Source organism: Alosa alosa, chromosome 12 (genome assembly GCF_017589495.1).
Source record: "Alosa alosa isolate M-15738 ecotype Scorff River chromosome 12, AALO_Geno_1.1, whole genome shotgun sequence".
NCBI classification, from domain to species: domain Eukaryota; kingdom Metazoa; phylum Chordata; class Actinopteri; order Clupeiformes; family Clupeidae; genus Alosa; species Alosa alosa.
In genome coordinates this window covers 9,306,014-9,378,102 of record NC_063200.1, presented here as the reverse complement: position 1 = coordinate 9,378,102, position 72,089 = coordinate 9,306,014, and the positions used below count along the sequence as shown (strand labels likewise).

The window sequence follows — 72,089 nt, the reverse complement described above, 5'->3', positions numbered from 1 at the left end:
CGGGCCAAAGTTGAAGAGCTTTTGTCCGTTATTGTTCGTGCAAAATATAGGCTGATTCATGTTCCCTTGCATTGTGTAACTGAGGTCCATGGCTAGTCTGGCTTTCATCAGACCAAGCTCAATCTTTTAAGAAATCAAAAAATAAATAGCGGGCAGATCAGGCTGGGTTCACCCAGCCTAGTCCATAGGCACCCGATATTGTTTAATTTTCAGATTGAGATATACACGCTCTGGCTATTCTAAATGCAAAAATGCATTAGGGAGTTATGACAAAACTGTAACTAACATACTAGATCCTAATAGAAAGCTGTTAGCTTCCCTAAGCTACAGGTAGGATTATAAGGTAGGCCTATTTAAAACATAAATTGTCAATAGGCTATGCTGGCGACACAAATAAAATCTCCTTTGGAAACCAATGGCTTACGACTTACAGTATCAAGCGGACTTAAACTGCCATATCGTGGCGAAAAGTTGTAATAACATTCACGCAGTTCCATGAGTCAAGGAAAGCGCGAATGAAGTAGCCACTTCTAAATGGGACCCACTACACAGTAGCTTAAGGTGTGTTGCTAAAGCAGCCATAATGAAATGAAGGTGTCATTGTTTGGATACTTCACACACACGTGCTTTTTAATTTCACAGACTACAACTACCAAGCTGGAATCAAAGCACATCGATTCCCCTCTCACACCCTGCACGCACTTAAAACAAAATAAACAGGCGTCTCAGTCTCAGGCATGTATAGGCAAAACTGTATCAGACCGGTGTAACGTTGGTAAATCTTCCATTGCACAGAATGATTTTGTAGCACGTGCAATAAATGACAGTCGAAAGATACAAACAGTGCTGCTATCAATTTGCTTGGTATAACCGCATTTATAGTTTTCTACAAATGCAATCAATCAAATGGGCCTCCATCACTCAACCAACGCTAACGGTAACATTACCTAGGTCCTTATTGATATTACAAGATTAACGCATGCCTGCAGTAAAACCAAGCATGTCCGATAAACATCCTCACTTCATCCTCACTTACACTTCATGTGAACATCGTCCTGTCCTTATTAGATGTTAAATGCGGTAAATTACAGTCCTTGTAGGAAGTGTCCATTATTTTTTCAACCCACTTTTAACTTCAAAAAAAATTACGTCTCACTGCAACGATGCGCCATCTAGTGGACAAACGACTACTTATCGCCAAAACTGAAAATGCAGCCATGATGATGATGATGAATATTTTGGCTTTCTTTTGATCCTATTGAATTTGTAATTATGTATCGGCCGTTCTAATACCGATAGTATGTGGGTGCCTGTGTGTGTGCATGTTTATATGTGTGCACCGCCATTTACAGGCCAATGAGTGTACAGTCACTAAATGTACACATAACCTAATTTTTTAGCCCCCCATGGATGAAATTCTACAGAAACTTGGCATACCCCCAGACCCCCAGAGAATGCCAGGTCAATCATACACATAAAATTTGGTGCAGTTCTGAACATCTTAACTGAAGATAGGGGCGATTAAAGCAGAATAATATTGCATTTTCATTTTTACGGGGGGGGGGCAAATCACAAATGAGTGATTATGAGCCAGGTTGATGTGGGCCCTTGAGACCAACATACCATAAAAGATTCACAGAGAACTGTGTCTGCCCTACCCTCCTTTCGGGGGGTCCAGTCCAGCGGGGGGGCTGCAGATGAAAACGAAAAATGACGGTTCCATGCTATCCATGTGGGGGTACATGCCCACCAAGTTTTGTGTACCCCGGTCTTTCAGTGTCCCGGGAATCCTTGTTGGTGTACGTCACTAAATGTACACAAATGATTTTATTGTAAGGCCCCCCATGAACGAAAGTACACAAAACTTGGCATGCATTCAGAGGGTGTCATAATGATCCTACACTTTTAATTTCGTGCAGTTTTGACCTTGTCAGCCAGAGATATTGAGATGAAAACACCTAATTTTTGCTTTTTAATTTTTAACTAGGTGACGCTATACATGAAATAAGTGGTAATGGGATGGGTTGACATGCCCCCTTAAGACCAACATACAAAAAAAAGGTGGATCTCCTAGGCCCTACGGTTCTCGAGATATTCACAGAAAACTGTCTCCGGCCACCTACAGGCCAGTTGGTGTATAGTAACATAAATTAATTTATTGTGTGGCCCCCCATGAACGGAATTCCACAAAACTTGGCGTGCATACAGAGGGTGTCATAATGATCCTACACTTCCAATTTCGTGCAGTTTTGACTATGTTAGGTCACAGATACCTTCAATTACACCACCTCATTTTTACTTTTTTGTGTTTAACTAGGTGGCGCTATACATGAAATGAGTGGTTATGGAATGGGTTGACATGGCCCCTTGAGATCAACATACAAAAAAAAAAATGGTCCTCCTAAACCCTACGGTTTTCGAGATATTCACAGAAAACTGTGTCTGCCCTACCCTCCTTTCGGGGGTCCAATTCAGTGGGGGGGCTACAGATCAAAACGAAAAACGATGGTTCCATGCTATCCATGTGGGGTTACATGTCCACCAAGTTTCGTGTACCCCGGTCTTTCAGTGTCCCGGGAATCATTGACGGAAATTTGGGCATACGAAAAAAAAAAAAAAAAAAAAAAAAAGAAAAAAAGGGGAGAGAGTTAATGGACACAGCCCTCTGTAGTGTCAGGCTACAGGGGGCCTTTTGTGTAAGAGTGGGGCTATTTCTAACGAGGACACGCAGGTATTTTCATTCTCTACATCAGCCAAGAATAATGAGATCAATAAGACGTGAGTCTGAATTGGGGAGGAATTGAGATGTTGTCATTGGCAATGATGAACTCACACAATGTTTAAAGGCCTTACAATTACATCAACCTATCACTCTATTTAATCAAGCTGTGTCATTACAAAGGTGGCAACTCAGTGGTGTAGCTATTGATTCAGTTCAGTTCAGTGTTATATGATTTGCGTGACACTATTAAAGGAGCTGTGTGTAATTCTGTATTTGTCTTGAATGCAGCCGCATGGCACTCTAACATTGGACTCTTTGTATGGCTACAGATGACACAGTGACAGCACAAACTATTAAGGCTATTTTGAGATTTGAACATTGATGGGTGGTTGACGTCAAGCATAGGATATAACTAATATGCCACTTGATAACTTAAAGGTGGCTGCATGAATGTTTATTTTAACGGCACAAATCAGCACAAATGTAACACAAACGACTGAGACTATTTTGATGAGATTTGGACATTGACGGAGGAATAATCTAAAGAGAATGTAAAGAGTAAAAAATAGGGTTTACAACCCTTAACAGCACAAACAACCATTTAGCTGATAGCTAATAGCTCTCATCTTAGCATTCTGTATTATAATCTATGCTGCCGAGCTATGAAATCCCAGTCTGTTTGTTTTGCATGATGCCAGCCTACATATTGTGTATTTTATTGCTATCTTTAGTATCACTTTATACATAACTATTACACAGTTTGAAGGATTAGAGCCAGTGTATATTATAATCCATGCTGCCGTGCTACAGAATCACAACCTGTTTGTTATTCATCCCAAAACTGATAATGCAGGCGAGTAAAGGGGGTTACACCCAGCAGCACCCATAAAGCCAGCTTACCTTTAGTATCAGCTTCCTTCTATTGTTAATGTGTGTTTTTATGTTACATTTACCCAAGCTTAAGAGCCTTTAACCCACTCCAAAAAATCATCATCTGATAAACAAAAAAGTTTATTGAATCCCTGAATGTGAATGTTGTTTACTGCTCGGTTTGAGGAGGAAATGAAAGAAACTATTCAGTCGTAGCCACACAGAATGAGAAGATGGAGTCACTGAACTGCGGCAGTTAACCTGCCCTCTGGGCATGGGATTACGCTCGCCTGCCGAACACTCCGTGCCACACAAGATTGCACACGGACGCAGGATAACAACACCAGACAGGGACTCATCTCAACAGATGGCATGAGTGCAGACAAACCAGCTTCTATGGACTCCATGCACCTGCTATACGTCTCCCTCTCTCTCTCCTTTTATCATTATGGACTCCATGCACCTGCTATACGTCTCCCTCTCTCTCTCCTTTTATCATTATGGACTCCATGCACTGAAGTATTTATAGTTGTAGTATTTAGTTTTATGGAAGGTCTCCTCTGCACTATAGTACTTATTGTTGTAGTGTTTAGTTTTGCTGAAGGTCTCCTCTGCACTGTAGTATTTATAGTTGTAGTATTTAGTTTTAGTGATGGTCTCCTCTGCACTGTAACTTCAATGTTATTCCTCATTCTCTTTAAACTAATTTTGCTGTCATTGATGCTCCATTTCACCGTCACGATTATGGTTATGGTTATGGTTATGGTTATGGATTTAGCAGACGCCTTTGTCCAAAGCGACACATAAATACAAAACAACATAATAATATTTAAAAATGAACAGGGAACAGATTAAAATGTTGGTCAAATATAATAAATTCGATTAATAAGTCACATGATCACCTGTGGGAGCTCCTGCAATATTCTCCATTGTCTGTTCTCATGCTTAGCGAGTCTCTAATGTGTGTGAGCTGACAATAGCCGCAGCTTAATCACCATCCTCAGTGTCACTTCTCCTCCTCTCGGTGGAGACTGATGTGCAGGAGAAATGCATCACGGCATCCCTCGTAGATAGATTACAGCTATTCTGAACTAGATGTACCGCATAGCGGTACAAAATATGACCGCCGCTCAGTCCTGTACATCCGTTCCGCGAAAATAAATCACACTTCAATTTGTCTCCATATTTTACTCCATCCCCCACTCTTGAAACTTTTGTGTATGCTTGTTTGGCATGCCTGAGTGTGTGTGTGCGGCTGCACAGAAAGTAGCCTACTGGTGCTGAAAAGGTGAATAGATTGTAGAATAGCCAAAGAAGATGTAGCATTGTTATAAAACCTTTAAAATCTCTAAACAATCACAAGTAGGGCAGTTAATCACAGTTCATCCATTGCAACTGGATTGATGAAAGGTCACTTACACCTGTAGGCTACATTGTATTTGGGAAAAGCAAAAGGTATCAGCATAATGTTATTTATTTATTTTTTGTGTATTTATAAACAAAAACATCTCTGTCAGTTCCATGCCGTTTTCAACAGCTATCAAAACAAAGGTCATTTTGGATGGATGGATTTTTTTGAATGTTTCTTCTTCTACATAAGATTTTAGTCATCTTTAGTTCATGTAATACTTTATTGTCAATGCACAAATTAAGTAAAAGTAGTCTGAAACGTTATTGTTAATGCACAAATTAAGTAACAGTAGCCTAGTCTGAAACGAAATGCTGTTTTACATCTAACCAGTGGTGCAAATAACTGACATGTCCAAATGGGCCTTGATGAAATGCGCCGCTAGACTGTTCATACACATTTTTAACGGGCCAAAGTTGAAGAGCTTTTGTCCGTTATTGTTCGTGCAAATATAGGCTGATTCATGTTCCCTTGCATTGTGTAACTGAGGTCCATGGCTAGTCTGGCTTTCATCAGACCAAGCTCAATCTTTTAAGAAATCAAAAAATAAATAGCGGGCAGATCAGGCTGGGTTCACCCAGCCTAGTCCATAGGCACCCGATATTGTTTAATTTTCAGATTGAGATATACACGCTCTGGCTATTCTAAATGGGGCTGGTGGTGGTCCCCGGGGACGAAATGAAATTTTTCCGTAAAAGTCTAGTGGGGCTACATACCCACCAAATTTCATGTACCCCGGTGGTTCGGTGTCCCGGGTATCAATGACCAAAAATTCAGGGAGTAGATGACGGGAAAAATTCTTGAATTATGTGCATGTGTGCGTGTACAAATTTATGTTTATGTGTGTGTGTGTGTGTGTGTGTGTGTGTATGTGCGTGCTTGTGTGTTTGCCTGCGTATGTGTGTTTGTGCATGTGCATGCATGCGTACATATGTCTACTGTGTGAGTATGTGTCATACGTATGATTACTGTAAATGTATGTGTGTGCGTGTGTATCTGTTTATGCACATGTGTGCACATGGAATGGGTTAACATGACCCCTGGAGGCAAACATACGGAAAAAATTGGTCATCCTAGGCCCTACAGTTCTCAAGATATTCACAGAGAACTGTGTCTGCCCTACCCTCCTTTCGGGGGGTCCAGTCCAGCGGGGGGGCTACAGATCAAAACGAAGAATGGCGGTTCCATGCTATCCATGTGGGGGTACATGCCCACCAAGTTTTGTGTACCCGGTCTTTCAGTGTCCCGGAATCCTTGTTGGTGTATGCGTCACTAAATGTACACATACATTATTTTATTGTAAGGCCCCCCATGAACGAAAGTACACAAAACTTGGCATGCATTCGGAGGGTGTCATAATGATGCTATACTTTTAATTTCGTGCAGTTTTGACCTTGTCAGCCAGAGATATTGTGATGAAAACACCTAATTTTTTGCTTTTTAATTTTTAACTAGGTGGCGCTATACATGAAATAAGTGGTAATGGGATGGGTTGACATGCCCCCTTAAGACCAACATACATAAAAAAGGTGGACCTCCTAGGCCCTACGGTTATCGAGATATTCACAGAAAACTGTCTCCGGCCACCTACAGGCCAGTTGGTGTATAGTAACATAAATTAATTTATTGTGTGGCCCCCCATGAACGGAATTCCACAAAACTTGACGTGCATACAGAGGGTGTCATAATGATCCTACAGTTCCAATTTCGTGCAGTTTTGACTATGTTAGGTCACAGATACCTTCAATTACAACACCTCATTTTTACTTTTTTGTGTTTAACTAGGTAGCGCTATACATGAAATGAGTGGTTATGGAATGGGTTGACATGGCCCCTTGAGATCAACATACAAAAAAAAAATGGTCCTCCTAAACCCTACGGTTTTCAAAATATTCACAGAAAACTGTGTCTGCCCTACCCTCCTTTCGGGGGGTCCAGTCCAGCGGGGGGCTACAGATCAAAACGAAAAAACGATGGTTCCATGCTATCCATGTGGGGTTACATGCCCACCAAGTTTCGTGTACCCCCCGGTCTTTCAGTGTCCCGGGAATCATTGACGGAAATTTGGGCATGGGAAAAGAAAAAAAAAAAAAAAAAAAAAAAAAAAAAAAAAAAAAAAAAAAAAAAAAAAAAAAAAATCTGACTAAACCTATATGACCGCCGCTTCGCTGCGCGGCGGTCATAATAATAGGCATTTGTAATCACTGGGTAAGGTGAGAGGAGCAACGCAACCTGCATGTCACACTAGAGAGCGGATCATGCTTCAGTACAATGGAGTCTGATGAGGCCTATTATCCATTCAGAGTTAAAGGCATTTAAGCTTTTAGAGTTGATGAGAGTTGCCGCCCATTCAGAGTTAAAGGCATTTAAGCTTTTAGAGTTGATGAGAGATGGTGGGTTCAGCTAAAAGCATTTCAAGCAAAGTTCAAGACTCTGGTGAAAGTTTCTTGATATTTGAGCTCAAATAACACTCAGAATTATGCCCCTCCTATCCATATATCAGAAACATGTTGATTGGTTGTGGTTTTCCCAAAGCCATTATGCTCGTTTCCCACTTCCACTGTCTTGGTGGTATACAAACCATTTTAAGACTGAAATAACGAGACAGATGTCATGTTTTTGTATTTTGTGGATATATATTTAAAGGTGCAGTAGGATTTTGACCAACTGAGAACCTCTCTCTTTCCAAGCAAGTAGGAGATAACATGTATAGTAACATGTGCAAGAGGGCAAACATCCTGAGAAAAGACAACATGAGAAAAATATACCTGAGAAATGCAAAGAAGAAAATCTACTTTTCAGCGTTACTTATTCCATCAGTGGATACACTAGACCTACTGCATTATGTGTAGCGTTGCTGGAGTGGCTTAAGGTTTTGGAAGTCTGTTCTTCACAAGTTTGAAATTCAGTCTTGGAGATCTTTGTGCTGCTGGAGATATGTGTGCTGCTGGAGATCTGTGGAGATCTGTGTGCTGCTGGATCCCATTGGGCTGTTGGAGATCTGTGTGCTGCTGGATCCCATTGAGCTGTTGGAGATCTGTGTGCTGCTGGATCCCATTGAGCTGTTGGAGATCTGTGTGCTGCTGGAGATCTGTGTGCTGCTGTGAGCTTGGATCCCATTGAGCTGTTGGAGATCTGTGTGCTGCTGGATCCCATTGGGCTGTTGGAGATCTGTGTGCTGCTGCTGCTGGAGATCTGTGGAGATCTGTGTGCTGCCGGAGATCTTTGTCCTGCTGGAGATCTGTGTGCTGCTGTGAGCTTGGATCCCATTGAGCTGTTGGAGATGTGTTGTCTCTGTGTTTGAGATGTGTTTGACAAGTGGAATTCGTCTCTAATTCTGATTCATCCTGTGTCTCATCCTCTGTCTCTTCTCTGGTCAAACCAGGGAGTATGTTTTTCCTCCAAGACTTTATCTTTGTATCATTGTCATGTCCAGTTGGTTATTGTGAAATTGAACAGCAAGGGATTGACAAATGAATTCCCTTACCTATGCACAAGGAATTTCAATGCTGATAAATGCTTATTTATGAGTATATGATAATAAACTTGAAACTTGAACTTCCTATAGATCTATAGATGCTCAGATTAAAAGCAAACGGTTGACTCTCTTGTTAACAATAATTGACCAATCACAGATGACTTAACTCCAGTGAGCAGTCCTCCTCCTCAGGCCTCTGCCATTCTTAGCTGTATCTAAGAGTCTTCAGCAGAGCTCGACCAAACACTAGGTAATCCCAACTTTATTAGCCTTGCTTTTATTTGTTTGATGTTCCTGTTCTTTGTGCTTTGGTAGCACTGCATACAAACAGTGAGGCTAGTAAAGCCATTTTGAATGAGTCAAGCTAGCAACAGTATTTGTGGAGGTGAGTACATGAACTGACGCAGGGGCTTAAGATGTGCACACACAAACATGAGCAGGCAGGAATCCAGCAGTTTTAACGTGTTTGTCACATTCTGGTATGCGTGTTTTGTTTCCCAGAGGGCTTTGCGGCATGAGTCTTCTGTTAGATGTATACTCCAGTGAGCCCATGCGTGCTGACTGTGGGGTCAGAGGTCAGGCTCAGGGTCGGAGGTCACAGGATGGTTACAAGGGGTTCACCTCTCACTGTGCATATACTGGATCTAAGGGGAAGAAAAGTTATATCACATTAATGCAAAGTCAAGTCAAAGTCTTTGTGCACAGCACAACAAATAATTATTTTCCCTCAGATGGTGTGGTTGTCATGGTCTTGATTTTGTTCTGTCCCTTGCTGGTTATTGTCATAATGTCCCTATGTTGTACTCTTGTACAACTAAGTATTGTAAGTAAAGATATTTGCTTTTGTGTAAAAACTAGTGTTTGCTCTGTGTTTGGTCCCTCCTCTAAGTAGCACTGTGACACAATCTTGTATTAATGAGCTGTTTCACTTCTCCCTCACTCTGGGCCAGATGTACTAACGCTTTTGCGCCCACTTCAGGCGTATTTGTTTCGCAACGTGCGTGTAAAATCATTGGGAGTATGTACAAACAGACCGCAAAGATGTCAAAGCGCAAACTGCCTGTCGCGGGAGCTGAAAAGGGCACATTGCCCTGTCATGCATATGCATTCATGGGAGGATCCAGAGGAAAGTGGGAGTTTAGAGTAAAGAGATGGGAGGGGAAGCATAAATAGCGCCTAATTATGTATTCCGCGGTATGTGCAAAGACTGCTTCTGAAAGCGCACGTCTATTCTGCGCCTAAATACTTCCGCCTTGTAAAAAGCAGGTCCTCATTAGTATGCTGCCCAAGCATAATACATTGGGTATTGGTAAATAGTGTATATGGCTAATACCGTTTTGGGCTATCATGTCATGAGGAGGGTGACAAATGTCAAAACCCATGTCAGTTCACATCCTGAGGGTATATGTTTTCAGACAATGTATGGTTTAGGTGGTTTAATTAGTTTTTCCTCCATGGTACAGGCCAAAATGCCCATACGCTTAATTTACCAATACCCAATGTGTAATGCATGGGCAGCATACTAATGAGGAGGGTGGGACATGTCTCATGTCACGTTAGATCACATCCTGAGGGTCTAAGCTTTCAGAAAATATATGGTTTATATAGTTGAACCAGTTTTTCCTAAATGGCACAGACCCAAAGGTATCAGCCATATACCGATTTACTGTACCAATACCCAATGTGTTATGCATGGGCTGCATACTAATGAGGAGGGTGGGACATGTCTCATGTCATATTAGATCACATCCTGAGGGTCTAAGCTTTCAGAAAATATATGGTTTATATAGTTGAATCAGTTTTCTATTCATGGTACAGACCAAAATGTATTATGTGTACACGTTCTTCACCTAAATCCATAGAATCCTATTCATTTCAATGATAAATGTAAATTACAGGGCTACAAATTACAGGGCTACAAGATAATACCACTTTTGCGGGGAAAACAACTTTTTTCTTTCAGTAAAACACAATAATCTCATTCCAAAGTCAGATAACTGACTTTTACCATAAACTGGCATTTCAACCGTTTGGTAGAGGTTCATAGAAATTTAACGGGAGGGTCCTTTGAAAAAAAAAAATCACAGATTTTTCATACTACAGTTTTTTTTTTATAAAAAAAACTACTACTTTTTATTATATAATATAATTTGAAGTGAATATTTCATCTTTATATTGGAGACTCCTGGAGCAGCCCTAGAGAGTACAGTGTGCACACCAACAAGGGTACCACTAGTCAAGTCAAGTCAAGTCAAAATTTATTTATATAGCACATTTCAAAGCAATAGCATTGCACCAAAGTGCTTTACATAAAATAATAATAATAATAAAAATAATAATAATAACAATAATACAAATACATACATATAAACATATTAAAAAAAAGGGAGAGGTGAGGGAGTCAGGGAGTGTTAAAAGCTAGGGAGAAGAGGTAGGTCTTTAGGTTGGATTTAAAACTACTAATAGTGGGGCAGGATTTCACAACATCAGGCTATTCCAAAGCTGGGGAGCATAGTGTAGGCTAGATGATATCAACCACAAGGGATTCCCTCAGACTGTTAGTTCAGCTTCAGATCTGACATCCAGATCAGATAATTAGGCACGCACAACCCAACAATTTGTAGTCTCTTTATGATAAATGCTGCCATTGTTTATCATTATTCTAAAAAGGGAAGGTTGAATTTCAAAAGAAAGCTATGCACAAATAGTCTGGCTATCACCAGACCGAGCTCAATCTTTTAAGATTGAAGATTGAGCTGCAGGGCGAAAAAGAAATCGCCAGTAGATCAGGCTGGGTTTGCCCAGCCTAACACACAAATAAAACAGCTACCAAAGGAAGTGCACTGATAGGCACTGTACAACTAAACCATCACAGCTGCACGCTGCACTGTACGACTAAAACCATCACAGCTGCACGCTGCACTGTACGACTAAAACCATCACAGCTGCACGCTGCACTGTACGGCTAAACCATCACAGCTGCACGCTGCACTGTACGGCTAAACCATCACAGCTGCACGCTGCACTGTACGGCTAAACCATCACAGCTGCACGCTGCACTGTACGACTAAACCATCACAGCTGCACGCTGCACTGTACGACTAAACCATCACAGCTGCACGCTGCACTGTACGACTAAACCATCACAGCTGCACGCTGCACTGTACGGCTAAACCATCACAGCTGCACGCTGCACTGTACGACTAAACCATCACAGCTGCACGCTGCATGCTGTGTGCAGGCGTAATGGCTTCGCTGCTTGTGCTTTAGGGGCGTGTGCTGGTGTGTGTGCTGACCTATGGTGCTGACCTGTGGCCGGTTTCACGTACCGGTACCTATTTTAGACCGATCGGTAGTGTTAGGCCAGTCTTACATTTGAGTCAAATTGTAGAAAAAGAAGAGACTGCAGGGAAACTCAAACTGGGACCACCGGTGATGGGCTAGGCCCGAAACATTTGTTACTTTTTGTTCCATGGCCAAGAATTTTTTTTCGACAGTTTGATTACATTTTTGATGTCCTACAGCCCTTGTGTGCGGCTCTTCTTTTGCTACAATTTGACTGAACTAAAGGCGCAGACGCCACCTCTACTTACAGTCTTAAATTTGCTCATATGCTAGTCTAGTGCAAGTTAGGCAGTTTCATAAAAATAAAGACTGACTCATTTTGAACAATAGAAATTAGACACCTTGCCCCCAGGCTAACTTAGGTCTAAGACACTATCTTATCTTAGTAACCTTAGTTACTACCTGTCCTGTTTGATGGCCAGCACCCCCCCCCCCCCCATTATTGCCTTATGTTTGACCCTCTTTAATGATATGATAAATATTTATTTAATATCTAAAGGTGTGTGTGTGTGTGTGTGTCAACCAGTTATCTCTTTTACCAGTGACTTATCTGATAAAAGTGTTTATCTTAAGTTTGTCTGAAGCTCTGCCTAGATGTTTTGAGTGTGTGTGTGTGTGGCGTCTTTCTGCGTAGCACAGAAATTCTACTGAATGATAAATTACATTTAAATGGCCATCTGGCCAACTGTTTGTGCAGGAGCCGTCCTTATATATATATATATATACTATATATATATATATATATATATATATATATATATATATATATATATATATATATATATATATATATATATATATATATATATATATATATAGTGTCTGTGTATATATACACAGTGTGTGTGGTGTGTTTGCATGCATGCATTTGGAACACAAAAAACAAATGCAAAACCATAACGAGGGCAAGGTTGAGTGAAGTGAAACTCTGGGGCCGCGCACTCCAGCCACCCCCACACATTACAGTGTGGGAACCTTTCATATGCGGCTTTCTCACTTCAAAGAGACAGCTGATTAGACGCAACAGAGATGTGTCCTGTGACCTACTTGCACACTGGATGAGATCTGCAACATATCACTGTTGCTACTTGATCAAAGTTCTTTATTAGTAATCAAAACATCAAATAAATGTTTCCTTTTCCAAGTAAGAGAGCCAGCTTTAGCTAGGCATTGTGATGTAATCAGCTTCCTGTATTAAACTGCCTCAGACCATGAAGCATAGTCTTCAGTTCATTCAAATTCATTCACTGTCTTCATTTGCGTAGCATGTAACCGTAATATTCATTGCTACACTAAGGTCTCCTTTTGCAATACAGCTTGAATGTCATTCCTCCTTGTAAGTTGCTTTGGATAAAGATGCAAATTAAACAAATAAATGTAAATTACTTCAAATAGTGAAATGCTTTAATTCCCTGGCCCTGACATAAATGGCAGGCAAAAAGCAAGTCTATCAACAAAGTTGTTGTGAATGAGTTGCAGCTTTTGTGTGTCATGCGTGGAGCATTAAGCTGTCTTATCGATGTTTGTGGTTAAGGACTTGTCAATGGTGTTAAATTTGTAAACAGATTTTGCCTAGTTATTAAATCAGCTTTGGTTGACCTTAAGACTCTGCAGCTGTCTGTATAAATTGTGTGTATGAAATGGAATGTGGTCATCCTCACATCACACCACCAGGTCTCAACTCTGCTGCAGTGCCGCATCTCCAGCCGTCCTCACGCCAGGAGAGCTGTTAACGTCACGCCAGGAGCGCTGCCCATCACACCAGGAACGCTGCCCATCACGCCAGGAACGCTGCCCATCACGCCAGGAGCACTGTTCAGGTCCCCCTCACCTGCCTCTTGTGCCACCCTCAGGTCGTGCCCCGGGGCGGGGGGCACAGGGGCAGCTGGAGCGCAGGGCCTTGTAGAGGCCGTCCATGCTGGGCCTGGCTACGGTGGGCATCCGCAGCAGATTCCTGAAGGCGTGCCGGTACTCGGGGCTGTGGCAGTAGATCAGGGGGTTCAGTGCAGAGTTGAGGTAGCCCAGCCAGTTGAGCACTGTGAAGAGGTCTGTGCACGCTGCCTGTTGGTGTCTGCTGTCTGCAAAGTAACATAACCAAAATCATAACCATATGATTCTATTTTATGAACTTTATTACTTAAAATGCTATAAAAACTATTATCTGTCCTTTTATTATTGTTTTTATTTGCCATTATTTCCTATTATTTGCTTTTATTTATGTAAAACCCATTTACGTTAACACACAGCCATTGTGCATAAATAAACTGGCCTTGGGGTGCCACACGAAATGGCCTGATGACATTGGCCACAAAGAAGGGCAGCCAGCAGAGTGTGAATGTGCCCATGATGATGCCCAGGGTGCGCAGTGCCTGCAGCTGTCTCCGCAGCGCACCTCTGCCCCGGCTGGACTGGGCACTGTGTGCCGGCGTCACTCCCCCGACGGCCACAGGTGGGGCGGACGTAGCGGGGCTGACGGAGGTCGGGCTGGCACAGGACTCCAGCTCGCTGCAGACGGAGCTCTGAGTCCGAAAGAAGCGCTGGCGGTTCCGGTCGATGGCGCGGAGCTGGTGGCGGGCGATGGTGTAGACGCGGCTGTAGACGAACGCCATGATGAGGAGCGGCAGGTAGAAAGAGACGATGGAGGACACGAGCGCGTACGTGGGCGAGATGCGGAACTCACAGCAGTCCGTCCTCGTTGCCGTCCACCTCTGCGGCTCCAGCACGCAGGCCACGAGGATCCCGTTGAGCACCGCCACACTCCAGACCACGCAGACCAGCAGGCGCGCGCGGCGCTTGCCCAGGAGACTGGCGTAGCGCAGCGGCCGCGTGATGGCCACGTAACGGTCCACGGCGATGCCGCACAGCGTCCCGATGCTGGCCGTCACGCAGAGCACGTCCACGCCGGTCCAGAGCCGGCAGGCGCGCTCGCCCAGTGCCCAGCGGCCGCTCACCACCAGCCCGGCGCCCGGCGGGAGCACCAGAAGGCCCATCACCAGGTCCGCGCACGCCAGCGAGGTCAGCAGCACGCCCGTGGTGGTCCGCAGCCCACGGCCATGGGTGCGCGTCACGGCCATGATCACCAACATGTTCCCCGCCACTGTGGCGAAGATGAGGAGGAGGAGGAAAGGGAGAAAGACCAGTTGGGTGCTGGACGTAGACGAAGCTCTGATGGTGGACGTAGACATATCTATGGTGGTGGAGGCCAGCCAGGTGGAGTTCTCCATCCTCCACGTTGACTGTAAAGGCAACGTGAATGTCTGGTAGGAGGAGTTGTGGTAGGTGGTGTTCTCCATGGTCACTGACTCAAAGCAGAAGACACAGCTCAGGCTGACCAGCTCATCTGTGGAGAACGAGTGGAAATGACATCATATCTTTAGTCTCTGTATTGGTCCCCTGTGAGATCACTTCCTCTCTGCTCAGGTGATTCTGATTACCCTGCACAAAAAGGGAAACTGTGGGCTAAAGGCTACACCCAGAAGGATGTGTGTTCTGTTACACAAGAGTCTCTATTCTGTTCATTTTCAACATGCCTGATACAAGTTTTTAACAATTTCATTATGAACTAGCCATCAAATAACGGTTTTCTACATTATTTTGCCAGAAGGGTGCCTTGGATTATTTTTTTTTTCTTTTAATTGTTTCCCTACCAAAGAGTGCCGTAGTCATACATTGTTGAACTTTAGAACTCTCCAGACAAACTTCTTAAGATCTACTAAACATTACACTGTGTAAGTCTCCTCTGGCCAATCAGGAACAAGAAGGCACTAACCACACCCACATTGTGGATTTCATTGACAGGGAGGGAATCAACTACTGATAGGAGACTGCAAACTGTATATCTGCGCATCCTGTAACTTTGGATAAAAGCATTTAATAAGATAATGAATAAAGAGCTCACTTCCGAAAACAGAATTTGTAAGAATATTCATAAATGTTTTTTTAAATTGTGCACTCCAGGTAACAGCTCAGCTGGCTACTCACTCTCTTCTCCAACTCAGCAGTATCTATAGCTCCGATGTCCATCTGTGTGAGCCCTCACTGGTGGCAGCTGTGTGTGTGTGTGTGTGTGTGTGACTCTGTGTGTGTGAACTGCTTCGGTGATGCTGCCATGTTGGGAGAGACTCTATCTTCTCTTCTTCTCCTGAAATGGAAATAGAAAATCAGAAGTAGGCAGCATACATCGGTGTGGATCAGTGTAAGGTGTGTGTGTGTGTGTGTGTGCAACCTCAGAAAAAGGAACAACCTCAGAGGCCAAGCATTGGGTCACTGAGATGAAGCTGACCTTATCTGCCCTATAGGCCTACGTTAAATAACCTCAGAAAAAGAAGAGGCCAAGCATTGGGTCTCTGTGGTAAAGCTGACCTTATCTGCCCTATAGGCCTACGTTAAATAACCTCAGAAAAAGAAGAGGCCAAGCGTTGGGTCTCTGCGGTGCAGTTGACCTTATCTGCCCTGCTTCTCCCATGACCTGAAGCTCAGCATCCATTCTACTTCTCACAGACACTTAGTTATAAACCGTGTAGGCCTACCTTTAATATATATTATACCAATGCATCCTGCACAGAAAAGCAATTTATTAAATAAACAGGTGCATGTTTTAATGAAGATTACAGCTTTGTATTCAAACTTGTGCATAGCCTTGCAGGTAAATGCAGTCCAGTCTTAAACTCATTCTCTGTTCCTCCGAATTCACCATTCTATCACCACACTTATTCACACACACATGCGTGCGCAGCCTACTTCTCTGTCTCTCCCTCTCTCTCTCTCTGTGCACACACACACACACACACACACACACACACACACACACACACACACAGTAATGGCACTGCTTTTCTCTGTTTCTCTCTATGCACTCAGCCAGCGCTTCACTGCCTCACCAGCATGTGACCTGTTGATAACGCTGAGCTGTCTCTGCTGCTCATACAGAGGTCCAGGGCCATGTTCACACACACACACACACACACACACACACAAAATGGCAGATATCTGTGCCAATTGCGAATGTGCCAGGTTTAAGAAATAGAAGGCTATCTTATTTAAGGTTATCTTATTATGATTAACTTATTAAGTTGAGAGCAGAAAAATATTGTGTGCGTGTGTGTATGTGTGTGTGTGTGTGTGTGTGTATGTGTGTGTACACACAGAATAATGCATAATGGCACTCACCTATGCAGTCGTCCTGCAGCTCAGTGATGGAGTGCGATGTTCATCTGTTCAGAAGATAATGAGGATGCGGTGTGCTGTGCCCTGGGTCTCCTGCTAGACAGGGCACTTTGACTTCCGCTTCTTGTGCTGTGGTTTCCTGTGTGACTGTCACACGCAGTCTTGCAAATGCGCTCACACAAGTGAGCATCCGAGAACACAGATCGGTATCGCGGCCGACGTAGTGCACTGTGCCATGACCTCGCTCAGGATCTTCACTCTCAGAGTTCAGTTCTGTAGGTTACAACTTACCTATCCTATACATCACAGTTACTATTATGGTAACTCAGGAACTAGTATGATGCAGCTTTGCATTATGTACCTTTTTCTACACACACTGGCTTGTTGAGGGGTAGGCCTACATTTCTACACACACTGGCTTGTTGAGGGGTACATGTCTACACACACTGGCTTGTTGAGGGGTACATTTCTACACACACTGGCTTGTTGAGGGGTACATTTCTACACACACTGGCTTGTTGAGGGGTACATTTGAGTCCTCTGTAGGCACTGCCACAGTGGCAGGCCTTTGTACAGAGCCCCCACGGTGGACCGTGGTGGGAATTCTTTTTAAAGCTCCTTTTGCGTTCCCTATTAATAAGTTTTCCCTCGCAATAACTTTTGCATTCCCTTGCAAAATCAAAAGCGTTGTAGGGGAACGCAATAGAAGCTTAAAAAAATACATTTCCCCCTAAATAAAAATATATTCCCACCATGAGCCACCGGGGGCTCCATAACTTTGTGTCCCTAAAGGTCCAACACTGTTACAGGGTATGCTGGAAAAGTCAGTAAGGGCCAGTGTGTGTGTGTGTCCGTGTCTGTGTGTGTGTTGTGTGTCCATGTCTGTGTGTGTGTGTGTGTGTTGTGTCTCCGTGTCTGTGTGTGCACCTAGAGCAGCCATCACCAAATGGCGGACCGCGGTCCGAGTCCGGACCGTGACGTGATCCTATCTGGACCCAGACCATAATAGCCTAATTTAGATTTTCACGTAGATTTCAAAGCTGCGCTAAATGTTTTTTTGGTTAGGATAACAGCATTTACTTCAGGAGCTTCAGGAACCATAATTTCGCTTGCTGCTACTCAGCCAGTGAAATCTGTGAATTCTGATAAAAGTCGAGTCAGTGAGTAAAGTAGCCTACTATGGAGAAGAGACTGATAGCCTGAAACGAGCGAGGAGAGGAGACGGGACGAGAAGATGGATATCTAAGTTAACGATAAGTTACTTTCAAATCATCGATTGCTCAAAGAGGAGAAAGCTAGACGGCGAGAACAGAGCTTTATATAACGATACGGGGGCAATACCACGCACAACTGTCACGTCCGTAACGCCAACTAAATATGGATGTGACAGTTTTGCGCGGAATTGCCCTGGACCTCTTCTATATATTCTGAGACAGGCGATTTATTTTGAGCAAGCATAGGGTAGGCTAGGCCCATTCAACAGTGAACTGAGACCACAGAATATTTTACGATTTAAGAAGGCAATATGATTGATCCACCACAATCTACCATCCACCAGAACCAGCTGTGGAATATCCATCCATGTCTCAGCTCAAATTTTATTTTAAGTTCACGTTAAGATCTTAAATCCAGTAGCCAAGGCTACTCAGTTTTTCTCCCCAATTAGGCTACTCTTATCTTGCCTTATGTCTCCTCATTGAATAACCTGAGCTAGAGCATGTGCCTGGCTCATTCTTTGTTTGGAGTGTGGCAGAGATGCTCAAACCAACAAACAAACACACACACACACACAAACACACACATTCTCATACACACAAGGGTCCATACAGTTCTTACTGTTGTGCACATGTGTGTCAGTGTCAAGCCAAGTGTCTGCTGTGTGTGTGTGTGTGTGTATCTGCTGGCTGAGTGAGTGCTTGATGTGTGAGGTCCTTTAAGTTCTTTCTCTCTCCCTCTCTCTCTCTCTCTCTCTCTCTCCCTCCCTTTTTCTCTCTCTGTGTCGATATATCAATACTCAGGATATCATCACAATCGCATGTAATGAAAGAAGTTCTCCTTCACCATTTTCCACTTCTTGAACTGTACTTGTCAGGCACAAGGAAACAATACTGAAGTGGTCACATCCTTCTCCCTTAGACTCTCATGGCATGGAGTAGGTGAGATTATCATAAAAGACTTCAACAGACTTTATACTGTTTCACTTCCAAAGACATTTAACACACACGCACGCACACACACACACACACACAGGCTAAAACCTACATCCAAAACTCCAAAGCTAATTATGTAAGATAAAAAACAACCAAGTTACTTGAAACATATGACGATTTTAATTAACTTAATTAATATGATGAACATAGCCTGCAGTATGGAACATGTCTATACTACAAAAAAACATCCTGGAACATGCATTCTTCCATTCCACCATGCATGCCTTACAAACACTCATTCCTACTTCCATAAGCATCCATGCATTCAGTCATAAACATACATTCATTTATCCATTCATAAATGTCCATACATTCAATCATAAATATGCATTAATTCATCCATTCATAACTATGCATACATTCATTCATAGACATACATTCACAATTGCTCATTAATGAGCTAACTGAGAGAGGGATAAATAAGTGCTTATAATTATATTTACAAAGAGTTCAGTAATACATATTCAGATGCTGATCAGAGACGCTGATAAAACTGATAGTTGTGGGAGAATGAGGCTCGAGTTCAATGTAGAACAATGAAAGACACTCTGAAGCACAGTCTACTGACCTCAGGAATCAAACGTCTCTTTAGATGCAGCAGCAAGCTGTATTAATTAAAGTCAGGTGCAATTTACTTTTATGGAATGATGAAATGGCTTAAAAGGCTTGTGTTCTTTTTAGGGCTGTCAAAATAACTGATTAATAAAAATTAGTGCAGATTAATCGATTCCGTATGACCTTTGACCATGAGCCATTCTAGTCAGTAAAAATTAGACTGTGAAATGAAGGAGACAGAAGAAAACGTGCTGCCTGGATCATTGATTGGAACATTTACTTTTAAAAAACGGCCTGATGGTGTTGATAAAAAATAAAGTGTTGAAAATAAAGTCCTCTGCAATGTCTGCAGCAAGGAATTTGCATATCATCGGAGTTCATCAACTCTATAGTCGCACGTCAATGCAAAGAAATAAGTGTTGACATTGAGGGGAGTGTTAATTGATTTTCATTGTGTCCCCTAGGTTATATCTGTGGCCTGAAATGAAACTTCTTCCCGAAGCACTTTTGAATTTATTTCCTCAGCATATTAGGTCATATCATAGATTAGTATGGCAATTATTTGTACAGTGAAAATAATAATAAGAGTTTTTGAACTAATGTCACTAATGCTGATTAATCAATGATTCATTTGAATTTAAATATTTAAAATACTTTCACAGCAAAAAATAAATATGCAATTAATTTAGATTAATTAAATCACAGAGTATGTAATTAATTAGATAATTTTTTTAAATCGATTGACAGCCCTAGTTCTTTTCTAAGGGCACCATCTTGTGGCAGCTTTACCCCATTACCAAACCAGGGTTGTTTTTTTTCAGTGAACATTTGACCAGTATATGACCATAGGGTTGAAAACTACATGGAGAGGATATATCAGGCTAGGCACCTCCCTATGAGTAGAAAAAAACAAGCACAATATTGACAATTTCTCAAATTTGCAGACCCAAAACCCTTTGTCCTTTTTAACTTACGTTGACTTCCTTAATCAAATCTCAATAGAGAGTTCTAAACAGTATACAACCTGTAGTGAAATGTGAAAGTGGTCCAAGTCCACAGCATTGTATTGTATGGTTTCTTTAATCAATTCAAATGTTTTTAGAATTTTACTTGTACTTGTCCCTCATTTTTGAATACTCAAGACTGCTGGTTGAACTATGCTACAGATGTATAGTAACACAAAACAATACAGCTTCATTCACCACCAATTCACCAGAAAAATATGACATCTTTGGTGTACATAACAAGGTGGGGATTCTGGGGGAAATGCATAGCTTACAGGTTAAGTGTAGTATTTCCACAGAGGAGGCATTCCTCCACTATTTTTGTCACACTCTCTGTTATTGCAATGTTAATTGCCTTTAATAGTTTCTGATTGTGTGTGACACTTAAGATGCCTTCATGTATTTCATATAGAAATTTAAGCCATTTTACCATTTCACCGTTTTGTTAGTTCATTTTAGCTTTGAATAACTGATTTGGAATAATTGATTAACATTTAAAGGAAGCCTCAGCTATCAGTAGTGCTTAATTTATTTTAAGGGTTATATATTTGAAGTTTTACAGGGTGTGTGTGTGTAAGTGTGTGCATCTGTGTGTGTGAGTGAGTGAGAGAGCTTAGAGTGCGCTAATATCCCATTGTGAGCTACTGTATAATAAAAATGACACCACTGGAAGGAAAACAATCGTTTTAAAGAAACCAATCACATACATAACAGTTATCACATAGTTAACATTTACCACTGGACATATGCAAAATGTTACTTTATCATACATTAACCAGCTTCACCTTAACACTTTAAGAAATGAGAGTAGAGGTAACGTGGAACCCTGTGAACAACAGACCACAGACACCATGTGGGGATTAAACAACAAACCACAGACACCATGTGGGGATTAAACAACAGACCACAGACACCATGTGGGGATTAAAAACAAAACTTTTACTGAAACAGTAATTACAGGCAGTAGACTAACAACAGCTGTTTGGTCGGCTTTCTTACCTTCAGCACTCACGCGTGGAAAACTCTTTCATTATCAAAATATCTCACAAACTCATTAGTACAAAATAGCATGTGGTTTAGTCTAGCTGGTATACTAAAAACATAAAAAAGCCTGCACGGAATTGACAAATCTTTGGAAATAAGTGGACCTCTGGCGGGCCGGCGGAAAGGTTCTGGGGTGTCATCTTTCAGACGAGGCACTAATGGCTCACTCAGACATCAACGACCTCCATATGATCTTCTACTTATCTTCGCCACACAACTCCAGCAGGATCTTACGATAGTCGCCCGACGTGTCACCCTGGCAACAACACAACATTGGGCTCTTTCAGCAGGACAGAAAACACACCCTGAACAACAAGACATTAACCTTTTCTGTATGCAGTGGTGCTTGATGCTATGGATTAAGGCTGCTTCATCAACATGCCCACCTTGGGGGAACATCACGATGCGATGGCCTGTTGTGTACAAGAGATGTGTACTGTAACTCACTCTGCTGGTGAACTTGGTGAACTATGGACTGCGGTCTGATTGGCTGTATCTTGATATTTACATGTGAGCTGAGCCCTCAGGCCTCTGCTGATTGGCTGTCTCTTGATGTTTGAGCCCTCAGGCCTCTGCTGATTGGCTGTATCTTAATGTTTGAGCCCTCAGGCCTCTGCTGATTGGCTGTTTGCTGCAGTCTGGTGTCTCACCTTGATGAAAGAGTAGAGGGTCTTGCCGTAGTTTTTCTTGAACTCTGCTTTGATGTCCAGCATGTCGATCTCAGCCCTGGCCACCATGATTCTGATCAGAACGCTGTCTGTAGTACCCAGACCCTGAACCAAATGGACACAGTTCAGTTTTACACACACACACACACACACACACACACACACACAGTATATAAAACAGGTACAGAAACAGACACACACACACAGATCCACAAAGCTGAACATAAATTCCAAGAAAATAATTTTTACCTTCATGGATTTGTAAAGACGCTCTGCAAAAAAGGCGTGCTTGTTCCTGATGCATTTCACTGTGGAGGAAAACAGTAAAGAAGCCGTCACATGTGGCCCAAATGTCACTGTCTGCAGTAATGTCACTGTCTGACGATCAGTCGGCCTGAGTTCAAATCTCGATCCTGCTGATGCTTTGGATAAAAGCGTCTGCTAAATACCAATCAACTTTAAGGTATCGATGAGATAAAAAACAGAGAGACATTTCAAACCAACAGCTTTATATGAAAGGTACAAAGGCTGTGTGGTAAAAATCACATAGTGACCGAAAGTGCATCTCATTCTGTGCATCTCAGTCTGGCCTCACTGTTGTATACTGCATACTTGTCATCTTGACAAATCTCTGTTCACAGTCAACAATGTAAGAAACCGTGTGTATCATTACATGGCTCTGTGTCTGAATGGGCTTGTTTTTATTTACAGTTTTTATTTGCTCCCATTTGAACTGTTGAAATAAAACATAAACGGAAGTTGTTTCCTGACAAGAGTTCAACGCTGTGAATGTGGCAGCCTGATAGCTCTGTGTACATATGTATTTATTTCAGATGTTTTTATCCAAAGCCACTTACAAAATAAGGATTCAAATTCAAGCTACATTACAAAGGAGACGTGTGTTAAAAAGAAATACTATGTTACAAACTACACTATGAGACTATGACACCAGTGTAGCTGTGCCAGTATTCAGAGAGACTATTAATCTTTCAACCGGTGGAAAATAAAATAATGTTGTTACCCGACAACAGACATCAAATGTGACAGGCCAACTGTGAGAGCCAGTGAGAGGATGTGAGTGACAGCTGTAGAACCTATCTGTTCGAGTGAGGAGGGAACTGAGCGACACTCACCTATGGCCAAGAAGACGTCCTCCAGACAGCCGGACATCTCACTTTTAATGCTGTCCTCAATGTCCTTCCCAGACACCTTCTTATAGTCATCAAACACTGCATCAACAAGGGAGTGGGAATAAGAAAGAGACCAGGACAAAGAGGAAGACAGAGAGAGGCATTGTTAGCACCCTATGTGACCACTAGGTGTCAGTGTTGAGTTGTGTTGAATTCTGCTGACATGTCTGGGTGATTTTTACAGATTAGTGGGCAGGTGTGCTGGTGCTCCATAGAGAGACATAGTTAGAGTAAATAGGGGATGAATGACGCGCTCACACACACACACACACACACACACACACTCACACACACACACACACATACACACACACACACACACACAGACACAGACACGAGGCCTGGGGCACTTAGCTTCTCACATAATTTGCATAATTCACATAATTTGCATTCCTGCTCCCACAGAGTGCAACTGAACTGGATTAGTGAAGGTGGATGTAGTGGACGTTCACATCAACAGCATGTCTGTGTGTTTATACGAGTGGGAAACACAAGTGGACGAGTGGCTGTGTGTGTGTGTGTGTGTGTGTGTGTGTGTGTGTGTGTGTGTTCAGATGTGTGTGGAATAAAGGTCTGTAAGTGTGCATATGTCTGCTTAATTATGTACTGTATGTTGGTATGTTTCCTACAGATGACTGTGTGTGTGTGTGTGTGTGTGTGTGTGTGTGAGTGAGAGAGAGAGAGAGAAAGTGAGTGTATATGTGTGTGTGTGTGTGTGTGTGTGTACCTTTGAGAAGATGTTTCTTGTTCCTCACACACAGAATGGTCAGGAACTTGACCTCGTCTGTTCCCCACCGTGCCTCTCCTGCCTCGTAGATGTCCTGAAGAGATAGAGATATAGAGAGAGAGAGGAGAGAGAGGAGAGAGAGAGAGAGAGAGAGAGAGAGGAGAGAGAGGAGAGAGAAAAGAGAGAGAGAGAGAGAGAGAAAAGAGAGAGCGAGAGAGAGAGAGAGAGAGAGAGAAAGACAGACAGACAGATAGACAGAGGGAGAAGGAGAGAGAGAGAGAGACATTTCAGTTGGATTTTCCATCACATTTCTGTGTATCCGTCTATCAGCTCACATATACAGTAACTTACCACAGTAGGTGGGTTTACATAAACAGTTTTTTTTTGTCATTCCGCATAAACTATTCCGAAAAATTTGTGCCGTCTGTTTACACGGGATATATTCTATTCCGATCAGGTGCTCTTAAGCGCTTTAGAATCTTTGATCGGAATAGCCATTGTTGCCTACTTTTTCTTTGAGAAGATACAGCAGGCAATCCAATATTGACCATATATACATGGCTGTTCAATCGGAATAAGAAAGGTATACACCACCTCTTTCATTCCGATTGAAATTCTAATCGGATCAGGCATTTTTATTCCGATTGAGGTGTTTATATGAGAATTCTTGTTCCGATTGAGCGGTTATTCAGTTTCTAAGGCACAACTCACCTTGGCATCTTGAGCTGCGGCTGCATCATCCACAGTGTTGCTTTGATCACGGCCGGCCTGTCACACACACACAAGTCAAAGAGCCACTCACTTCCTCTCATTCTCCACTATCCTGTCAATTAAAGGCATAAAAGCCCCCAAAAAATATACCCAACCCTAAACTGCTCTCGACACTGATGGTTATTTTGATACCATAGATTTAATAGAGACCCAGTCAGACCAATAGTATGAAAAATCAGGAACAGAGTTTATTTACAATGATGCGCATCAAGGGAGACAGCATGACTTCACCTAAAGATCCATCAGCTGCTCTAACTAGACAAGGAAATAGTTAAGAGTTTAAGTATCCTTCCAGGCTGACGGGAGATGGCGTTGGTCATCCCATGTCACGTGGACTACACTGAATCAGACCCTGATTAGTGGCAGCCTGGCAATCTGGAGCAGATAGCTACTGACGCAGCCATGCAGAACAGTAAAACACTGCAAAGTCATAATATTCCTGCTTATCTCTAAACACAGTCACACACAGATATACACAGGGACAGTACAGATATCATACAGTCATTACATAGAATCATACTTTTAGTATCAAAGTGACCCACTAATGAGAAATGCAGAACATTAAACCACATATTGGAATATTGGACATAATGCAGAACATTAAACCATATATTGGAATATTGGACATAATGTTCTATTCCACTTTCTCTCAACACATATTTCATCAGTATGACTCCATAGTAAAATGGCCCCGTTGCTAAATGCATCATGGAAAGAAAAGCACCATTAAGGAATCCCACTGTTGATCAGCTGACATCCTATATCAGGCACGGGTGGGACAACATTTCATTCTCAAAACTCTACAACTGCCACAATGTCCCCATTTTGAAAACGGGGTCATATTAACCAAAGCTCCACCACTAACTCTGCTCTATGCTGGACTGTAAGTTGACTTGTGTGTGTGATTGGTTATGGTTATGGGATGGTTTTGGGATTTGCCAGATGCCTTTGTCCAAAGCGTGTGTGATTATGTGCGTCTGTGTTTGTGTGGAGGCGGGGAGGGTTTATGATCACTATGGTCTCTTAAAAGGAAATGGAACTCCCCAAGACAAACCACACAACACACTCACCACACGCACACACACAAACATCACGTGCAAAGCAACCGATTTCCCCTTCTCTTCATCTGTGAAATCGCTGAGTAGAGCAAGGGCCGCCCCAGAATATGAATAGGATATTACATAAGGCTTTACACTAATTTGACCTTTATCATTCATACATGTGATTGCCCTTTGCCATTTAAACATGTGAGTGTATCAGCCAAGAATAGAGAATGTATGACTTCTTAAAATCCTCATCAGGTCATTAATGTGAATTTGAGCAGAACTTTGCACACACCACAGAGGATTACTACAGAATAACTACAGAGGAGTCAACATCATGGTGGGGGTTCAACCAGGGATTACTACAGAATAACTACAGAGGAGTCAACATCATGGTGGGGGTTCAACCGGGGAATACTACACAACTGGGGAATACTACAGAATAACTACAGAGGAGTCTACATCATGGTGGGGGGTTCAACTGGGGACAGATGCTATCTACAGTACCATTCAGTCATTCAGCTTGCTATTCTAGCAATTCTACTGAAATCAGTTTTCATTCAGACCCTGTCCACAATAACTTGAGTAAAACTGAAATCAGATTAGTCCTTCATCAAATCAGATTAGCCCGTCATCCCACCCAACAGCACTTGCTGTGTTTTACCCGATTAACTGTGGACACAGAAGGCGGACATTAGCACTGGCCCCACCAGCCCTTATAGCTAGGAAGCAATGACTAACCTCACTAACTCACTTATGTTTGCATGACAGACACAAGGCCGTAAGGGTCAATAAAGGTGTGTTCATGGACAAGTCCAGGTGGAGCTGTACCTGTGCTGTAAGAATGATGTTTTTCACGTTTTTCACTGTGTGTGTGTGTGTGCGACAGTGTGTGGTTGTGCACGTGTTCTTGCACGTACGTGTGTGTGTGTGTGTGTGTGTGTGTGTGTGTGTGTGTGTGTGTGTGTGTGTGTGTGTGTGTGTGCATGTGTATATATATATATATATATATATATATATATATATATATATATATGTATGTATGTATGTATGTATGTATGTATGTATGTATGTATGTATGTGTGTGTGTGTGTGTGTGTGTACATGTATTTCTATATGTGCATTTCTGGCTGTGCTCACCGTGGTCAGAGAGACCAGGACCCTCTTGAACATGCCTGAGGTGTCACCACAGATATCGTCCTCCAGGCTCTTGTCATACTCTGTTGGACAGAATATTTAGTGGTCACGTTTTACATCCGTTATTATATTATGAGTTACTAGATCATTTTATCTGGAAGTTGGTAGGCTGTTACTAAGTTTGACGCATATCTGATGCATTTCCTGTACTAAACAAGTTCAATCAACTATATTTCTGAACTTACGCTTAACGGAAATTTGGCCTATTTCAAATACCCGTCATTTCCGTTAAATCATGAAAGTTCTGTGCTTTTTTTGGACAATCACAATTGGGACATGTTAAAGAACATCCTGGTGTGGTCCAGTTTTCTGCCCACAGTAAAAGTGAGTTAATATGAAAGTGGTTTTAAAATAACACCTCAATTGTAGGATGAAAACTCATCAACAAATGGTATTTTTGTCCTTCTTTTTTAAAATAGGGTAGGTTTAGTCAATAATGATAATAATAATAATAATAATAATAATAATAATAATAATAATAATAATAATAATAATTATTCCAACATAATCCCATATTTTGAAGTACGCAGACATGTTTGTAGATAATGTCAAGCGCTTGCACTTATGAAACTACCCATGTGTATCTGGGGCTTGTTGTACCTACCTCTAAGCCTGCTCTGAAAATGGTAGGTGCATAGGCTTGCAAACCCCACATGGAGAGAACAGTTCATATTACAATGGCCTTTCTGTCTTTCCAAATGTCCGTCCTATGGCTTTTACACGCATGCCACACTACCAGGTACCAGCAATGACCACTGTCTCAATGATGGTATACATTCATTAAGGTATAAAACACATTAAACACTCTATTCCGTATAGATGCACAAACACAAAGCCACATACTCTTCTTGTAAGCCGCGTTGATGGCCTGCACTTCCTCGCTTGTTCTGGAGGCCAAGATGTCGATAAGACAAGCCTCTTCAGTCCCTGCTCCCTGGAGGATGGAGGAGAGAGCTTTGTTCAGTCTTACAGGACTGCAGCCACGTATGTCTGCATTGCTATTATTTGTCAACAACACAAGTGAAAGGATAATAACATTATGGGGCAATTCCACAGAAAATTTACTTTTTGTCACATCCATAACGCCAGTGAAATGCCTTGGCATTTGTATGATGTGAATGATTACATTCATTTTTTGTGCATTTTTTCTCATATACATTCTTCAGCCAAAAAAAGCAAATGCTCAAATTTCATGTAATCTTTCACATCATACCATCACATTTTATAGCTGTTATGGATGTTACAAAAACATAATTTTCCATGGAACTGCCCTATGATTTAAAAGGCCTAGATTAACATGTGGCAGACATGACAGACCAGTCAGCAGAAACACATTTGCTGAATAAACATGGTGCCGTTTATCTTTGCACAAACTCTATGATGTTTGTTAAAATGGTGCCTCTCCTTTGTATCTTACAGTACTTGGGAGAGTTCTGGCTATATGCTAGTTCCCCATGTATCTCATTGGGGAGAGATCTGGCTACATGCTAGCTCCCTGTGTAACTCATTGGGGAGAGGTTTGGCTACATGCTAGCTGCCTGTGTATCTCATTGGGTCTTGCTAAATGCTAGCTGCCTGTGTATCTCATTGAGAAGAGATCTTGCTGCATGCTAGCTGCATCTGCATCTCATTTGTAAGAACTGTATCACTTGTATCTCATTATTATTTGCTCTGACTACGTGCTTACTGTTTCTTTAGAGTGCATGTGAATATAACATTGTAGCGCCATTCAGCGGGACTACCTCAGTAGCCCAGCCTGCCGGCCCAATGACCTTAATGACACGGTGAGCTTGTGACTGACCTTCATGGCGTTGTGAAGCTCATAGGCATCATACTCTGGTGCCGTCATCATAAGCCCAACCACCACCTTCTCAAAGTTCCCAGTTAGCTCTGATGTCAAGTCTTCTATCAGGTCCTGAGAGAGAGAGAGAGAGAGAGAGAGAGAGAGAGAGAGAGAGAGAGAGAGAGAGCATAAGAGACAGACAGGGAGACAGAGAAGCAAAGAGAAAGTCAGACGCAGAGACAATGTTGTGATATTACACCCACATGATATTTACATTTTTATTTTATTTTATTTATCCTTTATTTAATCAGGGCAGTCACATAGGCTATAATAGTTATGCTTTTGCTTTGACTCAGCAACATACTGTACAACAGACCTGGCTCACACATAAACAAAGGCGTGTTGCTATGGAAATGTGCTGTAAAATATGTAGGGGGAAAAAGAAAATTACACACTGCTGGATGTGTTCTAGGCAGTGCTGCTGGAAAATACCACGCAACTGCTAACTCTAGAACTGTTCCACTGGAACCATACCAGCTGAGGGCCAGAACCTCTCCAGAGTCATCTGAACACAGTGTGTGTGTGGGTGTGTGTGTGTGTGTGTGTGTGTTGCTTAGTGTTTGGTGTAGCGTTTACTGCAGAGGCTACTGTAGTGACTAGAGAATCTGCTGCTTGTGGATGTCTTGTTTAGTTTCTATTCACTGAATAAAATGATTCTGGATTCGCCATAACAATGCTACTCTGAACTATCTGAACTAAGATAGAACAAATAATATTTTATATCTTACATCATGACATTTATGTAATTTCAGTGTCCTAGAAAGTAAAAGTAAAAATGCAATCAAAACCCTGAAAGCCAGAGAGGACATAGATACATTATGAACAATAAGAGTCCTTCAGTTTCCATTCTAATTACTGTTGGTCATTGTTGTAAAGCGAGACAATGTTTTGACAACCAACACGGCTCGCCTCCAGGTGTGGAAACACTGACCCACGGCTGGCCACGCACAAACTTACGTAACAGCAGCAGGCAGTGCTGGAGGGAGGAGCTACAGGTATAATGTGTTTAGAGACTGCTGTAGCTTTCACGCGGTTTGTGTACTGTTCCAGGACAGTGGAGAGAGATCTGATGAAACGGCTTAAAGAACAGTAACGGTGCGGAGATGGACAGTCTTCTGTTCAGAAGTGGAAGGCATTGCTTTAGAGATATTCATAGACACTGGGCAGTTTACTGATCTAGCTCTGCGATGCTTGTTTAGTTTTTTAAATTCAGAGACAGGAAATAGTTCATGAAACAGCTGGAGGAGCAGTAACAGAGCTTATTTAGGCTTTGATATGTTTAAACAGGCTGTTGTCGCTTTAAAGACATCTGTGTACCAAGACAGTGGAAATCGCAGAGCTAAAAGAATGCCAAACGTAGCTTACTAATGTAGTGTACTGTATGTAGTGTTTAGATGGGTTGTTGTAGCTTTAGGAAGTAGAAGTGGAGGAAGTGTTCATAGATAGATAGATAGATAGATAGAGATAGATACTTTATTGATCCCCAAGGGGAAATCATTCATATAGGGCTATGTAGCTTTACAATGCTTGAGTGAAAATCTGAAATGTGTTCATAAAAGTGTAGCCATGAAAAATAGGTATCCTAACAGCAGTGTGCTATGTAGTGCTCAGATGAGCTGTTGTACTGTAGCTTTAAGGATGTGTGTGTGCTGACCTAGGGCCAGTGGAAAGAGTGCTGACTCCACTGCAAACTCCGCCAGGGTGGGGTTGGGACACACTCAGTGAACTTCAGTCCCCAGACAAGCTCCTCTTTAAGGCCGCCTCAACCTCAACTGCCTGCGCTCAAGTATGAGTCAATCTTTCCACACACACACACACACACACACTTCCTGGATCAGCAGAACCTATACAGAAACTTCACTGCACAACACAGGATCTGACAGCCATTGTTGAGAAAGCCCACAAACAGCATTCATGAGGGGCTACCTGGTATGCAAGAACCTCCCCATGCTTCAGCCCTGACCTCAGCTCGGAGAAAGACTCAAACATCATACCCAGTACTGCCCTCAGATAGGAGACAGACTCCAACATCATACCCAGTACTGTGCCAGATCATATTCTCTACTGTGAAAAGTCCTCCACATAATAAGAATAATTGAAACCACACTGTTGTATTATGATATTGATGATACAGTTACATGAGTATAGTTATATGTGTGTTTTACATACGTACTTGCTTCAAACCGAGTGAAAATGTGAGTAAATATTTATGCTGATGATCACTAAATTATCAATCATCCATTAGCTGTTTGAATACTACTTACACTATCAGGACAACCCTGAACCCTCTGACAGTTTCTCTCCTCAAAACTAGTAGGGACCACTGCTCGGTTGATAAATGGCACTTTAATACATTAACCATTAAGAGAACATCCTCATTATTGGCGATGGGAACTAGGAAGTCTGTTATTTTATAGCCCAGACAGATCCAATCAGTTCCCTCAAATAAGTTTGTGGACAATGTTAGCTCAGTCTTCAGCCCTCAGCACTCAAGGCCTCTCTCAGAGAGGGGCAGTTCCGCAAAATGCCACAGCAACGGTGCTAGCTCATGGTCTGCTCCGCAAGGCCAATCGGACAGTGACAGGTTCAGTCGATGAAGTTAAATGCCTCATCTATTAGGTGATGCATCTCATCTGCACACTCATAAAGGGACGCCTGTGGCTTTATGACTAGTGTCCTTGGTCAGCACTGGGGTCGGTTAGCTTCTCACACAACTTCCGCAATAGCGGGGACATCTGACCCGAAACTTTAACCACCGGATCGAAAATGGTCCACTGCTATCTATGCAGAAAAGCAATGGAAAAAAAAACACCCTTAACAAATTAACAAAAATGGTAATGTAACCAGGAAGTGTTGTGTTTGTGTTTGTGCTTATGTGTGTGTGTAATGAGAGGAAGGAACGCACATAACTTGGATCGGAAGATCATATAAAACAGAGAATGATGAAGGAGAGATACAGATGGAAATGGAGAATGAGGAGAAGAGAGTCACAGAAGGAGTCACAGAGAGAGAGGGGGGAGAGAGAGAGAGAGAGAGAGAGAGAGAGAGAGAGAGAGAGAGAGAGAGAGAGAGGGAGAGAGGGAGAGAGAGAGGGGGAGAGAAAGAGTGAAAGAGAAAGAGAGAGTAAAGAGGAGCTGTGTAATTCTGGTGCATCTGTACCTTCCCAACAGACTGCTTGTAAGCGTCCTTGATTCTTTGCCTCTGTTCAATAGTGCGATGGGCCAGGACCTCAATAATGGTGGCCTCATTGGTGCCTGGTAAACAAATTCAACATAACACGGTCAGTCAAGCTGCAGCGGCAACACTGAGGTGGTTTAGCAAGCCGTACAGGCCAAGCTGCATTAGTGTGGAGTCTGGAGGTAAACAACACCAATGTTGAGGTGGTTTAGCAAGTTATATAGGCATTAGTGTGGTGTCTGGAAGTAAACAACAGCAATGTTGAGGTGGTTTAGCAAATCATACAGGCATTAGTGTGGTGTCTGGAAGTAAACAACATAATTGGAAAGTTTGTGAGGAATGAAGCCTGCGACCATGTGAGCACCAAGTTTGACCCCTCGTCCACACATGCCACATCTTCACTTGGGGCGGCGCCTGTCCAGAGCAGGGTGGCTATGAGTCAGTAATGGAGCTCAGGCCACCATCAGCTGATGCCCATTACACACACATTACACCCCGCCGCATCCTCCATCTCACTCCCAGGGTCCCAACACCGAGGCCAAAACCCCACTCTCAAGAGCAAGACTCAACCCACTGTTCCCTACTGCAAGGGGAAAGTAACCAAAAATATACCCGAACTGACATTTAGAATCTCGACTCTTGACCGTCGAATCATTGTATTATGTCTGCTATGTTTTACCAGTCATATCATAAGCGAAATAAGCAGTCAGTGTCATGAATGAAGGATTTCTGCTTTAGATCGACCAATCAAAACCTCAGTATGCAACTTCAAACTGCAATGGCACAGGGACTCTCAGAATCTAAAATTGTTTCATGCGTGGCAAGTCGGCCACTGATCCACCACACCTCTCCAACTAGTGTGACATACAGCAGTCTAGAAGACACACTCTCACATGGTTCTCCCCTAATATGATAGAGTGAAATTCAATCAAGATCAAGTGGCTCTTGATCTTGATTGAATTTAGCTCATGCAGTCATCTCGATTTGATCTAGTTCATGTGGTAATCTAGGCCTACTGTGGGGAAAGTGGAAGTCCCAGATGCAAAAATGTGTGAATACACATGTAGTTTGTGGAAACAGTGTGTGGTCAGACCAAAATCTAACCAAGCGGGCAGGGCCACATCACTAGTCGTGTTTACACAGACGTTGTTTTTTTTTTTCAATCAGATTGAAATAACAACAACAACAACAAAAACAGCACATTACATTTATATAGCGCTTTTCTCGACACTCAAAGCGCGTCACACAGAAGGTGGGACTTCACTAGCAACCACCACCTGAATCGGACTAAAGATTTCAACCGCACTGTTTACAGTTAAAATAACTCCTCTCTAATCCTCAGTCCAAGATCTCCTCTCTAAAATAAAAAAAAAGAAATGGCACCTAAAGCTGTAGAGAAAATGAAAGTGATCTCCAACTGTTAGCACCCTTGGACAACATACATTACACACATGTTAGCACCCTTCAGATGGAAAACTCATTTATTTAGAGGCCAGTCACATGAGGTCAGAGAATGACCTCTAAAATAATAAAAAGAAGACTGGAAAAAGACTGAAGGCTGTTTAAGTGTGTGTGTGTGTGTGTGTGTGTGTGTGTGTGTGTGTGTGTGTGTGTGTGTGTGCGCGTGTATTAGAGCCCGACCAATATGGGGTTTTAAAGACCGATAGTGATTTTGATATTTGAGGACTTGAGCACATGACTAGTGGCTTGAACACGTTGCCTGTGCTGTGTCTGCCGAACAGCTCCGTTGCGTGTTGTTTGTCATTTCAGCGCCCGTGGTAACAGGCTACAGCAGCCACACTGCCTCAATCACATCCGCACCTCAGATGTCTCTGATGCGGCACTTCTGCAGCTAGTCTGGCTATTAAAGCATCTCTGATGCGGCGCTGCTGTGGCCAGTCTGGCTATTAAAAATCTCTTCACTGTCTCTTTTGGCAGGAAACGCTTCCAACACGCTTGCCTGTCATGGAAAAATAGGCGCTGTTCCCATTTCTAGCTGGCACATATTTGCAGGGCGGCAATGGAGAGATAATACTGGAAAGTTCGATGAAGGATCAGTAATTGGCTTTCCTTTACTTCATTTTAAAATAATTATATTTTTAAAATACCTAATATCGGACGATAATATCGGCACACCGATTTATCGGTCGGGCTTGTGTGTGTGTGTGTGTGTGTGTGTGTGTATGTGAGTGTGTGCGTGTGTGTGTATGCGAGTGTGTGCATGTTTGTATGAGTGCGTGTGCATGTACGTGTGCGTTTAACACACCTGCTCCTTTCATGGCGGCCCTGAGCTTCTGAACATCATCTTCAGCGCTGAAGGGGGAGGCTGCAGTAATGGTTCCGCGCTAAGAGAACAAGAACAGCAGATTAAGGATACACTGAAGAACAGCAGATTAAGGACACGGAACGGACACTGGAGAACAGCAGATTAAGGATACACTGAAGAACAGCAGATTAAGGACACGGAGCGGACACTGGAGAACAGCAGATTAAGGACACACTGAAGAACAGCAGATTGAGGACACAGAACGGACACTAGAGAACAGCAGATTAAGGATACAGAACGGACACACTGGTATTTGCCTCCTGATTCGTCGCCATCTTTCGCACTCTCAAACCTATTGTGATTATCGAGTGAGGAATGGCTCAAAAGAGAGATTTCACACAATTATCATCAGGACAGTATGCCAAGAAAAATAGCTGCAAATACTGGGGACGTCTATTGATGGGTTTTTGTGTCTAATTTATACCTAGCCCCCTTTGTGGCAAGCAGCTTGGTCCGCCCCTGGTGTGTGTGTTCTCCTATGTCTAATTTCTTAGATGTGAAGGCTAGTAAACTAGCCTGGGTGCCATTCCGAACTTAGTCCCGCCCCACGGGAAGTTCGGTCTGGCATTGCTCCATTGTGGGGCAAGTATGCTCGCCCTAAATCAGGCAGACCAATCAAATCAGGCTTTACGATGATGGACAGGTGAGCAACAGTGCTTGGTCTATCACGTCATCTGAGCACGCTTACATTAGGCTTATGTTTGAAACAAAAACGCTGTGGCTAGAAGGATACATGGCTTTTAAGACCCCATATGGAAAATTCATATTATTTAATGAGTTTGTATCACTGAAAACGATTATTTCTGAAAACTTTGGCCAAAGTTGAGATGTGGGAAAACTGGTGGTTTCACTTTCATCAAGGGAAAACAGCGCTGTTGCATTGCGACATGTTCCCTCGTTCATTTGAAATCTCTGATTGACCACCTGTTCGAGGGATTTGCGACAGCCTTTCCCAGCTGTTTAACATGTTTGTAGCATATCACTGTTCAACAGAATTATTTTAAAAACGGAGGGGATATAGGAGCAGAAGGATGGTTCGTGTGTTTTCTTCCTACACCTCACGGTAAGCTATTTTGTTGCTCTGATTGGTTAGGTCTATCCAATTGAGTGGTCTGGGCCAGGACCAAGCCTGACCCATTTGGACCGCATCAGTATCTGGAGGAGATGATAGGTGGGGGTAGTATGGCTCCCGGGCAATATAGATAATAATGAGATAACACTCTAGGAATACACATTCCATGTAGCCTATTATACAGAACACACAGGAGTGTATGGGGTATGAAAATCAGAGCAGCAATAAAAAAAAAAAAACTTAGGCTGTTAAGCAAATACTATCCAATTGAGTGCAGAGGCATTCCCCCCCTGTATTGGTTGAAGCACGCCCCATAATTACGTCCCAATGGAGCAGTATCAGACTCATATTCTGACTAGAATTTGAGTATGACAACGTCAGGCTACTGGTAAACAGTTTGTTTTAATCATTTCTGATTTCACTTCTTCTGCACTGTTTTGTGTGTTTGCTTTTCCTTCTATCTGACTTGTGAATCCAGCTGAGACTTGGACCAGTTACCCACGAGCATGAGCTCTGGACCAGTTACCCACGAGCATCTGGACTTGGACCAGTTATCCACGAGCACCAGCTCTGGACCAGTTACCCACGAGCATCTGGACTTGGACCAGTTACCCACAAGCATCAGCTCTGGACCAGTTACCCACGAGCATTAGCTCTGGATGGACCAGTTACCCACGAGCATCAGCTCTGGACCAGTTACCCACGAGCATCAGCTCTGGACCAATTACCCACGAGCATCAGTACTACCAGAGACTTTCTAATGAGGAGACACAGCACTCAAAAAATCCTCCATAGAAATGCATGGGGCTAGTTTGTAACGCCAATGGCCGTTGTCTACACATATCCCACCCCTTCCTCGGCAAAATGTCGACATGTGAATACATTGAGCCAATCATGTGGTGTGATGTGAATAAATTGAGCCAATCATATGGTGTGTTATGAAGACATCTTGCCAATCATGTTTTGTGAACTCGCCACTGGAGCATGATTGGTGTCGTGAAGCCTTGCGCACACGCATTTCTGCCGAATAGGATGACCGATGAGTGCCCCAAAAGCGTTGCAATATGGCCGCCGAGTGGAGGGACTTGCCTAAAAGGACTTTGGTACTACACAGTGTTTGGATGATCGAGAATATTCCCCAGACTAACAGTATAAACTCATTAACAGTGTAACCATTAACTAGATTATGGCCCTTAAAATAAACAGCTAGTGAAATGGATCTGGGCCAGGACCAAGCCTGACCCATTTGGACCGCATCAGTATCTGGAGGAGATGATAGGTGGGGGTAGTATGGCTCCCGGGCAATATAGATAATAATGAGATAACACTCTAGGAATACACATTCCATGTAGCCTATTATACAGAACACACAGGAGTGTATGGGGTATGAAAATCAGAGCAGCAATAAAAAAAAAAACTTAGGCTGTTAAGCAAATACTATGCAAAAGCATGTGGCAAACACACAAAGATTCATCTCTACACGGTGTCATGCCGATATGTACTTACTCCTGCCATTGTGGTATGAAGCTGATGTTTGGAAACAAAGCAATAAAGCTGGAGAGAAGAAGAAATATATTAAAATATATTGGGATCAGAAAAACATATTTCACATATACTTTATATATTTAAGACATCACTAATAGGTACAGTGCATGTAGTTTATCAAAATGCCAACCACACAACTAGCGGATAGTCCATTGAGGCTCATTTAATGCAAGAAATTACCTATGTGTTGGCACAAAGCCCTTCTTGTTTACCGTAGCAACCATGCGCTGGGATGACAGCAGGTGGTTGCTGGGAGACCTATAATTACCTGAATCTCAAACCCCCTAAGTGGGGGCTTTGTGACCATCGGAGCGTGTGCTATGGTACTTGAGATGTTTTGTGCTTTCCCTTATTATTAATAAATGATCAAGTTTCCTAAGCTTAATTGTCCTTACAGAATTATCTCAATCAGCTTGGAGACTGACCTGTGATTACTCAGGTTTCTAACAACCCCCTTGCATCCTCCTTTAGTATTATCAGTTTACAAGACTGATTCAATAGCCTACAAGAAGGAAAATGTGATTCTAATCCACTACAAACGGTTACACTGTAGGCTAGCAGCGCGTTGCAGCTGGTCTGTTCCAATCTGTCATTCAACAAGTTACAAGTTGAAAGGGTGGGTGTGGGGACAGCATCGCCTGCTGCTAAGGGTCACATTTGACTGAAATGGACGGAAATCTCGCCGACGCGTCACTTAAACTTTACGGGGGAATGCGTTGTGAAATGACCTGGTAGGCATTCCCTATTACGTTGTGTTCATATGACAAGGCGCTGATCAGGGCGGATTCGGAACAGCCTAGTATTTCGTAATAGTCATGTAGGCTACTCGATAAAGCTTTTCTGGTTAACCAAGTTAGACTCCGTCAAAATATAGACATTATGTTACTAATAGACTGCTGTTGACAAACTGCCCGCACTTGCAGGAAATGTCACATTCCGTTCAATTCCACTTATTCACAATGTTACAGTAGCCAAAGTTAGCCGCCCTACAGGGGAAAACACCACATCATTCACGCTACAACCTCATGTTAGATTGAATTTAGATGCTTACCCTGAAATGTGTTCTTTTTTGGTCCCAGAGACTACCACTGCTGAAAAATGAAGATGGCACGGCAGAGAAAACGGACGACACCGCTGGGTTTTATGTAAACGAGTGGGTGGGTGTGTTGCATGAGGGATCAGATTTCATTTCCTCATCCATGAACACCCTTTGATGCCAGCGCAGCCCAAGTGTAGACTGTCAAATTTGTTGAGCAGAAAACAGTTAACCAGTGTTTCTCAAAGTGTGGTCCGCGAGCAGACGTGGTAAAATATAATTTTGATGAGTTGTTTGCAATATTGAACAAACTTGTATTGTAAATCCAAACCGTTCTGCAACACTGTAGCCTAAACTTTGCCAGTTTTAATTATATGAATCCCCTGACACAATAAGCAAGGTGCAAAGTCAATAAGCAAGGTGGTTCAGTGAGTAGGCCTATTGTGTTAAATACTGTTGAAGTAGGTCTACTGTTTTTTATTTTAGCTAGGTGGTCCGTGATTTTTTTTTTATTGGTTAAGTGGTCCTTGGTCTGAAAAAGTTTGAGAAACACTGAACCAGAGGATAGGCTAGCTTTTGACGCACAGACTCACACGCACACGCACACACACACACACACACATAAACACAAACACGAATACACACACACCCACACACCGGAGTTTCCGCTATAAAAAAATGCCGGTCACCGGCAGAGGTTTCGTTTTCCGGACATTTTGATGATATGCCGGTCAAATATCCTATTATCGCTTCTTAATTAGTCAAATTGAGGAAAACTGGAGACAGCTATGTAGCTTAAAGAATTACATAATCAGGCGTGCGCTTCCTATTTGAAATGCAGCATAGGCTATGCGTGTTGTTTAATAGATAGATAGATAGATAGATACTTTATTGATCCCCAAGGGGAAATTCAAGGGTCTCAGTAGCATACAGACATCACACACAACATGCACTTACAGCAGAAATGGTAAAAGTATAAACATATAACTAAACTCCACTGTACAATAAAGACAGTAGAAGATAAGAAAACTAACAAAATAAATACTAAATATACTACATACCATGGTAAGGTGCTCAAGGGAGTGAGTGTCATGGTGAAGGTGCAAAAAGTAGTCCAACAGTAGTCCAACAGTGCAACAGTGCAAGTATAAGGTCTAGAGACCAGCATAAATAATACGGACAAATAGGAGAGTAAAGTATAATGTAGACAAGGTAATATAAAAAACTATGTCAGTGCAAGAACAGGTTGAGGTAATAGGGTTATAGCCATTCATTCATTCAGTATTGTAGCAGAAGCCTGACCGCAGCCATTGATCATGTGTGCTAATATAGCATGAAAAACAGTGTAGCAGAAAAACAGTAGTGAATGTGTATGTATGATCGCCTAACCAATTTGCACTCAGTATAATTCATTAAAAGTTTAATGTCCATCCCAATGGACATCAGGTGTTGGGAGATGTTAGCCAGCACTCATTTAGGCACTCACCAGGCAATATTCTGACATATCCTAAAGACCCAAGCTATAATTTTGAATGCATTTTTTATTTATTTCAGCTATTTTGGATGAATGTGCACTCATTTTACTAAAATGTGTCGTCATTTTTACTAAATCGTGCTCTCATTTGGCTAAATGGTGGGCTCATTTAGTCAAATTGTGCTATTTTTTTGTACAATGAGTGCACATTTTAGTACAATGAGTGCACTATTTACTAAAAAGAGTGATTTAGTAGACGAGCACACTATGTAGTAAAACGAGTGCACAATTTAGGGTGCGTTCGTAAATTCAATCTGACACTGAAAATAGATAGCTCTCTGAAGTTCAAAAAACTAGTTTATTACATTTTACATAACATTTTAATATATTGTGTGCACGTTTTACTAAATTGTGCGTATGTTTACTAAATTTAGTAAAACGAGTGCACTATTTAGTATAACAAGCGCATGATTTAGCAATATGTGCAGACAATTTAGTAAAATGAGTATACGTTTTCTGGATATATACAAAAAAAATATCTTGCAATGACTGCTCTAGGGTTCCGTATTAACCATATCACAATCTATTCTTGTTAGTATAACAGTACCCAGAGTACGCTCTGGATGCTCTGAGAGTGTGACACTTTGAATAAACGAACCATAATTCCACCCACGGTCCAAATTTACGAACGGTTAAAAGTTTTAGAGTTGGCTCAGAGCGCTTGGAGTGGCCATTTACAAACGCACTCTTAGTAAAATAAGTGCATAATTCAGTAAAACGGGCGTATATTATCTTGATATACAAAAACAATCTTGCAATGACATCTCCTGGGGGGTGTCATTGCAAGATTTTCTATGTATTGAGAAATCATACACTTCGTTTTATTATCTTGATATATTAAAAACAATCTTGCAAATGCTGCTTTACTAAATCATGTGCTCGCTTTACCAAATTGTGCGCTCGTTAGACTAGATTGTGCACACATTTTTGTGTATTGTGCGCTCGTTTAACTACAGTACATAGTGTGTTCATTTTACTAAATCGTGCTCTCGTTTTATTAAAAAGTACACTTATTTTACTAAATTGTGTGCTCTTTTTCCAAAAATTAAAATGAGAATGTGATGAAATAAAATAAGTGCAATTTAGCAAATGAGCCCACAATGTAGTAAAATAAACACACTGTTTAGTAAAACAAGCACACGATTTACAAAATTGAGCGCACAATTTAGTAAAATGAGCACACACACTTTAGTAAAGCACATTTCCTCCATGCAAATATGTTGCAAACATACCCCCGGTGTTCCGTATCAGAACATGTAATTAAAAAAATCAATTTAACAGTTCAGTTCACAAGACTGTGTGAAAACAACAGTGCAAAATGCAAAAAACAACGCAAACTGTGTGTGTATATTGAAAACTGCTAAACATTTTGTACTAGCACCACAGGTATTGTGTGGACGCAATCTGGTACATTAGTTAATGTGCATGTTTTGACCTGCTCATAGACATATAAAAACATTTAGACACATGCAAACATCCAGTTCCAAATGTTTAAGTCATATGTGATTATTACTTTCAATACTATATGTAAAAAACATAGTGTTTTTTCCCTAAGTCCTCATGTCATTTTACATTGTAATGGACATTAAGAAACAGTAATAAAGACATGATTTATCAAATAATTATTTTTTCCCCTTTATATCTACATTGGAGAGGAGTAAAAATCAGCTGAATAATTTTTTTTTGCGCAACAGAAAAAAAACAGGTCTGAAGGGGCTAGGCTATCTATCCGATACTGTGATACCTTTTGCCTACTGTCTATGAGGGGTTTATGCACCAAAGTAAATTCATTGTGTCTTGTAAATGATGTCTGAAATAAATGTTTTAGAACTTAAATGTGGTGTTATGAGCTATACTGATTAGTGAAAACAAGTTAATAAGCAGTAGCTAGGCTAGGGCTAGCAAAAATAATAGCTAACGTCGGGAGGAGCAGGATATAGCAAGTAGGCCTATAGCCTACTTGATAGCCGTTTAGTTTATGATGGTTGTTAAAGCAAACTGATCAAACATTTCAGATAGAAGTAGGCCTAGCCTACAAAGTACGAGCAGGATATAGAAGCAAGTAGCTGTTTGATTTATGATGGTTGTTAAGACAACTGATCAAACATTTCAGATATCCAACTGTTAGGCTACTAGCAGAGTGAAAGTGAGCTTGTGCAGTCTAGAGATGGTTGTGGTTAGTAGTAGCCTAGGCTACGGCTGTTAATGTGTATAGGCTATCATTTAGCGTGTAGGTTTTTTTTTTTTTTTTTTAGGCGTGTAGCTTTTTTTCCTTATCAAAAGGGAGGGGGAGGATAGCCGTCTCTTCAAAACTGCGGGTGCCATCCCCCGTGCCAACGGCGCGCCTGCCTGCTTCGTTGTACAGACAGCTGACCTGGTTGCATTCACTCACTGTGCAGCCAGCTGTTTATTGTGAAATTTCGCGGGGGTCGCTGCGCTGAAGGTGATGGGCGAAACCATTGCGAGGGGAATTCTAAATCGGCGATTTCTGTTTGAGAGGAGTGTGGTACGGGTCTCATTGACCTTCAATGAACAAAAAATATACTTTAACAAAATATATTCTGATTTATAAATGGGGTGGCAACAGAGGTGGCAAGACTGTGTCCAAGGGGTGGCAGCTGCCACCCTTTGCCACCCTGTAGATCCGCGCATGAGGACGTACTGTATAATCTAGGCTTACATATTAAGGCTTATTCTCAAATTCAGATTGCATTAGGGGACGGGATTATTAGCCAATTTCAATCGGACAATTTGACCGGAGAGATTTAATTTTGTCGGACATTTCATTTTTTTTCCGGCCAATGTCCGGTAATAACCGGACAACGGAAACCCTGCCACACACACAAACTCACAATAAAGTATCTATCTATCTATCTATCTATCTACGCACATGCACAGACACATAAAACACACACATGTAGGCAAGCACACACACACACACACACATAGGCTAACCATGCAATAGTTGAAATACTCCCGAAACACAAAGAAAACTAAACAAAATATATTAAAAAAATTATGTTTTATTCCAAACAATAAGCCAACAGTCATGAAAGGGCATAAGGTAAAATTTCACTATCTCCTAGCTGTGCGATATGTCCTATCACAACCCATTGATTCGATTTGTCTTCTTGCCGTCCACTACGAACAGGCTCAGAGCAAAGGGCCACCACACACCACTGCCGGGTGTCTATCTAGCTAATGTCCAATCTTTGGAAAACAAGCTACACTGCGTTCCAAATTATTATGCAAATTACATTTTTCTCAGATTTTCCTAAATAGTTGATGCAAATGACAGTCAGTATAATTTTCAAGTCATCAACCGTTAAGAGTATAATTCAAATTGTATTGAACAAACCAACCAATGATAACAGTATTTCTTTCAAAAATAAAAAAATCTAAATGCACTGTTCTAAACAGAGTTTCAAGACATTTTATAGGTTGTAAAGAACTAAAAATTGTCATTTGTTGAATTTGCAGCATGAGGAGCTGATAGGCTCAAAAGATATTTCAATCAAAAACATCTTAACAGGCCAAGTTACATGTTAACATAGGACCCCTTCATTGATATCACCTTCACAATTCTTGCATCCATTGAACTTGTGAGTTCTTGGAGAGTTTCTGCTTTAATGTCTTTGCAGAATAGCCTCCCAGAGCTACCAGAATGTCTGAATAGCCTCCCAAAGCTGCTGCTTGAATGTGAACTGCCTCCCACCCTCAGATCTTTTGCTTGATGATGCTCCAAAGGTTCTCAATAGGGTTGAGGTCAGGGGAAGATGGGGGCCCATATTTATGCCCATAGCAGAGGTATTCTTTGCAGCATGAGAGGGTGCATTGTCATGCATAAAAATGATTTTGCTACGGAAGGCACGGTTCTTCTTTTTGTACCACGGAAGAAAGTGGTCAGTCAGAAACGACATACTTTGCCGAGGTCATTTTCACAAATACTGTAGTCAACAAGCCGCCTGAAGATCACGCTAAAACATCCTCCATTGTGAAATGTTTATTAGATATAATTGTAGATCATAGCCTACATCTGTAACATTGACTTGCCGTTGCTGAAAGCCTACCTTACAAATTGTAGCTGGGTTAAATTTTAGACTCTGGCTCCAAATCCCTGTCCCATTCACTTGCATAATTTAAACAACAACGGAAGCGGAGCGCATACAAGTGGGGTGTACTACGAATCTCGATTAGTGGGTTAGCGAGGTATGTTGCGCTCAAAGCCAGGCTATGCTGTGACACGAAAGTGGATCTGTTTTAGTGTCGCTATATCACCATGGTATCTTATGCTGTCAACCAAACCTGGTCGGGAGGAGGTTATGTGCTAAGTTATAGCTCAAATCGTGTAATCTACCGCACACTGACCAATCAATTGTCTTAAAAACTAAGTTTTTGAAGGATTCTGTCATATATCTTACAGGTGGAGCTCCGCCTCTAGTAACATTTTGGATCTCGAATGCGCTTTCATAGTGCTGTGCGTGCAAATATCCCACTATGGACGTGCATACCATACAACAACTGATGACAATTGATTTATTTGATGTTAAAGGTTAGACACAAAAAATGACCGCAGTGTAGATTAAGCTATCGCTCATGAATGCGGAAGTAATTGTTTTTAAATAGAGGCGGTCTTGTGCGTCTCCACGTTACACGATTGGCCAAAGTCATCCCAACACAGAGAACGCGCACAAATCTGAGCTGAAAGCCTAGTTTGACAAATATATCACATAACTGCAATCGTAGTATCACTTAACGTATACCCCTGAGTCAAGGCTTTGTCAAGCCTCGATATGTCTACATAGCCTAGATATGTCTAACGTGCTTCGTAGTATACCCCAAAGGTCCTTGCATATTCATGGGTTTCATCAGGTCCCTTTCCACAGGTGTATACAAACATGCACCTTGATTATAAATGCAGACTGCATGGTGCTTGATTAATACACCTGTGTAAAGGGACCTGATGAAACCCATGAATAGGCCTACGGTCCTCACACACATAGGCCTATCGCGCACACGCATTAAATGAGCGCACATCACTACCCCCAGTTGTAGGCTATGCCTCTTTATTTGATCGCAATAAAATGACAAATATTTCATAATCTGGAAAATTTTTTAGTTTATTTTTCTTTCGGCCAGCGGTTCCATAACATCATTAAATTGTGCCGCAAGTTATCCACGTGTGACAGAAGCACGGACATAGCTTGTAACTTTTCTTTTTCTTTCGGCCAGTGGTTCCAGGCTATCTAGGCTACCATTCAACAACAACAACAACAACAACACATTACATTTATATAGCGCTTTTCTCGATACTCAAAGCGCATCACATGGATGGGGGGACCTCACTAGTAACCACCACCAATGTGTAGCACCCACCTGGGTGATGCACGGCAGCCAATATGCGCCAGAACGCTCACCACACACCAGCTTGAGGTGGAGAGTGAGGGAGTGAATGAGCCAATTACAGTGGAGGATGATTAGGGGGCCAGATTGAATGAGCCAGGTTGGGAATTTAGCCAGGACACCGGGGAACCCCCTACTCTTTGCGATAAGTGCCATGGGATCTTTAATGACCACAGTGAGTCAGGACCTCGGTTTAACGCCTCATCCGGGATCGGCATCTCCTACAGTGCAGTGTCCCGTCCACGCACTGGGGCATTGGGATTGATCTTTTTTTTTTTTGGCCAGAGGGACATATATTTTTGTGCTAAATCATCCTACGTGTGACAGAAGCACGGGCATAGCCTGTAACTTCGCTGCTCCGTGGACATATATGGGTGGGACATATAGCGGGGGTCGGTGGGTTTACTGAATAGGCTAGACATGATTTCCTTTATTCTGGTGCATTCTAACAGGTGGCCTATAAGGGACCTTTTTTCGTGCAATGTGACAGAAGCACGCGGGCATAGCCTGTAACCAAGGATGGGTATAGCCTATTTCTAGGCCTATTTAAAATATGTATTTCAAATACAAAATACTTTTTTGTAATTTGTATTTTATTGAGATGATGAAAATGCCTTCGTATTTTGTATCAAAATACTTTAGTGTTGTGTATTTTTGTATTTTCAAAATACTGTGAAATACTTCACAGTGTGAAACACTGTGATGACATCTACAGTAGGCCTATCTAACTATCTATAAAGCACGTCTCAGTCTCTGTCTGTCTGTGGCACCCTCGCATGGTCAAGCCCCTGTGCTACAGCTCTCAGCCACTAGGGAATTTTCACACTTGCTATGGGCATGTATATTGCACTAGTCATCACAACACAAAACGCCCAGTGCAGCAGATTGGATTGATTTTTTATATTTATATTTACATTGATAGAGGTTGTGCACACACCAGTTTCAGCTGTATACACAATTATTCAACTGTGATGAAACTCACCATAAGTCATGCAGTTAAATAACTTAAAAGGTTTACATTTCTAAATAAATCATCCATTTGGATTGTTTGTCTTTGAGTTATTGTCAGTGATCCATAGTGGGCAAACAAGTATACTTAAGGAAGGGTTCCTTGAGTTACAGAACATTTCTCAGGTTTATATTGGAATGTCTGACATGAGGGGTCAGTAGCCTATCTGTTGACTGATTATGGAAGGAGTCTTGCTTTCAGATGTTTTTCCAGGTAGTGTACAGGTGAAGGGATAGACGATAAAACGCTTTTAGAAAAAAGTATTTTGTAGTATTTTGAAAAACAAAAAGTATTTATTTTAATAGGCTACATTTTTTGGCTGCTGTATTTTGTAGCTTATTTTGATACATTTTTAATCTGGGTATTTGGTATTTTATTTGTAAATACATTTTGATGTATTTGTGCCCATCCCTGCCTGTAACTTCGCTGCTCCGCGGACTATGCCAAACGCTGCAGATAATAGACAGATGATATAGCAGATATAGCAGATCATTTCTAAATGACAGGAGACGAGTTTAAGGCATAAATAGGGTTTTTAGACCAACGGCAGGTACAAGGGCGTCGGAGGCCATTTCAAACCTGGGTGGGACAAAGTAGCGGGGGTCAGGGGGTTCTCCCCCAGGATTTTTTTTACTGAGTAGGCTAAATATGATTTCCTTTATTCTGTTGCATTCTAACAGGTGGCCTTATTGAAGGGCGATACCTTTTTTCGTGCGACGTGACAGCACGGGCATAGCCTGTAACTTCGCTGCTCCGTGGACTAGAAATATCCTCGTAGAGGAGCCCCTAACCATGGGCGGATTATGAACTTTCGAGCCCCTGGGCCCAGATGTATTATAGCCCCCCACTTATTGTCGTAGATGTGGGAGGGGGGGTTTGGGGGTCCTCCTTTCTGTCGGGTGCTCGTTTAAAAATGTCTAGAATTGCTGAGTTGTGGGTTCAATTCCCGTTTCCCCAGTTGAGCAAAGCACTTAACCCAAAGTTGCTCTGGGGACAACTCTCTTGTATAATAATTGTATAATATAAATATAGTTGACATATGCAAGTCATTTTGGATGAAAAGTGTACTGAATGAATAAATGAATGTACTGTAATGAATAAATGTAAATGTACTACATTTTTGAAGTGGGCAGGAGGGCCCTTTTCATGTCTGTGCCCAGTGGCCCATGGCTCATAATCCGTCCATTACAACAGCCTAATTTCGAGTAGCCTATGTGAGGCCATGTTCACTGGACTTTTGAATCTTGCCTCAATACAGCATTTTTGCAAAGGAAATATAATTGTGTTATATGTAGGCAGCTTAACACACCATTTTAACGCAGTTTGGGAGGGACAGAAATACTTTTCTAGCCTACAGAACAAGCAGCTGGCTCATGTGATGTGAACATTGGCTACCTTATGCATTATCACTACACTACCCTACATGGAGACATATCTCACGTTAACAATGGAGAAAACATAACATAGGATATTATTTGTGCGAATGGGTTAGCACAAACAGAGATGCAGATCACTAATTCATTTCTTTGCGCAACAGCCCATGTTCTGCGTTCACTCCAGAGCCCCTGCGTTAAGGTGCCAGTGTGGAGGGAAAGGTATGGGTTGATCATATCCAGAGGTGAGCACAAATACATCAAAAATATTTTGTTACAATGATGTGAAAAATGTATTTAATTAAAATTAAAGTAATTAGTCATTTGAAAATACAAAAATATCCACACAATAATCATGGTATACCAACTTTTAAAAAAGAAACTACAAGGCATATTATTGAAAACGTATCCCCAAGAGACAAGAAATACTATTTTCTGTTTGGCTGGCAGAGGGCTATTAATTCTGTACATTGGTGCTCCTATGAAATAGGTCATGTTAGAGATAATTTTAGTGGTAAACAGAAGCAGGCTGCTACTCTGAATAAGTAGCCTACAGTAGGCTCAGATATGGATTCGCTTAAACTGAGGACAAAATAGGATTGAAACCCCATTGTGTGGTGTGCAGTAGATGGCTGGCACATGAGAGCATGAAACCATAAAAACTAAAATGCCACATATAAACAAGGCACCCCTGTCAAAGTCATACCTGTAGAGTACTTTGAAAGGTGACATCAAGAGTTGAAGACTTCATAAATGTAGGCTAATGCCAAACAAGTAGGCCTACAGGCACTTCGCTTGTCTTACCATGTAGCTCACCATATCCATGGCTTGAACGCTAAAAATATATATATATGGGTCGCGACTTGATGAACATGGGAAATTGTGGGTCCCAAAGTCAGACCAGTTGAGAACCACTGACATGGCATACTACCCACCATCATTTCCGTAACCAATGAATGTAGAACGACAAATTTAACAGGTCGGCCTCTTTTTAAACTGAACTGCATTTCCCTTTTTGTGCTATAAATGCATGCCTATTGCCTACATAAATGACTGGCAACATGGGGGACAAACAGAATAACATCCTGCAAGGTTGATTAACAGAATTAATTAACTCTTTCTGCATCGGGGAGGTATTTGTGTTTTTTTTTACTTTTAATGTTCTAAGCCTAAGGGGATGATGAAACAGAAAAGACAGGTGCAAAAAAAATGGGTTTACAACCCATGTTGATCATTTTGGCTCCCTCAGTTGACTTTTCTATTATCCCCAGAGGGGATCGTAAAGGAGAAAAGTTGTATCTAACACTTACGTTGGTCACAATGTGGCAATACTGCAAGAAAGAGGAAAAATGGGTTTACATTTTACGCTGTCCTTCCAAAAGGGTAATGAAATTAGTATTTGTATGGACAAATCGCTACTTAAGTCAACTTTAGAGCTGATAGGGAATTACCCAAGGGACATCATTGGGCACCCACCCTGTTCTTATGGAGTAACCCCTACAACAAGAAACAAGAAACAACAAAGAAAAAAAAAACAGGTTCACCATGATTCTGGCCTTTGGCTCCCGGACTATGATAAGGATAGCTTATTGTAATGGTTAGTATATTTAACTGAGTGATGAAATGTTGGCTTATTAGAGAAAAAATGACAGATTTTTCTTAAGTAGTTATACTTAAGTATTTATACTCTAAATACAATCCCTCAAAGTATTTTGTTACAAACTACATTAGATTTGTTCCAATCCTGCAAAATACAAATTACAAAATACGCTAAAGTAATTAAATATGTATTTAAAATACATATAATTAAAATACTGCCCGTGTCTGATCATATCTATGAGAAGGGTATATGAGGTCAGCAGAGTTTCTGCTTAAAAATCTTCTCCTGGACAACACCATACAGTATTATCATCACTCTCTGCTCTTACTCCAGCTCTAATGCAATCTGATGGTGTCATTGGAGCTTTGACTGCATTAGGAGAAGCCTTGCCAAATGTTGTCCCTCCAGAAGAGATTGGTCAGCTGGTACAGGAATGCCGGGCCTACTGTACCAGCTGGATGGGGACATGCTTCTTCGTGTTCAGATCTACAATGAAGGCGACTGTCGAGTGGATGTAGACTGGTGGAACCATGTTGCTTCCTTGAAAAAGGCAGAGAGAGATGTGAGATAGCCGACCCTATGCAAGCTAGTTAAAGCTCTTCTGTCCATTTTCACAGGCCCCTTGGTGGAAGGATCATTTCATTTGATGGATGATATCCTTGAAGATGACAGGTGCTCCATGAATGTGGAAACCTATGAGAGCCTTGCAGTAATCAAGTCCACACTTAAAGCCAGGGGCCGGACAGCCTCAACTATGACCATTGACCAGCCTCTGAGGTGAGCCAGCCTTTCATCATTTCAAAACTACCAATTGCATTTACATAAAAAGAAAGACACTGAACAGGCATTGAAGCTGCAGTTGGCAATTCTGACAGATTAAGGGGATCACACAGCCCTGCTCTGATTGGACCAGAAGAACCGGGAGCTGTGAATTTTTGCAAACAAAATAACAGTCTCTAGGTGGAGGTAGAAGTGCGGGTGTTTTTCTAAAACCGGCTGATTTAAGTTGTTCTGTCGGTTTCAGTGAATATGATCAAAAAAATCTTGCCAACTGCAGCTTTAAAGCAGAAAAGGCTGAGTGAGGCAGCAAGGATGCAGTCCTCAAAGGAGGCAAACAAACTGGTTCAACAGGCCCGAAAAATCAAAAGGCCAGCAAAATCCTCCTCTGTGCCAGTCTCTACCTCACTACACAAGCCACCACCTCCTCTGGTCAACAGGCCCCGAAAAAGATACAGTAATATAGGTTTGTATTGGGTTTGTTCGCCTCATGTCTGAATAATGTCCATTTATATCCACAAAAGTCTGAATCTTTAATGTAATGGACTATTTATTAAAATGTTCTCCCAGGGGAGCACACCCCTGGATCCAGCTTGACATTACGTCAATCAGGGCATATATCTTGGCTTAGGGGCCTCCCAGAGAAAAAAGTTCAGGCTCAGGATTTTTTTTTACTATCACTCCTGGTAACAGTCTTTATGCCTTTCCACATGGGTCAATTAATGGGCGGCTCAGTTTACCAGCTCACCTCCTAAACAAAAACAGGGAATCCCTCTTGAGCCTAAATGGCTTGCAGCCAACGATCACGTTAACATTAAACAGAAAACGATACTTACCACCTAATTAGCTTATCAGTGTAATACTTAACTCAAACTCAAGGTATACCCTTCAAAGGAAGTTTCACAGACTCACCAGGAGTCTTTCACTTAAACGAACGTGTTAGAGCGAGACACTTCTGTGTATCGTAATAATAAAACAAAAAGTTTGCGGGAGGGAATCCCACCCGTATCATAAACAAAGTCACCTAATTCAAGTGCGGCGTTAACACCGGCACAAGCTGACTACAAGTTAACCATGCAGCGTGACCGCTTCATGTAGTAAAATTATCAAGGAGAAAATAGGCTTATCTGTTTCGGATAACATTCAACTTTGAACAGAAATAGTAATAATGTGATAATATTAGCCATTTGATTGTGGCTATTCGCAGTCTTTCGGAGGGTGAAATTCACAGCTCCAACCCATCTGGGTAGCAAGACTTCCAGCGATGCCAAAAATGTTTGTAACACTCCTAACCTGCTTACTCACGCGAGAAAATGCAAGAGGTCACTTCCTGGCTTGACCTACCTTTTGTGCCGGGGTACAGGAGGGCATACGTCACCCAGGTCACAGGTGACTTTGTTGATACAAACACTCCACCTGCACGTACGTGTGATGGACATCCAGGTGCTTAAAGCACCACCTCTGACGGTCAGTAGAAATTAAATAGTTGTTCAACGGTGCAGGTCGTAATTGCCATTGTGATTAGCGCTCGAAGAAGACAGTCCATTCAGGGGAAAGATGTCTTTGGGGCAAGCATCGAGGACCTTGATGAGGGATGAAAATGTCTGTCCTTGGGCAACCTTTCTGTTCAGCTGCTGAAGAAAAACATGAAGATCGTAATCCTGCAGTGGGATGGAGAAATGAGTGGCATTGTGCTTCGTGCTTTTAAGACATGTTTGTGCATGCCTGTATCCAGCCACTCTGACGCAGTCAAAGGCGATTCTAAACGAGTCAAAAAGTCGACAGGACCCATCGTCAACATTTCAGATAGATAGATACTTTATTGATCCCCAAGGGGAAATTCAATTTCTGTGTCCACCACTCTAGTTCATCCAAAACAAACCAGAATAGGGACTCAAAGTGCTAAATACCGGAATTTTATCCTTTAAGCCCCTCAATCAGGTCTATACATTCTGCTGTTGTTATGGAGGCCGATTGTAAGCCTTTCGTTGCGAAATCACTCGCTTCAAACAATTTGTTAAACATAACAAGGAGAAAGAGGAATTGTTTGCATTCGTTGAAGCAGTGAGTCGGGCTCGACTTTAGTGTGCCCAGATGTCTGGGAGTATTCAGGGAGGGTCTCCAAAACAGGGCCAAGGAGAGTCAGGGCTTTGCTTACTGCACCTGACCCAAGAACTCCACCGGACATCGTACAATCTCTCCAATTCAATGGCTGGCCTCTCAGGTCGCATCTGATGCTGTATGTCCATGTGGCATTCCTGTGTGACCCCGTCATGAAGTGTGTAAGCTATTGATCACTTCGAAAAATGTAGAAAACAGCAGGGGACACTCTAGACGCAGTGCACAGGACGAGGTTGAAACAGCAGGGGACATTCTAGGCGCAGTGCACAGGACGAGGTTGAGGTGATGCGAGGTGCAGTGCACATATATTGCGTTGGGGAAGGTGTTCTTTAAAGGACAAATCCGGCACAAAATGAACCTAGGGGTTAATAACACATGTGTACCGAGTTCGTCCGTTTTCTGGGATATGTTTTCATGGTAATCGAACGTGACCAGTTTTACCACAAACCGCTAAGAAGCGTTTAATGCTGGTCTTCGGGGCACATGCGAAGTAAAAAAGAAATCGCTATTTCTATACCACTAACAAGGCTCAAAATAGCACCACACTTCCACGGTAGCATAATGAGGGGCCCTACATGTAAACCGAAGCATTGAGTACTTTGTAAGTGTACAGACAGTTTATAGATAGTTTAGAAACCATACCGTTCACGTATGGCTGGAGCCATCTTGGAAAACAGTCAAGTGACAATTCAACTCATGTTGCACGACTCGAGCAACGCAAGCTGAACTGTCACGTGACTGTTTTCCCAAGAAGGCGCCCGCTTGTAGTGAACGGTACTGTTTCTAAACTATTAACCCCTTGGTTCATTTTGCGCTGGAATTGTCCTTTAAGATCATTTGCACCCCTCCTTTATGGCCGGACATAACAGACGCACCGTCGAAGCCAAGCTCCATGCACAAACTGGGAACAAGCGGCCATGGCTCCAATACTTGGAGGATCTTTGCTGATATAGAAAAGATATTCACTGATATTCGCACTCATCTCCTCCGTCTAGACGAAGCCCCTAGCCCTCTCCTTTAATTGCCCCGCATGAATATACCTGATGCACACTGCCACAAGCTCTTTTACTGCCACAAGCTCTTTTCAGGACAAGCCTTTGCATTCGTCTGCCAAAATTATATAGTACGTGTCCTTCTCTGCAGATAAGCAATGTTCAAAATTTCATATGAGATTTCTGTGTATAGTTGGAATTTATAGGCCTGTGCCTGTGTGCAACTAATTTATTAGACATTCGAAAACTGCCAAAACAACATGTGGTTTACAATATCACGCTGTCCAACAGCATGTGGATAAATGGTCTTCGCTATTAATAATTAAGTGTGCTTGCAAAGCAGCACACTTATTGTTCTTAAGTTTTATTATTATTTTTCCCGTCTCCCTAATTTTTTGTCAGCCCTAGCGCCTAGGCCCTTTGAGACAGAGACACCGTTCCAACTTTAAAACGTCCGGTCAGTACCGGTGTAAGTTGGTCGCGAAGATGACGTCAGGGTGGGCGTGCCGTTAAAGTCCGCCATAATGGATTGAACAGAAAGCGAAACTACATTTTCACAGGTCACAAATTTGGTCCGAACGCCAATGAAACTTGGACGTACATTATCCTTGGACCAAGCCTCACAAATGTTAGCGGAAGGATTTTTGATTTTCGAAAGCGTTTGCCCGTCACAGCCAAACGAAATCGGCGGCGAAGCTCCGAAACAGGAAGTTGTCCATATCTCAGGAACACTGTCACATATCGATACCAAATTTTGTATATGAACTGGGGACTCCAGTGTGAGGGTGCATAGGCAAAAAAAAAAAAGAAATATTCCAAAAGTTTCCATCATTTGGCAAACCACCCACGGGTATTTGGTAACTCACACCATTCACCTTTTCACCATTCACCTTCTATCACAATGCCTTCTATGTATGCACAATGTCTCAGAGCAGACACAATGTCTCCAGGCAACCTTGCCCAATCATAAAATCCTTGCTCTGCCATGGGATAGTATGGACTTACGAACTGAATTAGCAAGGAGAACAGTAGCTATATATAGCTTACATTGACGGTATTCAAATTACATTTTTCATTATTGTTACATATCATGATGGGAGAGTATTATTAAAAATGTTACAAGTATGCAAATGCATATGTTTACGGGCATTTAGGTTTTACTGTGTTGTTTTGTTGTAAAGACATGCAAGGCATTCTGGGCCATGTAATGAACAGTGGTCGGCAGCACTCCATAGGCTACGTATTAATATGAATAGGTGTTTCTGTAAACCTAGGGACAATAAACAGCTATCTCTGTTACAAAAAATCGAGCTGGTAATCGCTCATTGAAGAGGGTACTATGATAAAAAGATTGTTTTCCTAAAAGCATGGAGTTGACGAAAAGAATAAACAATCAATGTCATGTTAATGTTAAATAGCCTAGAACTATCTGAACGCTAGGTGGCAACGTTGTATTACATTTCACTAGTGTAGCCTACTTGAAATACGATTGTGAGATTCCCAAGTAAGGAAGGTGCAAATATTATGTAATTTATCATGGGAAATTATTGGAAATGTTATTTCTTGTTTATTCTAATTGCAAACCACACACATCCATTCGGAATCACACGTACACATTTAATACTGAAAGACTATAATTTCGTTTATTTGATGTTGCCTTAGCAACACAGCCTTCAGAGCAAAGATTCTAGAACAGGGCGCAGAGAGACACGCTTTGAGTTTGTGGCCAAGAACCTAAAATATCGGTTTCCATGTGCTGGATGGTGTCGTCCCTTTATGAAAGTAAGTGTTTTATACAGTTAACGTTACAGACATAATGAGTCATGTTGTAGTGGTCAACATAAATGTGCCCCTTCTGTTATTAGAATGCTAAGCGGAGAAGCATGCTAAGCAGAGATTTAGTATCATTAAATTCTTGTGTGGCTAGCTATAGGGAGAAGGAGATGTAGTGCTATGTTGCTAATTGGGATTTATGTTGTTTAGCGTAATGCCATGGTCATTTGATATGAGATGCTTGCACTCGTGAACCCCCACGATGTAACTTTAGGACTGCTATTTTTTTTTTTTTTACTAACAGTAATTCACGAAGCACTTTAGCCCTAAAAGTAGCACCTACGTCTGTGACGGCTTAAAATAAGTGGCAAGGACTCCTAACGCGATGTTTTGAAATGCGTCTACTATTGTCTACAGGAGCTTCCAATCGCGAGGGAACTTGCATTGTAGGCATAACTAAGGGATGCAATAACACCACCAACAACCAAAACTAGCCTACTCATTGTCAACATGTACATGAAATGTAACGTTTCATGTGGATCGAATTAAAATGTTTTCTTTGCAAACGTAAGCATAGGCATAGGTGGCAGATTAATTTATTAATGCTGCTGTGAATCACGTAAGCCAATGAAGTGGCCACTTCTTAATGGGACCCACTGTATGGAAGTGGGATAAGTAAAATAGAGATGTTTTAAATAAGATAAGGTTAATCAGAATTCTACGATATGCCTGCTTGACAACGGCAGAGATAGAACTGGCCTTTTGGCCATAGCAACCAAAGATCTGAGCTGTGTTGCAATGTGAGGCAAAGTATAGAAAGGTGATGAAACATACAGAGACAGGTCAAGAAATATAGTGCAATGTAGACAGTAGTATACAGTTGATTTACAGACGGTGGTTTAGAGTAATATGAAGTATTCCTTTATTCTGAGATAGGCTACATCAATAGGCTCTCAAAACAACCCCAGGCTCACAAAACAATCCCAAACAGACATACGGTCTTTATAGAGCAAATCCATATAGATTATTTGTCAAATAAACCAGTAAAACATAATTTGTGGGATGGAATATATAACATTCACACTCATAGCTCATATTTTTTAAAATAAATCAGTGAAAAAGTATCCTGACAAACAAGTAGCTTTTAATGCCTTGGTCATATTTCATAATTTCAATTCCTCTGTAGGTTACCTGATAGCCCAGTTTGAGAGGCTTAAGACCGCGTGACATTATTTATTTTTGCAGCCAATCACTGCTGTCATTTTATTTTATTGATTTGATCTCAGTCATAGAAGCTAAATTCGAAGGCAGGCCAAAGGTAAAATCCAATGAATCACATTCAACCCGCAAGCCAATAGTTGAATAGCCCTCTCCTAGAGCTTTTGGGATATTGCCACTGCTCCAACACTGAAAGGCACCGTTACAATGCCTGGATCAAGCCAGGTTCAGCATAGCGTATGCCACTGTCTGCTCACGTTGCTGACCGGACCATGGCAAGCACACTTTCGCAGTTCCCGCCGGAAATGCAGTCTAGTTAATTTCACAATCTTCTAAACAGGCATCAACACATGCTTCTTATAAACAATAATAAAAGGTAATTTACCACAACATGTCGCAAAGACAAATATGAGTAGCCGTGTGTGTGTGAGAGTGTGTGTGTGTGATAGTTTTTAGGGGACAGTGAAGAAAAACGGCCATAGGCCACCTCTTGAGCAACTGTCAATCACAGTCTCCACTAGAGGGCCCATTTTCTCCAGTCCTTGTGACCGCAACTGAATGGTTGGCAAATCACCATCAGCCAGTCACACCCTATAGACCCTTTCAACAATAAAAACAAAAACAATGCTTGAACGTTCTATTTGGTTCCCAATCTACTTCCTCTGCATTAAGATAACATATGGAATGTTAAAACGGAAGCCTTGTGGGGCCAACTATGATGCTGATAATGGAACTCTCTTGAAAGGGTCTATACATACAGTCGGCATCTAGTCATTATCGTCGTTATCGCCCCCTAGTTGCCGTGGTTACCGTGGCTAAAACGTCCCCAAAGGGGGAAAATATTAGTTTCAATTGCATGTAATCTAATGGAGGTGCACCGGCTTGAGGACAGAAAACACCTATAAAAATATTAAATCTTTTAGCAAACATCAATAAACGGCACAAATACGTTTGAACTGAGAGTTATCTGTGTGTCAACAAGGTTAAGGGTAACATTAAGTTCCCTCATTTAGCTAATTCCAGTTAAACGGCCAGAACTGTCTCGAGTGTACTCATTGTAGAACTGCATTCAATGGCCGGACTGTGTAGCTCGGTTTAGCAAGCCAAGCCTTTTGCCGTAACACCACATACTCATAAGTTGCATCTTAATCTATTCTCACATGAATGCACATTCCCTACAATGTCTGTGGGAATAGTTTTAACAAGTAATGCGTACCAGTTGGTTATGTTACACTGACGATATAAAGTTAGCCAGTTAGCAACCTAATGATACTAATATAGCTTCCAGAGAAATGTGTCGTCAACATTGGGCAATCGAGGGTAAATTAGGGTGTTAGCATACACTGGGCAGTTAAGTAAACACAATTCCTTTAAATTATTGTGTTCAGAAACAAGCAGAACTCCACCTGAATGTAAAACGAATGTATAAAGTCTAAATGCTAGTGAGTTCGCCCATTGACTTCCATTGTGTGATGTTAGCATGCTTTCCCCCTCATAGGGAGCGGTAAACCTTTCCGAATGTCTTAACCGACTGTATGTATAGTTACATCAGCCATACAACATTCAACAGGTAGAAATGTTAAGCCCTATATGATTTCATATATAACAATGCAATATGTCCTTCCCCACAACAACAACAATGTTGATGTTTGTTAGCATGTTGTATCAGGGCCCCCTATAAGTAACTTGATTTAACCTCAGGATTGGAAAACGTTTCAAATATTATCGTAAATGGCATAGACTTTGCATTAACTTTTAAAATCATTGGTCCAGCCTAACCAATCACATTGTTCAGGGATCCCTAACACAACTTCCTTCTTCACCTAAACATTTACAAAACGAAACTGCAGTCAGGAAACAATATAGGCTATTTAGGCATAGCCTACCTTTGCTAGGCCTACATATTCACATTTTCACATTCTTCCGACTGCAATTTTTGAAACTAACGTCATTCTAACTTCTGATATAGCACCCTGGTGGCTGAAGGAAATGTCTGTATTTATGATTTTATTTGGATCCCCATTAGCTGATGCAGAAAACATCAGCTACTCTTCCTGGGGTCCACACACTACATATAACAAACAAAACATCAACATACAAGACAACAGATATGAAAACAAACAAAAGAAAGACAGGAAAAGAATGAATAACTAAACCATCAACACACAAAAACAGACAACAACAACAACAACAAAAGATAAGATGACAAAAAGGGAAAAGAATAAATGAGTAAACAAAAGTAAAATTCAGTAGTACATACTAGGATTCAGTGCAATCAGCCATGAGGTGTCGCTTTACTTGTTTTTTGAACCTAGCTTTATTCTGAAGAAGGGATGCTTTCAACCTCACAACTGTTAGCCAGGAGAGTTGGTCATGCATGTTATTTATGTTGGCTCTCTGAGTGCATTTAAGAGCAATCCTAGCTGATCTATTTTGTACCCTTTGAAGCTTCCCTAAATTTATTTTTGTGGTACCTGACCAGACCACCGAGCAGTAGTCTACTGTAGGTGTGACAGTACAAGGGTCTGCAGGACCTGTATGGTCAGATGAGGTGTTAAAAAAGAAGATATTTTTCTGAAAGCTACATATCTCTGGAGTATAAAGTGGTATAATAGCAAGTTGGATCTTGTAGCTTTGTGGCTGTACATGCCTTCAAAGTTGACCTCTGATTTGAAAAAAGGAAATTACGCCTATTGGCTTTTTTTGGTTAAACCACTCATAAGAGCCCAGAAAATAATCCAAACCTCATTATTACTGATGCATATGTGGTGTTTGATGTTGGCATACATATTTTGAATCATTATGTGATTTTGCCCTTCATTTTGGTTGATAAAATTCAAGATTTATGTGTAATAATGAGCAAATCTAAATCTAAAAATCAAAATTTCAGAGACACAACGTGTTGCAGCACTAATTGAAATGCCCACTACCTCATTAATCAATGTATTTATACCCTCCTACCTCCCAGCAGAGACTTGAAATACAAATGATTACATAGGTCTGCATTGCTATGCTATTTACTATTTGTAAATGTACTATTCGGAAACACCCCAAAATTCAGTAAATTAGTATTTTATTGAAACTACCCATAAGAGATATTCCAAGAGATCAAAACATGATGATTACCAATCACATATTACCTTTACATTCAAGGAATACCATATGAAAATTTTTCACATCACCACATGTACCCAGCTTAACATAAATATTATAATTTTATAATGTCCAGGGCACATGAAATACATACAGTAATTTCCTGTGTATTAGCCGTATTGTGTATAAGCCACAGGACAGTGTTTTATGCAAGTTAAAAGAAACAAAACCATATACCATATTAACTGCCCCTGTGTATTAACCTCATAGCTGAAGAAATTTTGCAAAATCAATGTAAAAGCTGCAGCTAATAGTTGGGAAATTATGGTAATTGCATCACAGGTGCTAAAATGATCTACATTATACATTTCAGTTGTACTTTGACTAGTAAGAATGTGGGAATGAGATGTAGATGAACTGGTTGGTGAAAATATTCATACTTCACACATTGTCATCATTATGTACTATTATTATTATTATTATTATTATTATTATTATTATTATTGTCTTTCATCTGATGTTAAAATCATTTCCATTGAAAAGAAATAATAACTATTTTCCAAGACTTGATCTACAAGTACAAAGTACATACATTTACAACAGTTTTAAAAATTCTACACAGTTAGATCTGATGAGACAGAAACTGAAATTGGATCAATCCATTTTCAGAGGAACATCAGTTCATTTGCATATCTACAGCAGGCAAAGCAACACAAGAGGTTAGGGATGATCTGATTCAGGCTCATACTACAGGCAAAGATCATGACATAGAGGCTGGAGTCAGATACACCTAAGCACAAATTCCATGATACATTGACAAAGCAAAAACTAAAGACATTTACAGTACGAGCATGAGTCAAAAAAGAAAATACAGGCACATAGCAAGACCATCATGTTAAAGACTGGACATGAGATAAGTCTTTTGTCACCCTCTTGGACCTTAACCATGATCATTGGCGACACCTGAGGGGACCCCAAGGAAAACCTCTAAAGCAGCACTTGCAAAGCATTTACAGAAACTTGCATCACTATCAGATAATCTTCCAGATGAATATAATACAGCAACAATCATTGATGGAATGTCTCTGGTCCAGAAGGTCAATAACAATGTCTCAACTTATGCAGACATTGCTGCTGCTATTCATAGCATGATCCATAAAGAGGCAAAGCAGAGGCAGATCATTTTTTAGATTAAATTAGATTAGATTTAACTTTATTGTCATTGTGCAGAGAACAAGTACAGAGACAACAAAATGCAGTTTGCGTCTAACCAGAAGTGCAAAAAAGCAGAAAGGTGCATTGTGATATACACAGTATAGGCAGGTGGTGCATAGACAGGACAAGAAATATAGTGCAGTGTAGACAGTAGTATACAGTAGGTGGTTTAGAGTAGCATAAATTAAATATAAATATGTGCAGTGTATTAGCAGTTACCTTATAAGAGCAGAATAAATATGGCTATGTACTGTAATATGAACAATGTATGAACAACATGTACAGGTATGTGCAATGTAGTGGTGGTACCATTATAGTAGTAGTAGTAAGAACAATATAGATATATGCAGTGTATTAACAGAATATATTACAGAAAAACTGAATAAATATGGATATTTAGTATGAACCATAGACAGATATGTACAGTATGTACAACTATGTGCAGTGTGGTAACAGTACCATTGTAGTGCAGAAACAGTAACATTACAATAGTATTAATAATAAGTGTATGTGCAGGATGAAAAGCAGTAGAATATGGCTATGTACAGTATAAGTGTAATTACAGTATGTACATTTGTAAATAAATAGATGGATGGGATAGATGGGTGGGATAGGGTAGTGCAGTTGTGAGGGGGGGCTAGGGGATGTCCGCCTCCTTGTTGTCCCTGTCAAGGTAACCATAGTCGTGGACACCTCAACAGGCACAGACAAGGAGGCATCAGGCGGGGGCGGGGCAGGGGGTGATGGAGGCTTAGTTCGTTGGATGTCACCGGGATGCAGAGCTAGAGTTCAGTAGGGTGACAGCCGCAGGAAAGAAGCTTCCTCTAAACCTGCTGGTTCGGATGCGGAGAGATCTGTAACGCCTCCCGGAGGAGAGTGGGGTGAACAGTCTGTGGTTAGGGTGAGAACAGTCTTTGATTATGCGCGCCTTACGCAAGCATCGCTTGCCCTGGATGGCCTCGATGGAGAGGAGTGAGGAACTGGTGATGTGTTGGGCAGTTTTCACCACCCTCTGCAATGCTTTCCGGTCGTGGGCAGAGCAGTTGCCATAGTGTGACAGTTGGTGAGGATGCTCTCGATGTTGCAGCGGTAGACGTTCACCAGGATCTGAAGAGACAGATGGACCTCAGAAAGAAGAGACGCTGGTGAGCCTTTTTGATCAGGGTAGAGGTGTTGAGGGTCCAAGAGAGGTCCTCAGAGATGTGGACACCCAGAAACTTGAAGCTGGTGACATGCTCCACCTCAGTCCTGTTGATGAGAATGGGTGTGTGTGTGCTAGCTTTAGACTTCCTGAAGTCCACAATGAGCTCTTTGGTCTTCTTGGTGTTGAGAGCCAGGTGATCAGTTTGGAGGGGATGATGGTGTTGAACGCTGAGCTGAAGTCAATGAATAGCATTCTTACATAGGTGTTGCTATTGTCAACGTGGGACAGGGCAGAGTGAAGTGCCATAGAGATGGCATCCTCTGTGCTCCTGTTCTGACGATGAATTCAATGAATAGATTAAAGATCCTTTGTACTCGTTTCAGCTACAATTTAAAAAACATTTGTACTGCAGACCTATGTATGTCATCATTTAACATTAATTTTAACTCGCAATTGAAAGTAAGGAAGGTAGAATAGTAATGATCAATAAGGTCTGCATTCAGGTATTGCCATATGTTGCTCTGAAAAATATGTATGCCAACATCAAACACCACATATGCATCAGTAATAATAAGATTTGGATTATTTTCTGGGCTCTTATGAGTGTTTTAACAAAAAAAGCCAATAGGCAGAATTTCCTTTTTTTTCAAATCAGAGGTCAAATTTGAAGGCCTGTACAGCCACAAAGCTACAAGATCTAACTTGCTATCATACCATTTTATACTCCAGAGATATAGCTTTCAGAAAAATATAGTGAGAATTTGCCTCCCCCAAGTGGTAGTGACGACCCCCTGTGGCTCATGGACTAAAGAGCAGTGGTCCTAAGAGCCCTGCGGAATTCCACATTGCCATTGTGTGTGTGTGCCACTGCGTGTGTTTGCCTTATATGTGTGCTTCTCTGTGTGAGTGTTTTCGCTTGTGAGTATAGGCTACAGATTTGATTTGGGAGGAAAGTGTGATACTAGCTCAGTTCTCTAGGTGGCGGTATACAAAAAAAAACCTTATTTGTCCTCAGCGAATGAAAACGAAGAAGGTCAAGAATTTCCTGTTACCAAATATCTTCATCATCAGAAATCTGTAACGGTTTTCAATGGAAATGGCCTTGACAGTGCGTTGAAATTGTATGGCAGAGGAACTCTCGGGTGGCATCGGACTTGATGCTCCGAAGAAGAGTCACAAGTGGTAGAATTTCTGCAGGACGGCCTTGGCTGTATGGATTATTGACATGCAATATTTTGACAGTGATTTGGATGCGCGCTAACGTTAGCAAACATTAGCTTATCCAGCTGTGATTTGGGCTACTTTATATAGGATAGCTAGCTAGCCAGCTAATAGATGTGGATAACAGCTACACGGATCTGACCGTTTACAGTAACGTTAATAACATAAGTCATATGTAAGGTCAAATGACTTTATTCTGTGGTATGAGCAACTCATGCATGCGTAATTAACGTTGCACAGCTTGCAAGTCTAACTAGCTAACATATCGCATAGCTAACATTGCAGTAATTGGGTTTACATAGCCCTCGGTAGTGATAGGGAACATTTACGTCCAGCGTTAACCGTTAGCTAACAAATTAAGCTAACGGTACTGTGCTCTGGTTTATCCAACATCATTGGGTTGTTTCTCGGTTATTATTGACACCAACTAGTAGTGATCTTGCTTGATCTCAGATAGCAATACGTACATCGCTGTTTTATGAACGCTGCGTAACGGATTATGTGCGCTCTTTCACTGAATGTGAGGCAGCGCTATTTTACTGAATGTGTTGCCTCAGTGAGAAGTGATTTATGTTAGGGAATCTGAGCGCAACCTACTAGCTAGCTAAGAGCGAATGCTAGGGGCCGCCTAAGATGTTTATTTTGATATCCTTGTAGCTGATGAGCTACCACTCTGTGGCTTGCTTGATAGCTTTTTTTCCATAGGGTAGGATGTTGACTATTAACTTGCTATTCTAAATACCGCACTCTATGTATCCAGCTGTTTTGAAATAGAAATGCAAATCCGGCGAACATTCGGTTTAGCGCACAAACTACATAGTACCACTTAATATCTAACGTTACCGAAATTGCCTGGCTGTCAATGTTGTCATCTTTGGCAGCTGCATGTTAATGTATGTTGCCGATCATTCATCTTGGATGTCAGACTAAGCTAAACTGATGAGTAAGCAAGCAAAGTGGCACCATATGGCAGAGTAAATTACAACGAGTAACTTGTTAATATTGCCCTTGTTTTTAACTAACATTAACTGATCAGTAGCCTGTAGGTAGTCAGCTATATAACACATAAACGAACGTTACTCCCATCAGTCAACTGCCCCGGGCTCATATCTTATTAAATCAAAGCCATTCTGGTGGCCTGGAAACCAAAGCTTTACGAAACCACTTGCTAAGAATTTATAATCATGAAGAAGTTCTTTGACTCTCGTCGAGAGCTGGTTAGTTCTGGGCCTGGCTCGGGTGGTGGTGGTGGTGGATCCAGCAGCGCTGGTGGCAACTTCATCGGACGCATGTTTACCATCGGACGTCATCAAGTCACAGTCGACGAAACACTAGCTGAAGGTGAGTTGTTCTCGGTGATTCTTATGCCATAAGTTCATCACGCTCTCAACGTCACACGTTGCAGATACGTTAACGATACATAAATACGGTGTTGATATTCGGACGTATTTCGGTCACATTTTGGTAAGAGTAGTAAATATGCTGTTAAATATTTTTTCATTTTCAAAAATTAAAAACATGATATGTGACAATATATATAAGTGTTTGTGCATGTGTAACTGAAATCTACGGACTTAGTTGCCAGTGACACTATCAAGGTAGTTGCTATAATAGTTAGCAACTTTTTCCCAAATAACAATTTGTTTTCCTCAGAATGATACAGATATGAAAGACCCCAGCCTTTATGTCCAAGTTCCCTTAACCACCGACTGTAACTGATCAACGCTGTCACACTTATTATTATATTCTAACATGAGTTCTCTCTACTTTGATTCCCATCAATTCTTTCACACAAACATATGTCACAGACCACTTGGAGGTGCAAATAATATCGGATTTTTGGTTGATTTGACCATCAGTTAACTTCGAAACAGGCACTTTACTTTGGATAGACAATAGTAATACATCATAGGAGTGATTAACGTCTAAAAATAGACTGGAGTAATTCAACATTTGACACTTCCGATATGTTTAGTGTCCTAAAGAAGTCAAATAGTGTGTTATAGTTGATAGCCAATGAGCCAGAAGTGAACACACATGGATGGCTATAAAAACTTTGCTTTCATTATAGGCCTACAACTAAACACAACATACTTTTATAACCCTTGAGCCAGCTCCTTATATGTGATCTCAATGGTGATGCAGCCTTCGTTTGCACCTCCAACAGCATGGCATACCTGGTTACTGCCCAAAAACGCCCTCAAATGCCCGTATGTTTGTGTGAAAGAATATGTTTAACCTCAACAGGCTGAGGGTGAAACAATATGCATAACAATGTTAAATGGCCATGGGCTAATAGAGTTGATTGGCAGGCATGCAAAACACAGTAAGCCCAAGTGAACGGCAGGGTCAAGTGAGGCGTCTTGTCCAACAGCTTTATAGTCAGCAAGCATAGCAGATTAAAGTGATAAATCCTTTTTGAAAATCCGTGGCGTGTGTGTGAGCAGGCCGTTGCTGATTGAACGGTGCGTTGTCACCATTTGTGCTAGAATATGAAATCTGTGTGAGGATTCCCAAGCAGGGTGGAGGCAACCCTCTTGTTACTGATTCCATAGTAAAGGCTTTGAGATTAGTTTTTTTGGTTTAATGGGTCTAGTCTATTTGACTAGTGTCTGCACACTACCGCTTCTGAGGAACTGAAACTTTCTTTACCAGGAGAATGGACTGTTGAGACTGTTCTTGGTTCTGGTGTGATTCTAGATTTCTGATCCTGGCATGATTCTAGAGTCCTGTTTCTGGTGTGATTCTAGATTTCTGATCCTGGCATGATTCTAGAGTCCTGTTTCTGGCGTGATTCTAGAAGCGCATCCTTGTCGGTCCAGATGGGCCCTTCTGTGTTGTGGTGATTTTAGTGTCAAAGTGGCTGAGTCGACATGTTGTGCCACTTTTGGGTTTCACACACACACACACACACGCTTGTGTGTGTATTAGCGCAATTCCTGTGGGGTGTTTTAAGCATGTGGTGTCGTGACTAACCTGGCTGTGTCGACGTAAAGTAATCGGTAATGTAATCGGTAAATCTCCTCATCAAATAGCCCTGTGGCTCCATTCGCGTCCTCTGTCAGGAGGCTCACCATTATCTCTGAGGTAGCCCAACTCACTCTGGTCTGTCACTCAGCCAAGCATGTGAAATTGCCCACCTTGTTTCCATTGAGTGGCGTGGCTCAGTTCGGTTCTGCATGGCACGCAGTTATTTGTCTCCATTGTTAAAATTTGCAACCAAAATAACCAAGCCGGGACGAGCTCCTTTTTGGCACCTGAACATTGGGGTACCAAGATTATTTGGTCTTGGTATGGGTATGCAGTTGTTGATTGGGCGACAGAAAATCGTCATATGACATTTAGGGAAGCCGAGTTTCACAGAAGCTGAAACACAGAAGTTTGTATGTTTGCCTAGCTTAGCATAGGCATGTTAGCGGGAATCCCATTATCTGCCTATAGGTAATAGAAACCTATTGTTTCCAGTGTGTTTTTTACTAGCAGCTAACATTAGCTAACCAAAATGGCAGAACTGAATACATATTTGTAATACTTATGAAAGCTGTTGTCTCGTTATATTAGCAAAATATGACATGAATGTATGTATTCATTGACATTAACAAGTTTACGTGTTACTAAATTGTTTAATGAACTCCTCGGTTTGCCAGCTGAAGCAAATCACTAGCAGCAAACTAACAACAGAAACCACAGAACCAGAGAATTTCTAATATGAGTAAATAGGCTCTGACTGAACTATTAATATGCAATGTGACTCAACATACACCCCGCCTACCAAGTAAGGGTGCTGCTACCAGTGGAGACGCAAAGCAGGCCAGGGATTACCATACCAAAAACTACCGTGTCATGTTGCGCGAGCCAATGGAAATGAGGCTTTAGTTTGGAGCACCTCCACCCTGCTCACTCCCCCCCTCCTTCGTGACTGTTCTCCATGGGTGGTGCATACTGCTGGGGAGGTGGTGGGAGCGGAGCATGCTCTGTTGCCGAGAGAGTCCCAGTAGGGTGGGGGTCTGGATACCATTTCTTAACTGATCTCAGAGATGGCTCTGCCCCAGATTCAGCAGGAACACCCCCCCCCCCACACACACACACACACACACACTCTTGTCAGCGTCAACACACACACACACATGTACAAACACACTCACAGACTCTCTCACTCACTCACTCACACACACACACACACACATAGACGCTCACTCGCACACACACACACACACACACACAAACACACACATACTGACAAACCTACTCACAGAAATACACAGAAAGTATACCTATTCCAAAACACACAAACACACTCCCTCTAATATGCAAGCAGGACTATTCTCACACACACATACAATCTTTTCTGTGCTTTAGCTGCAGCCCCAGCAGTGCAGTGGTGCTGACGAAGTCCTAACATTGCGGGCTCAACAGCCTCCCAGAGAGCCACACATGGCTTTGATTACCGTAGGCTTGTGGGGTGGAGCAGAGACACACACACACACACACACACACACACACACACACACACAGGATATGTGTCGCCTCCACACACAGTGCCCTGCATCTGCTCAGCAATGCTCACTTAGTCCAGTCTCTCCTAGTCTACTAACCACACATGCTTTCTCAGTGGTCCAATCACACTACACACACACTAACACATGCACATGCACGTAGGACTGTTACCGCAATACCGTGGTCATGTGACACCATCAACGCGAAAAAATTCAAGAATACCTTGAATCCATGTCATGTCACAATATGTGCACACGACATGGATTCAAGGTTTTCTAAACAAAAATTCAAAACTCATCAAAAGATGAAGCAATCCGACCTTTCGTGTGTGTGTTGGGGAGCGCAGTGTTCCAACATTCTTTTTTGTATCTACTATGCGAGGAGAACTGGCACAATCGTAACACTTTTCCATTCTCTCCGTTCAAACTCGATTTACACAAAGACGTTAGACTTGAAAGCTGTCAAATTTGACCAGAAAGGAGTCATACATGTTTACTCCATGGAAGTTGAAACAGAATTAAAAAATATGTTCTGGTTTGTTAAGAATTTAACTTAACAGTGACATAGCCCACCTTTGTTACAACCTAATGCAGCCATTAAAAAGTGCAATAGCCTACCGTTGTAACAGTAGAATAAGCGTCTTGAATGTAACAGTGCTAATCAAAGTCAAAGTCTGCTTTATTGTCAATTTCTTCACATGTCAAGACATACAAATAAATCGAAATTACGTTTCCCACTATCCCACGGTGGAGACAAGACATATTTTACCAATTAGGTCCACAGACAAACATAACATTCAAGTAAACAATATAAAAAGTAAATAAGAAGGCACATACAATGAGGAAATAAGAGCAGCAAAATTTGGGTTGAAATTGTGCAATTGTGCATACAGTAGACAGTCAATATAATAGTGCAAAAGTCAGGCCAATAAATGGCTGAGGTAGTTCTGTTTGACCTAAGTATGCAAGTGGCATAGTGGTGCAAGTTATGTAAGGGCAGCAGAAGTGTGTTCAGAAGTGTTTTCAGGACAACAGGACAACAACAACAAGTTGCAAAGTGTACAATTGGAGTAGTGCAAGGCAGCCATAATCGTGTAATCGGGATAGCCTTGTTGATAAACTAAATTTGTTTCATGTCTCTGAAGCATTTGGTCCGGTGATCTTTGAAGTTGCTGTGGCTGTGTTAAGTTTAATAGGGTGTGATCGTGGCACAAAATTCATAATCCACAACTCGCAATCAGAAGTGTTGGGGGATTTAAAACGGTATATCACAGTAATGTCTTGCTTTTCAACCGTGGTAAGAAAAAAAACATACCGTCCCAGCACTACACACATGCACACACACGAACACACACTAACATTCACATGCATACACACACACTACATACTTTCTCAGTGGTCACACACACACACACACAAACACACTACATAGAAAAGCCCATTCCACTGATACCTGTCTGCTTTATCTTATAGACTTTATTAGGAAAGAGGTGGAAAAGGGGAACTTTTGTGGCATGACGTTAATAGACCTTCAAAAGGCCTTTGATACAGTTCAGTATGACATCCTTTTGATCAAACTCAGAGCTCTGGGTTTTCAGTGGGTGAGGTCATACCTGGTTGGCAGAGAACAAGTCGTGGATGTAGAAGGGACCTTGTCCTCACCACTTAAATAAACTTGTGGAGTTCCCCAGGGGAGTGTTTTAGGTCCTCTCTGTATTATTATATGTTAATGATATGCTGTCCACCATAGATTGTGATTTGTTTTTATTTTACAGATGACTCAGCTATTCTAGTCTCTCATAAAGGGAAATCAGAGGTGGAAAGGCTGCTTAGTTTAGAGCTTCTTAACCTCAGTGATTAGTTAACAGATAACAAGCTTCTCCACCTTGGCAAACAGAGTTGATTCTTTTTGGGTCCAGAGATAAACTAAAAAAGTCTGTGGGGTTTAGGGCAGTCATAGGTGATGTTGAAATTACCGCCAAGGAAGCAGTCACTTACTTGGGCTGTATACTGGACAACAAAGTATCAGGGGAGTGTATGGCCCAAAAAGTTATCTCAAAGGTAAGCCAAAGGACTAAGTTCCTGGGAAGAATATCCAGCCTCTTATATAGTAACACCTTGAAAACCCTTGCCGATGCTCTTGTTCAAAGCCATCTTGACTATGCCTGTACATCTTGGTACACTGGCACTACTGAAGGCCTCAAAGACATTTGTCGAAATAAACTGATCAGTGTGATAAACTACATTCTAGAACTTTTTACTGACCATTTCTCCAGTCTTAGGTGGCTCAGAGTGGAAGAGAGAGCTCCTCAACTTTAACTGTGTTTAGTTTAGATAAGAAATAACCTGGCACCCAAGTATTTATGTAATTACTTTTCTAAAATTAGTGACACACACAACTACTCCACCAGGGGGAGTTCCACAGATTACAGGCTCTGCCGTTTCAAGAGCTGTGTGGGAAAGTACTCTTTCCTATACTCGGCAGCTGTCTTGTGGAATGGCTTACCTTCCAAACAGAGGATGTCTAATAAGGGAAGAACTTCCACTCTCGGGAAACTTCCGGTTTTTGAACTGATTGCAGTTCCTACTCTGGTTCCACGTGAGGGTGCTCGCCGGCGAGTGCAGAATGAATGGAGGTCTATGGAATTGTACCCCTCAAAAAACACTTTTCTCGGTATATAATTTTTTGTCTAGTAATTTGAATGTAGCATTCAAAAGGGGAGGCAAAGAAAATACACACTCCTGGGTATTATATATTTTTAAGTCACTTATTTGTTCTAAAAAGCCTTTCAAACGTGTTAATGATGTCATTCAATAGCAGAATGCTAGTGTTATAGGCAACGACGACCCAACCTGTAATTCAAAAGGATAAGTACTCATTCATTCAACTTTGACCTATAATCCATATTGAAATTGCAGAAACTATATATTATATTATTATTATAATATATATATATATAAATATTATTATAAACAATAATATTTTTCAACGACAATCAGGTGAAAGAGACTAATGTCAAGAGTCTCTATAGACCCCCATTCATTTTGCACTCACCAGCAATTGCCCCCAATGGAATTCTGGTGGAACTGCAACCAAATTCGATACAATGGGTTTAATATGGAGTGAACAGGCTCTCTGTAGACAGGCTCTAAATCTTCAATCTTAATAAAAATTGGTTATCAAACAAAATCACAACACCCTTGAAGTACTAGGAACATTGTACTGTCTGTTTGTGTGTCTGCTTGTCTGTCTGGGAACTAGCCTTTGTTTTTATTTGTTTTACTTGTTTGTTTTGATTATTAGTTGACCCCTTTCCCCTGTTTTAGTCCATGTGTTGTTGCTCCTCTTCCATCTTTGTACTTGTACTCTGCACAATGACAATAAAGTTGATTTTAATCTAATCTAAGGACCACAATGAAAACAAGCCTTTGGGCTTTATTGTGTTTTTCTAATCCGTTTGAACAGTTCTTGTTGATTGTTGTTCAATAAAGTTTTAATTAATTCCTTCATCCATTCATTCATTCATTCATTCATTCATTAAAATTCTATATAGAATACAGCTGTTACATCATTATGTTACAATGAACTTTCTTTGGCAGACTTAAAAAAAAAAATCTGTCTGTTTCAATTGAAAAGCCCTTCACCCCTTACTATATAAAGGCATAAGGCCTTTTCAGTCATGAACTAATAAACAAATGTCAGGCCTACATTATCAAGAATATGATTTATAAATAGATAAATTGACTTAATTAAATAACCTATTATGGCATCATTTACAGTAAATATCCTTGATCAGGCTATGCTGAGTTGTGGAAGGGAAATGAGCTGTTTGTTTTAGTAGTAGTAGGCCTACATAGGGCCCTATGAAATCCGTTTTTATTATTTTCCCAATTCCGTTTTATTTATTCTCAAATTCAGTTTTTTCGGATTTAATTTTAGTTGTTTTGGATTTTTTTTTAATTTATTTTTATTTTTGTTAACTTAATTGACATTTTGTGATCTAGTTCTTAGTCTGTATCACCCATCCCTATATCCCTATCCAACATGCATAAGCTTGGGGAAGGTGCAGATACATTTCTGTCACACTCTACTCCAGTCAACACCGATGTCCTGTCCGTGGATGACCCCAGCCTAGGTGTGTCTCAATCAGAGTGTGTGTGTGTGTGTGTGCGTGCAGTCACACAATCCTCTCTGTTACAGCTGGAGGTCATTGGATACTTAACTTCCTAATTACTCTGACAGTGCCACCCCCACCCATACTGACACACGGCCTGTAAACTCAGATGAACAAACCGGGTGTGCATTTAACCTGGACTGTGTGTGTGTGGGTCCGGTTTCACTCAGGAGAATGCAGGAGTAATTAAAAAAGTTGAATACCACAAGTAGACTTTTATGGTATTTGCTGGTTCATAATTACAAGTCATTAATCACAAGCTGAGTCATCCGCCCTACTGTGAGTGAGTGTCCAGTTGCCTCCCATCAATCAATAGCAAATTGATAGGCGTCTACCCTGTCAGTCAGTAGGTCACTCCCATTCATTTTTAATGTGAACAGCCCTTTGGAGGAGGCATTGGTGGCTGTCCGGAGATAATTGTGATTGCTTGTGATGGATTGATGTATTGGTATTGGTATTGATGGAAGGAGTAGTGGAATAAGTTGGGGACCGCTGGCATGTCTGCTTGGAAGTGTCTACTATTGATTAAGGTCATTTAAAGAAGCGTC

At 41.5% G+C, this 72,089-nt stretch overlaps 3 protein-coding genes across 3 annotated transcripts in view; 1 reads left to right on the top strand and 2 right to left on the bottom strand.

Annotated features, from left to right (window-relative positions):
* Positions 1 to 13,671: 13,671 nt before the first annotated feature.
* Positions 13,672 to 15,038, bottom strand: LOC125304809 (beta-3 adrenergic receptor-like; the record flags this gene model as incomplete). The annotated part of the gene is made up of 2 exons (XM_048259310.1): positions 14,093 to 15,038; positions 13,672 to 13,871 (listed from the first exon to the last, which is right to left on the bottom strand). Coding segments are annotated over exons 1-2 (1,116 nt in total), but the record flags the coding sequence as incomplete, so codon positions are not given.
* Positions 15,039 to 21,676: 6,638 nt separating this feature from the next.
* anxa4 (annexin A4) lies at positions 21,677 to 38,554 on the bottom strand. Its single transcript, XM_048259709.1, has 13 exons — positions 38,413 to 38,554; positions 37,323 to 37,370; positions 34,685 to 34,763; positions 32,401 to 32,495; positions 29,200 to 29,313; positions 28,242 to 28,332; positions 27,342 to 27,421; positions 25,099 to 25,155; positions 24,388 to 24,481; positions 23,604 to 23,699; positions 22,720 to 22,778; positions 22,453 to 22,575; positions 21,677 to 22,058 (listed from the first exon to the last, which is right to left on the bottom strand). Exons 2-13 carry the CDS (start codon positions 37,329 to 37,331, stop codon positions 21,999 to 22,001), a joined length of 957 nt encoding a protein of 318 aa, XP_048115666.1. The 5' UTR covers positions 37,332 to 37,370; positions 38,413 to 38,554; the 3' UTR covers positions 21,677 to 21,998.
* A 24,115-nt stretch (positions 38,555 to 62,669) lies between these two features.
* The window catches only part of LOC125304240 (AP2-associated protein kinase 1-like), a 60,009-nt gene continuing 50,589 nt past the window's right edge, over positions 62,670 to 72,089 (top strand). The window contains 1 exon segment of the mRNA XM_048258326.1: positions 62,670 to 64,211. Coding sequence (XP_048114283.1) covers positions 64,055 to 64,211 — 157 coding nt within the window. The 5' untranslated portion in view covers positions 62,670 to 64,054.

Excerpts from the sequence above, each read along its gene's own strand:
- anxa4 (XM_048259709.1), bottom strand. Across the intron at positions 29,314-32,400 it reads ACAAGCAGTCTGTTGGGAAG|GACCTGATAGAAGACTTGAC; the intron begins GTACAGATGCAC and ends TCTCTCTCTCAG. Across the intron at positions 23,700-24,387 it reads CAAGAAACATCTTCTCAAAG|TGTTTGATGACTATAAGAAG; the intron begins GTACACACACAC and ends TTGTTGATGCAG.